Source organism: Tribolium madens, unplaced genomic scaffold (assembly GCF_015345945.1).
Source record: "Tribolium madens isolate multiple individuals breed KSU strain unplaced genomic scaffold, Tmad_KSU_1.1 Scaffold_97;HRSCAF=244;Tcas5.2_LG3a, whole genome shotgun sequence".
NCBI lineage: Eukaryota > Metazoa > Arthropoda > Insecta > Coleoptera > Tenebrionidae > Tribolium > Tribolium madens.
In genome coordinates this window covers 4,469,563-4,537,044 of record NW_025401069.1, presented here as the reverse complement: position 1 = coordinate 4,537,044, position 67,482 = coordinate 4,469,563, and the positions used below count along the sequence as shown (strand labels likewise).

The 67,482-nt window shown below is 33.0% G+C and overlaps 13 protein-coding genes across 18 annotated transcripts in view; 6 read left to right on the top strand and 7 right to left on the bottom strand.

The window, feature by feature from the left end:
- The window catches only part of LOC123014809 (cytochrome P450 CYP12A2-like), a 7,318-nt gene extending 5,658 nt beyond the window's left edge, over positions 1–1,660 (top strand). For both annotated transcript variants that reach the window (XM_044414086.1, XM_044414087.1), the window contains exons 2-6: positions 1–22; positions 71–484; positions 534–1,087; positions 1,139–1,339; positions 1,390–1,660. The exon at positions 1–22 is cut by the window's left edge and continues 226 nt beyond it. In XM_044414086.1, the coding sequence (XP_044270021.1) occupies positions 1–22; positions 71–484; positions 534–1,087; positions 1,139–1,339; positions 1,390–1,506 (1,308 nt within the window). In that variant the 3' untranslated portion in view covers positions 1,507–1,660. The remainder of the gene's footprint in view (positions 23–70; positions 485–533; positions 1,088–1,138; positions 1,340–1,389) is intronic.
- LOC123014806 (bromodomain-containing protein DDB_G0280777) lies at positions 1,551–10,116 on the bottom strand. Its single transcript, XM_044414083.1, has 9 exons — positions 9,701–10,116; positions 9,542–9,630; positions 8,851–9,483; positions 8,542–8,803; positions 7,907–8,093; positions 7,478–7,740; positions 6,826–7,422; positions 3,805–6,765; positions 1,551–2,976 (listed from the first exon to the last, which is right to left on the bottom strand). The coding sequence occupies exons 1-9, from the start codon at positions 9,726–9,728 to the stop codon at positions 2,384–2,386; spliced, it is 5,613 nt and encodes a 1,870-aa protein (XP_044270018.1). The 5' UTR covers positions 9,729–10,116; the 3' UTR covers positions 1,551–2,383.
- Positions 9,945–14,477, top strand: LOC123014808 (negative elongation factor B). The gene is made up of 5 exons (XM_044414085.1): positions 9,945–10,505; positions 10,562–10,660; positions 12,319–13,110; positions 13,587–13,994; positions 14,049–14,477. The coding sequence occupies exons 1-5, from the start codon at positions 10,389–10,391 to the stop codon at positions 14,394–14,396; spliced, it is 1,764 nt and encodes a 587-aa protein (XP_044270020.1). The 5' UTR covers positions 9,945–10,388; the 3' UTR covers positions 14,397–14,477.
- LOC123014810 (exopolyphosphatase PRUNE1) lies at positions 14,412–15,814 on the bottom strand. The gene is made up of 4 exons (XM_044414088.1): positions 15,678–15,814; positions 15,403–15,629; positions 15,079–15,353; positions 14,412–15,028 (listed from the first exon to the last, which is right to left on the bottom strand). The coding sequence occupies exons 1-4, from the start codon at positions 15,807–15,809 to the stop codon at positions 14,475–14,477; spliced, it is 1,188 nt and encodes a 395-aa protein (XP_044270023.1). The 5' UTR covers positions 15,810–15,814; the 3' UTR covers positions 14,412–14,474.
- Positions 15,815–15,830: 16 nt separating this feature from the next.
- On the bottom strand, positions 15,831–17,268 carry LOC123014811 (cathepsin B-like). 2 transcript variants are annotated; one of them, XM_044414091.1, is made up of 4 exons: positions 17,080–17,268; positions 16,684–17,022; positions 16,165–16,630; positions 15,831–16,119 (listed from the first exon to the last, which is right to left on the bottom strand). In XM_044414091.1, exons 2-4 carry the CDS (start codon positions 17,008–17,010, stop codon positions 15,908–15,910), a joined length of 1,005 nt encoding a protein of 334 aa, XP_044270026.1. In that variant the 5' UTR covers positions 17,011–17,022; positions 17,080–17,268; the 3' UTR covers positions 15,831–15,907. The 2 variants fall into 2 exon arrangements, with proteins under 2 accessions (XP_044270026.1, XP_044270025.1); XM_044414090.1 differs by having other exon boundaries at positions 17,076–17,267.
- Positions 17,269–20,778: 3,510 nt separating this feature from the next.
- On the bottom strand, positions 20,779–22,050 carry LOC123014490 (cathepsin B-like). The gene is made up of 4 exons (XM_044413634.1): positions 21,716–22,050; positions 21,455–21,652; positions 21,176–21,401; positions 20,779–21,122 (listed from the first exon to the last, which is right to left on the bottom strand). The coding sequence occupies exons 1-4, from the start codon at positions 22,043–22,045 to the stop codon at positions 20,917–20,919; spliced, it is 960 nt and encodes a 319-aa protein (XP_044269569.1). The 5' UTR covers positions 22,046–22,050; the 3' UTR covers positions 20,779–20,916.
- A 1,201-nt stretch (positions 22,051–23,251) lies between these two features.
- Positions 23,252–24,552, bottom strand: LOC123014142 (cathepsin B-like). Its single transcript, XM_044413062.1, has 4 exons — positions 24,134–24,552; positions 23,888–24,088; positions 23,579–23,837; positions 23,252–23,529 (listed from the first exon to the last, which is right to left on the bottom strand). Exons 1-4 carry the CDS (start codon positions 24,473–24,475, stop codon positions 23,324–23,326), a joined length of 1,008 nt encoding a protein of 335 aa, XP_044268997.1. The 5' UTR covers positions 24,476–24,552; the 3' UTR covers positions 23,252–23,323.
- Positions 24,553–25,716: 1,164 nt separating this feature from the next.
- LOC123014682 (cathepsin B-like) lies at positions 25,717–27,047 on the bottom strand. Its single transcript, XM_044413909.1, has 4 exons — positions 26,931–27,047; positions 26,538–26,879; positions 26,286–26,486; positions 25,717–26,233 (listed from the first exon to the last, which is right to left on the bottom strand). The coding sequence occupies exons 2-4, from the start codon at positions 26,877–26,879 to the stop codon at positions 25,769–25,771; spliced, it is 1,008 nt and encodes a 335-aa protein (XP_044269844.1). The 5' UTR covers positions 26,931–27,047; the 3' UTR covers positions 25,717–25,768.
- Positions 27,048–28,342: 1,295 nt separating this feature from the next.
- On the top strand, positions 28,343–49,157 carry LOC123014680 (two pore potassium channel protein sup-9). Of its 2 annotated transcripts, XM_044413907.1 has the most exons (7): positions 28,343–28,520; positions 37,081–37,297; positions 40,465–40,747; positions 43,617–43,821; positions 44,544–44,717; positions 44,771–44,937; positions 46,911–49,157. In XM_044413907.1, exons 2-7 carry the CDS (start codon positions 37,171–37,173, stop codon positions 47,041–47,043), a joined length of 1,089 nt encoding a protein of 362 aa, XP_044269842.1. In that variant the 5' UTR covers positions 28,343–28,520; positions 37,081–37,170; the 3' UTR covers positions 47,044–49,157. The 2 variants fall into 2 exon arrangements, with proteins under 2 accessions (XP_044269842.1, XP_044269843.1); XM_044413908.1 differs by lacking the exons at positions 28,343–28,520; positions 37,081–37,297 and adding an exon at positions 40,371–40,392.
- Positions 49,158–49,830: 673 nt separating this feature from the next.
- On the bottom strand, positions 49,831–51,321 carry LOC123014087 (60S ribosomal protein L7). Its single transcript, XM_044412963.1, has 4 exons — positions 51,232–51,321; positions 50,728–51,018; positions 50,185–50,530; positions 49,831–49,986 (listed from the first exon to the last, which is right to left on the bottom strand). The coding sequence occupies exons 1-4, from the start codon at positions 51,240–51,242 to the stop codon at positions 49,876–49,878; spliced, it is 759 nt and encodes a 252-aa protein (XP_044268898.1). The 5' UTR covers positions 51,243–51,321; the 3' UTR covers positions 49,831–49,875.
- A 156-nt stretch (positions 51,322–51,477) lies between these two features.
- LOC123014085 lies at positions 51,478–55,863 on the top strand. 3 transcript variants are annotated; one of them, XM_044412959.1, is made up of 9 exons: positions 51,478–51,615; positions 51,703–52,052; positions 52,098–52,992; positions 53,040–53,209; positions 53,264–53,494; positions 53,543–54,895; positions 54,944–55,168; positions 55,226–55,615; positions 55,664–55,863. In XM_044412959.1, the coding sequence occupies exons 1-9, from the start codon at positions 51,579–51,581 to the stop codon at positions 55,817–55,819; spliced, it is 3,807 nt and encodes a 1,268-aa protein (XP_044268894.1). In that variant the 5' UTR covers positions 51,478–51,578; the 3' UTR covers positions 55,820–55,863. The 3 variants fall into 3 exon arrangements, with proteins under 3 accessions (XP_044268894.1, XP_044268895.1, XP_044268896.1); XM_044412960.1 differs by having other exon boundaries at positions 51,499–51,653; XM_044412961.1 differs by lacking the exon at positions 51,478–51,615 and having other exon boundaries at positions 51,921–52,052; positions 52,109–52,992.
- Positions 55,864–60,156: 4,293 nt separating this feature from the next.
- On the top strand, positions 60,157–64,111 carry LOC123014086. Its single transcript, XM_044412962.1, has 2 exons — positions 60,157–60,315; positions 62,953–64,111. The coding sequence occupies exons 1-2, from the start codon at positions 60,306–60,308 to the stop codon at positions 63,822–63,824; spliced, it is 882 nt and encodes a 293-aa protein (XP_044268897.1). The 5' UTR covers positions 60,157–60,305; the 3' UTR covers positions 63,825–64,111.
- A 1,415-nt stretch (positions 64,112–65,526) lies between these two features.
- The window catches only part of LOC123014487 (hemocyte protein-glutamine gamma-glutamyltransferase-like), a 2,763-nt gene continuing 807 nt past the window's right edge, over positions 65,527–67,482 (top strand). Inside the window, exons 1-5 of the mRNA XM_044413632.1 lie at positions 65,527–65,782; positions 65,831–66,094; positions 66,145–66,973; positions 67,023–67,181; positions 67,406–67,482. The exon at positions 67,406–67,482 is cut by the window's right edge and continues 153 nt beyond it. Of these exons, the coding sequence (XP_044269567.1) occupies positions 65,572–65,782; positions 65,831–66,094; positions 66,145–66,973; positions 67,023–67,181; positions 67,406–67,482 (1,540 nt within the window). The 5' untranslated portion in view covers positions 65,527–65,571. The remainder of the gene's footprint in view (positions 65,783–65,830; positions 66,095–66,144; positions 66,974–67,022; positions 67,182–67,405) is intronic.

Sequence of the window (67,482 nt, the reverse complement as noted above, 5' to 3'; positions counted from 1 at the left end):
TCATATTTGTTTTTTCCTGGAGGTAAAGTATCTTAAATTACAACTAAAAAATCTTAATTCCAAATTTTAGGTAAATATAAGTCTGAGCGCTTAACTGAAGCTTTTGTCGACATAAGTAAAACTTTGGGGCCAATTTTTAAATTAAATTTGGGTGGATCAGCAATAGTTGTTACTCTTGATCCTGACCATACTAGAATTTTGTTTCAAAACGAGGGGACTAGACCTGAAAGGCCCCCATTTCCGGCTTTGCTTCATTTTAGGCGGAAAACTTTTAGTAGTACGGGAGTTGTGCCTGGAAATGGCGAAGAATGGTATAAGATGAGAAAAGGAGTAACTCCTTTATTAAAACTTCAATTGATAGAACCCTACAAAAGGCAACAAGAAGACATTGCTAAGACTTTTGTAGACTATGTAAAAACGTTTAGAGATGAGAATTTCGTGTTACATGACATTTTCTCACATTTGCTAAAGTTCACAATTGAGGGTAAAATAAAAAATAAATAAATTACGATTATCGAACATTTTCTTTGCAGCGATCTCAATAGTCTTTCCGGGCCATCGCTTTCGTTGTCTCTTTAGCGATAATTTAGAGACAGAACAAATTATTAAAGCGAGTATAGACTTTATGGATGGTTTATACGGTACACTTATCGAGCCACCATTTTGGAAAATATGGAAGACACCATCTTACAAGAAACTTGAATCATCTCATAACACAATTTATAAGATTTTAGAACGACATTTAGAAGAGATGAAATTTTATTTCTCTGAAAACCCTGAGTCCGTGAAACAGTTACAACCATACATGTACTCCCTTTTCAGCAATGATCAACTTTCATGGGATGATAAAATTATGCTAGCTATGGAAATATTCCTAGGTGGTATTGATGCTACTGCTACAACTATAGCTTTCACACTGTACTACTTATCCAAAAATATTGAAATTCAAAATTTGGCTAGATCAGAAAATACAGATTTTCTCAAAGCTTGTATTCGGGAGACATTGAGACTCTCACCCACCGCGGGTGGCAATTCCCGATTTTTAAATAACGATGCTGTGATCGGAAACTACTTGATACCAAAAGGGGTAACAAAACAGCTAAATTTGAAACAAAGTTATTTTTTACTTATTTTTTAGACATTAGTTTTATCACTTAACTCAGGAATGTCATGCAATGAAAGGTATTTTAAAGATGCGCAAAAGTATTACCCACAAAGATTTGTAAAAGCGACGAGGGAAGATTTTCATCGTTATGCGTCGTTGCCTTTTGGCCACGGTCCCAGGATGTGTCCAGGAAAAAGAGTCGCTGAAAACGAAATAGTTATTCTATTATCAGAGGTTTGTTTCGATATTTACTCAGAAGTGCAATTATATGTTGTTTGTTTTAGATCCTGAAAAACTTTACTTTGGAATCGGTGGGAGATTCGGATGTGGGGATGGTTTTCCGGATGAACCGTATTCCGGATAAGCCGATAAACGTAAGATTTGTAAATACAAATCACTAAATATTTATTATTTCATTGTACAACAATACATGTTTTCAAAATTACACTAGTATTAGTCCATTTACATTTTCATATTTACATTTTTAAATGTATATTTTTGATATTGTTTATAATTTTGTACAATAAAAATCTGATTAAAGCTTATATGACTTTAATGTCATACACTTGTTTTAATTTGATATTTATTTAGTGATAACTTTAAGATTCTATTGTCGATGTTTTAATTTACAAATTTTTAAGAATAAGGCAAACATCTAGACAATGTAAATGTTATATTCTAAATAAATAGTACGTAAAATTAACACAAGTTGCGTATTTATGTTCTATACATAAATATATAAACATAAATTAAACTGTGATTGAATAATAAATTCATTGACATATATCTCTGCTATTAAGAATCTTAATCTATGTAAGTAGATATTTTGCACAAAATTTGGGAATGTTTGCGGATACACCCGACCGTATAGCAACATGTTAAGTCGAAGACAACTTTTGGTCAGAGTTACCCAGTATACAACAATTTTCATTTTTTAAAATAAACAACACAGAACTATTTGTAAGCACTACAAAAGTTCGATATACTATGATATAAAACATGAGGTAAAATAATGGTCCGATGCTAACAGTTAAGACAAACTATTGACAGTGAATCCATAAACATGAAAAAGACATAACAAAAATATTTACGATCACACGTAAAGTAAATCACAGAGTTTTCCACACGCCGTTATATAAAAAAGAAAATAAAACAATAATCGCAAAATCGTCGAAATTCCAAAATAAAATTTAATGTACAATTTAACAAACGGAATAAAACTGTCTTTGGCAAATAAAAAACAATTACTAATAACTTTCCCGAAAAACTAATCGTCGATTAAAGCCAGGGAGGCCTTGTCATGGAATCGTATGGTTGCCTCATACTTAACGCGGGATGGTACCCCGGCGGATACGGCCCTGGGGGACCCAAAAGTCCTTGATTCAACACCCCCGCTTGCAGATAGTGTTGATACAACGGAGAGCTGGCATCCATAAGGGGCGCCTGCGCAGAGGGCATGAAGTGGCTGCTCAAGGGGTAACTGGGGGGCGTTGCCTGACGCGCGCCTATAAAGGGGTAACTGGGGGCTTGCCGAGCAGACGACTGGTGCGCCGCCACTCGGGTCTGTTTATCGGGGGCGTCAGGAGTGGATCTGTGGTGGGCTGCCGTCGCCGCCGCGATGTAGTAGTTGGGGGCGGCGCGGAAATCCTCCAGGAAGTTAGGATATGCATCTTTGTCGCCGTACAAGCCCGAACCTATACCCAGGGCTGACGGCGATGGTCCAAAGTTAAATGCGCTGCCGGGGACGACGCTCGCTGTCTTTAGGGATATTGCACTTGGTTCCATAGGAGAGTTCGACTTTAAGCCCGCGTACGATTGGAAGCCCTGATTGTTGGGCTGCGCTGGGGACTCTGACGCCGATACAGGCTGAACTGCAATTTTGCATAAAAACATTACAATTTTTTTTAATTCAGCGTTTGTTTTTAGAACTCATACAATTGTATTCGTGTTGTGTATTTTTTAATAATCGGATAACTAAAGTCTGTTTTTTTTTAAATGAAAATGCCAATGTCAATGCAGGTTTGCTAAACATTCTTAATTCTTAGCAAAAAATTGACAAGAATACAAAATAAACATGAATGAGAAAGAACCTCGGAAAGAACGCAATTAAATCAGTGTCTTGTGCATCGTTTTTGAGGAACGAGTTGAAAAAATAATTTTGAAACTAAAGCTGAAGAAGAATTTATAAAATGCATCAACTTTGAGCTCATTTCAATAAATTACACAAAATTTATTGCCAATCATCATAATACCCACTTGTATCTTTTGCTAAATAACTTTTTTCTGTATATACATCCTTTTTCTTCAAAGTTTCTAGAATCTAATTTTTGTCCACAACATTGTACTTACTTGCGGTGTGTTTCTGTCAAAACTATTAGCGCTGAATTCTGTCTTTAGACCTTAGGTAATGATGTCTGTCCTCAGGTATTCAATTATAGCGCTTTCAAAGAGCAAACAGGCACACAAGATTCATAAAAGTCAAAATTTTGAAAACATCTCCATTTGAACACATAACCATAATTTTTTAACAACATTTCTAGAGACAAAAACAAAGAGCAAACAAAATTTGTGGCTATGGAGACAAGCTGCTACCAATTTTTTCACCAAAATTTTGACTTGGTAATTTCCTTTAAAAAAAAAACAGACTTTACATAAATTTTGAAATTCGAAAATTCGTACAAATAAGTTGTAATGCTCACCTGCTTTCGCGCTCTTCCGTTTCTTCGTTTTCTTCTCATTACCCTGTTGCGCAACATTGGCATTCTTTGTTTCGCTAGTCATCGGATTCTGCAGTTCCGTCATCTGTCTATTATACATGGAAGAAGTCGGTACTTGCATATTCTGATTATACGACTGTATCCCCATATTCGGCTGATTAAAGATTGGCAATCCTGAAGAGCTCGTACAGATGGGTTTATTAAACATATGAGGCCCTCCCAATCCCTTATCACTGTAATACTGACTCGCTGTTGGTTGCAATCCGGTCAACATCCTCTCGTCATTACTATACCGATCGACGATATGCGACAAATTCGCTATATTTCCTCTTAAACCTAAAGGTTGGTCCATATCAATGTGAGTATTGTACGTCGGCCTTGGTATTGACACTTCGTTCGACTTGTACGAACTCTGCACGTCCAGAGGCTGCCCTAAACGGTTCGTGTTCGAATGTTGTGTTGTATAATTGGTATGCGCTTGTTGCGGGTTGGAAGTCGTAGAGTTCATGTCGACGTTTTTGTAGCCCATATGAGGGCTAGCGTTAGAGTAGTGCAAGACCTCTGACGGTTGTCCTTGGTTCGACACCGGTTGTTGGTCATTGGAAGAGGGCCTCGCGTATGTCAACTCCGGTCGAGTGTACTGCTGCATACCCCTTGAAAAGTTCACCTCGGGACCTGTGTATCCCATATTGGTGTATTTCGCAATCTCAATTTTTCTATCAATGCCCGGAGTCGAAGCTAAACTCCTCGATGGTATATTTAGTGGATAATTGGACTCGTTATTGTAATTATTGTACGGATTTGAAGGTGTAGAGTAGTTTATAATCGAAGAGGCCAACTGTTGCTGAGGCGAAACATTGGTCTGAACTGTTAATGGCTTAGGGTCTGGAATATTCTGATGAATATAATGCTTCATTGATTCCTCACGCGAATTCATATGCATTGTATCAACATTCTGGGTACTTTGACTCTCCATGGGTGGCATATTCCGACTGACCTCTTCGAACCTGTGACTCAACTGAGCCGATTCTGATTCGTTATATGCTCGTTTTTTCACCGGAAACATCGCATTTTGCACCATCTTCTCATTCACTTTATTCTGATTCTGATCTTCCTGTCGGAACGTCTCCATTGGAGGATGGGGCGACGGTGATTGCACATTATTGGGTGAATTAACATAATTTTGTATATTCTTGGCTTGATACTGATCCGTTAGTGACTTATTCGTATCGTAATAAGATGGAGGATTGACATTTTCCGGATTATAAGGAGGTGTGGGATTCGTGTTACTATAATTCGGGGTATGTGTATAATAGGGCGAGTTGGGGTACGTATAAGGCATGTTTTGTGTTGTATTAGGAGTGTAAACGTGCTCAGAACATTGGGCGTATGGCGATTGGGGGTTATCTCGAGGACTACACGACTTATCGGGGCTGCTTTTATTCGAGACCGTATCTTGGTAGAAGCCAACTCTGATTTGTCCGTTAAACGGGGGATATGGGGCGGCTTTGGGAGATACGTCCGGGCGGGGCGAAGCCATCACAGGGGAAGCTCCAGAAGGAGATCGGTGCATGGGAGATGGGTATGGGGCCGGGTAGGCCCCAAGTCTTTCATCTATTCCAACTCTAGGGGAATCCATGTCTTGGCTGAACGAAGAACGTTCCGATATGCTACTTCCGGTACTTACTTTCCTTTGTCTTGGCACAGGTTGGCCATGGGTAGCGACTGGACTGTCGATACTAGGGGAAAGTTCAGGGACTGGAACTTTTGTTTCCTCTTTAGATTTAGGATCTGTTTTGCAATCGTCAGTTTTCTCGCTTTCTTTTACTTCCGATTTCGGGTCATTTTTCTTTTGCGATGATTGGATTTTCGGCGCACCGAAAGCTTTAAACCAGGCACTTAAATTTGGAGTCGCTCCACTCATCATGCTAGATTCTTCTCTCACGGGAGATTCTTTCTTTTCGATTTCTGTTTTGGGTTTAATCTGAGTTTCTTCTTTAATATCCGTATTAACGCTCGACTGAAATGAAAACTTTTTGTCTTTTTTGTTCACATTTTCAGATTCCTCGGGTTTTGTGTCGTCGACAAATTTATGCCGACCGAAACTATCCAAAACCGAGCCTAAACTCAGCTTAGGAGCGTTATCGTCAGTTTTGACAATCAACGAATTTTTTGTGTCTTTATTTTTCGATAGCGGGCCTAGAGGAAACAATTCATCTGTCTGTTTCGAGCTCTGAACACTCGATATTAAATTGCCTTTGCTTTTTCCAGGTTGTAGACGATCTATGGTCCTTTGCACTTCTCGGCGTTTAAGAAATTTCACCGGATCTCTACTGAATGTTCGTCTCTTTATGTCTTTCCCAATTCCCTCCTTCTTCAAATTGAATTTTTCAACTTTCTTCCGAGGATCATTGTCAATTTTATTAACAATATCGAAATCATCTAAAGGAGGATAACAGGGTGAATTGCTCGCCGAACTAAATTCCGAATATTTTGGTGTGTCATCTAACCACTTGTTGATGTCTTTCAGCGTTTGTTCGGTAGCAATTGTCAAAGCATCAATCGACGCATTTTTACTATTTTTCGGATTTGTTTTCTTCTTTTTGTTATCAGTAGTATGCAAACTCTCCATTGTGCTATTACTATCTTCGAAATCGAGATCTTTCTTCAAATGAGGTTTACTCACTTTATCCTTTATCTTTCGGGTTTTGTCCTCTTTGTCTTTCTTGAATTTTTCCTTGTTTTCTTTAAAAGTGTCCAAGTCGAAACGGAACTCATCGTCGTTCAATTTATTCGAAATTTCACTTTTGGCTTTTAATTTTTCTATAGTTTCTCGAAGCTTATTATGTTTATCTTTTGGTTTTGATGGTGATGTGGTCACCTTGTCGTTTTGCTTCTTTGTTGAAGTATCACATGTATTTATATCGTCTTGCTTCTGCTTACCTTTTGAGAGAAAAAAATAAGAATTAGAAAAAACCTAAGTGATATTCTCCTATTACTCACCTTTAGGTCCTGAATGATTTTCGGTGTCCTTATCTTCAAAAGACTTATGTTTCTTTGGGAAAAAATCGAACCTGTTATCAGGACTGGAAGGGACACTTGAAGGCGGAGGACTACTGCTACAACTTCTCCTAATTGAATCTCTACTGACACTCCTGCTACGACTTCTACTTCTCACAGGACTTGAAAATTTCTCTTTCTTGTGTTTGTTATTAGTAGAGTTCTTTTTATCTCGTGCATTTTTCTTCGTGTCGTTTTTATCTTTTTTAGATATTTTATTTGTTTTCTTACTATTTTTGTCTTTTTTATTGGACAATATCTTTTCATCTTCATCGATAAGCGAATCGTAGGAAATACTCCTTTTACCCAGAGATTCTTCAGAAAGCGAGTGCTCCCTCTTTTTATCCGTTTTAGCTGCGAGAGTAGGTTTACGCTTGGACGATTTAGATTCTGATTTATTTTTTCTAGCTTCTTTTACGTCTAGTTCAGAGTTGGGAAATTCGACTGCAATTTCGTCGTCGGATGATGAAATTTGGTCCAAAAATTTCTCGGTTGCTCTTTCAAAAACCTTCAATAAGTTATCGACCATTTCCGTATATTCTGAAATATGTAACGATTTAACACATTGATGAGTTATTAAATATTATTTTTTTACCATTTTCAACACCATTGTAAAGTCGACAATTATCAACGATTAACTGGAAATCGTCTCTGAACTTTGCAAAGTTCTTGTAATAACCTGCATCCAACCTTTCTTCCATTCTTTGCAAATCCATTGGTTTCCTAATAACTGTGTAATAATTAGGTGCGTAATCTTCATCAACAGGATCAGCAAAGGGCCATGCATCTTCATGATTTTTTACATAATCTAAGATTTTGTGCATTCCTGTTATTAGATCTTCGTCTGTTTGGCGAAACCTAAAATTAGCACTTCACTCAAAATCCATAAAATCTTTCTCATACAGAATTACCATACAATTACAGGGATCGGAAGGAGCAGGGACATGCAATGGAAGAAAACTTTCACAAACGCAAATTTATTTATAAATTGTAAATATCACCAATGGAGATAAAAGTAACTTACACTTGGGAAGTTTTCAGTTTTTTCTTATGTGTGTTGGCAACTGGTTGGATGACAATTTGCCCCGTAGCTGCCGCCAGGGAATTGTTTGTTTGCCGACCAACTGTTGTGGTTGTAGAAGATGTCGAGGACTTGGAAGTCTCCTCGTTTGTTTTCTTCCTTTTTGAGCTCTTGGGCGCAGATGCTGCATCTAACAAGAGGTTAAAACAATTTTTGTTATTAAAAGAAAAAAACACACGTTTAAAAAAAAAACTATTCAGAAGCTCAGAAAATCTTATCAACTTGTGCCATGAATGCCATGATACTTGATTGAAAAGGTAAGTTTTTTAGTAAAGAACCGATTTCTCCAACAAAAAAATTTTTGACAAAAAATTAACACTGGCTATGCAAACACTATGAATACTTAGAGATTTCAATAAATAATTATAAATTAAGAAAATTTAGAAAAAAATGAGCAGATTATTAATTAATTAATTAATTGTTTTATGAAAAAGTTTAATGCTACAAGAGTTTTAAATAATGACAAGTTTGTTTTCGTTGTAAAATATTGTTTTTTACTTATAAATATATGTTTTAAATAAGAGAGCCTCAATTGTGGCAACTTGTACAACTTAAGGTTACAGTTTATAGTTTAGTACCTTTACTGTTAGAGGAACTTGTTGACAATTTTCTTTGTCTTCCCTTGGACTTCTTTTGCCGCGCTTTAGTTCCGCCCATTTCATACCGTCCTTCAAAGTCTTCACTTTGGCTATCTTCACTCTGTTCTTTAAGTCTGTTCCTTCTTTCATAAGCTTCTTTTCTTTTTATTTCCAAATCGCGCCTTCTTTGCCTTTCTTCCTCTTCAAGAGGATTGTTTTTGGGAGACTCACTCGTTATCTCTTCTTTTTCAGTTGTATTTTCCTGTAATAAGTTTTTGTGATAAATGTTTAAACAACTTGACTTCTTACTACTTTTCTTAAACGTCGGGAAGTTCGCCTCGGTTGGTTTTCCAGCAATCGCTTTCTGGCCAGCCTTTCCTTTTCCCGAAACAACCTTGGCAATTCAGGTAAAAAATTCTCACTTAAAGTACGATGTAACTCTCTTTCACACCTGGCAGTGGATTTCTTAAACTTCTTGTTAAGTTGAAACCAATCGTCTTCCGTGAAACAAATAACTTGCCACACAGATTTCTTCTTATTATTTTTAGTTTTAAAATCTTCTCTGTACAATCTAGTACCATAAAAATACCAATAAGCAGATTCGTTGCTATCATAACCTAGAGGCTCAACTCTTAAACTGTCTGCTTCTAAATTTTTTAATTGGTCAAGCACATCATCGGCATCTAAACGAAAATCACAGAGTGCATGTAAAATGTCCACTTTTGTTCTCAAAGGTAACAATTGAAAATCTATGTCTGTATTAAACGGGTTGTATTGATCATGTTCCTGACATTTTTGACGAAAAAGACGTCTCAGGAACATCTGGTAATTGAACGTTGAGATTTCATTGTTTGGTAAGCACCCACTGAGAAGCCTCACGATAAGTTCTTGGAGCCAAGAGGTCTCCTCCGTTCCATCAGTCAAGAGAGCTTCCTCCAAATCCTAAATTAAAACAAAATTAGTTAACACAAACGTAAAGTGCTGTTTTTTCAGGCTTTACCTCAATATCAAAATCCAAAAGGTTAAATGCTGTTCGAAACAATGAACAAAAATGTGCAATGCTTGGAACCTCCCACCATGATTGAATATCTGAAATAACGACAAGAATTAAGAAAAACAATACTTAGCAAGCAAAATCGGCGAATTTTCGTAAACACACCTAGGATGCTAATGAAAGTTGGAAACATAACCTATACGATGATCAATACATGTAACGTTGTTAATTCACATTAATCTCGACGAAACTCCCCAAAAAGTCATGAATTAACAAACTGACGACTCGAACGGCGGATAATCAGCAACATTTAACGCACTATAGGCCTTTGGGTGTCAAAAAGAATGCCATTTCTTCAACAAGCTTTGATAGGCTTCCCCCAAATCTGCGTACTAGTGCAACCTAGCGTCTATTTCTACGTCACTTAACGTCGTCACAGGCGGCGTAATTTACCACAAAATCACCGTAATTCCCTCAATTACTCGATATTACACAATGTAAACATGTTCCAAACGAATCGCAGAAAATTCCTTACAACTGTCAGACTCACTTTGAAAATTCGCCTTTTGAAAAACCGGAAGTTATTAGAATAGTGCTGCTTTTACCGCTTCTTATTGTATTTGATATTGACCAATCACAAAGCAGCATTTTAAATAGGTGAAAGACCTTTGTTTTGTTTGACGCTTTTGACAGCAAATCGTGTGTTTTTTGACAATATTTTCATAATGGGTTATGAGAGTTGCATGTTTATATTTATTGCGATGTGTAAATGTAATCCCTGTGATACTAACACCGAATTTAAGTAATATCCGTATGGATGTTTTATTAATAGTGTAGGGATTTGTACTACAAAATGTCTTCATCAAGAAATGATTTTCCTTTGGAAGCCCTAAATATACACGGGCCCACCTTCCTTAAACATGCCTTAACTAGTTGCACTGATCCGCTGAAAGCCATTGAAGAGTTTCAGGTAATTTTTACACGATTTTACTAATAGACTTGTTAATAAATTACGTTTTCTTAAAGGTCACAAATGGGATACTTTTACCCTCATTACGTCCAATGCTTCCATTACTTGATCTACATGGAGTGAGAAGATTGGATTTTCACATGTCAGTTGTAGAGGTAAAGTATTCCTACTAAATATTAATCCTCTCATTAGTAACATATTTGATGTGTTAAACTTAAAAGTTCACTGGAACTGGCATAAATCCATTTTACTTTTAGAAAAGTTATACTGCCCAATAAGTTTTGTCAATAAAAGGTGAAGGTGTCTACAAAGACTGTATTTTTGGTTTTTATAAAATGAGCTATTGTAACATACAAAATATTATTATGTCTGACATGCAAAATATTTTGTGTTAATAAAATGTTTTCAACTATTTCATAGAGTAAATGCAATATTGAAATTGGATTATTCCCTTGAGGAAATTGTGATAAAATTACATTGGATGAAATTAGATAAATTATTAGGAGTCCAGATGATGATTATTAAAGAACGAAACTAGTCAATTTCAAGAATTTGTTTAATTTCTGTAAACTATATAGTATTTTACGGTAATACAGGGTGTTTCACACAACTTTACGAGGCTTGTGCCTAATGTACGCACCCAAATATACAAAAGTCACAGAACACTGGATACAAAAAACATACATTTAATTATTTAATTTTTGGAAACCCATGACAGTAGTTGTCAAACCAATCACTGTTTCATTAATAGTCATAAACTGCAGAAACAATTATCATTTGTTCTATCAAAAGACGGCATGAATGTTTCTAGTTTATCTATCTTAATCACTACCTAACTAAAAACGTTGTATTTTTTTAAAGGGTGAACAAACTAGAGAAGATTATACAATTTTTCAAAATTTGTAATCAAGTTCGTGTCGCAATATGTATTATTGATTGCATCTTACAGGCGCAGGCCTCGTAAAATAATGTGAAACATCCTGTATATTATAAATATTAGTGAAATAGTGTCTAATAACATTTTTCTAGCGGCACAATCAATACAATTTTTAAAAGTTGTTTATATTAAGCGAAAATATTAAATACATATTAAAAATAAGTAAAGTTATTAGTTATTAAAGCACCATTTACATGCGTTCCAAAATATATAATAATTTTGTTATAGAGAGGATTATTTCGAGTAAGAGAAATCATCGTAATCCGTTATTTTCGAAGAATCATAGTTCCTGTACTTAACAGCATTTTCAGTTTTTTTTTGTTATTGAAATATTGATACCTAATAAACTAACAACTGTAGAAAACCTTTACATAAGTTGGTCGATGATGTGATTGATTTATTCTTGACTGGTGTCAGGGACCATTTATTACTTCATTATTTACAATTGCAATTATTGATTTTCAATTAAAAATTACCAACACTGAATTTCCTTTTTCGTCTTGTAATTATGTCAGAAGTTTTATTGTAAAAAGTATTCTTGTTGTATTTATTATAAGATATTAAATTCAATTTCTCTTAAAAAAAATGCTTCTGTGGCTTTATCTAGTATTATACCACCAAAAGTTTTTAAATAAAACGCAATGTTGGTTTACAATCTATTTGATACATAAACAAACGTGTAATCTCACAAAACCAACTTTGGTAGTAAAACGTCAAAGCATAAAGTGTTTTATGTGCCTCATTTAGGTCCTGCAAAATAAGTTTGCCGTTTGTGTAAACATAAATTCTATTAGTAAAAAATTACCGAACAAAGTTACAAACTTGCTGTATTTACTCTCTTTTGATAAAAAAATTAAAATTACGATGTTGATTCAGGAACTCCGAGAGAAACTAATCGCACACATCAATGAAATCGGCAAACAAGAAGGACGTGAAAGGGACAGAAAATTGAAAGATTTACTCGTAAAAAGTTTCCCTGTAGTTAAAGTGAAGGCTTTAAGGCCGATAGTGATGGCAATTTTGAAAAATACACCACAAATAGACGATAGCTATTTGAAAATATTAGTTAGAGATCGGGAATTGTACAATGACACTGATACGGAAGTCAAACGGCAGATATGGAAGGATAATCAGTCGCTTTTCGGAGATGAAGTTTCACCTCTTTTGAGTCAGTATATCAGCGAAAAAGAAAACGTATTATTTGATCACACCAACATAAGCACTCAGTTCTTCGGACCATCACCTAAGGTGCGACGTCAAGGGGAAGTCGTCCAGAAATTGGCACACATGATTGGAAACAGTGTTAAATTATACGATATGGTGCTCCAGTTTCTTCGTACTTTATTTTTACGAACCCGGAATGTGCATTACTGTACTTTGAGGGCCGAATTATTAATGGCCTTACACGATTTGGAAGTTCAAGATATAATTTCGATAGATCCATGCCATAAATTTACGTGGTGCCTTGATGCCTGCATTAGAGAAAAAAATGTGGATATTAAACGCTCAAGGGAGTTGCAAGGGTTTTTGGATAACGTTAAAAGGGGCCAAGAACAGGTTCTAGGCGATTTGTCAATGACTTTATGTGATCCTTACGCCATTAATTTTTTGGCTACGTCGGCCATAAAGATTTTACATCATCTAATTTACGTAGAAGGGATGCCAAGGGTAAGTAATCACTAATCATGTCAAGTATACCAAAAAAATTACCGAAGCACGTTTTGATAATTATAACCAAATTCCAAAAATTTTTAAATTATCGATTTTTAATGGCCCACAATTTTTTTGCTTAACATATGCTTTCGAGCTAAAAAGAGCGAAGATATTTTTTTTTCGAAATTCTTAATTTAGGAGAGAGGTCTAGATATTTAATTTGCCTGATTTCGTGGGAGATGGTATACAGGATGAAGGAAATAAAACCATTAAATTCGTCGCGACCTGTATTGCATCTTCTTCAGTTCTTCCTTGACTTCCATGTTCAGCTAACTAAAATTGTTCGCCTGAAGAAGATACAATGAAGGTATCGTAACGTCGCGACGAATTTAAGGGTTTTATTTCCTTTGTACTGTATACCATCTTCCTCGAAATCATATTTCAAGGACAAGCATCACAAAATGTAGATATTTAATAAGAATACATTTTAGGATAACACGATTTTAATTTTGCTTTTGCGAATGTTGGCTTTGGGACTAAGTGCCTGGGTAATGATTGACTCTCAAGACTTCAAAGAACCCAAATTAGACAGTCAAGTCGTAACAAAATTTTTACCAGCATTAATGTCGCTAATGGTCGACGACCAAGTGAGGCAGCTGTCGGGCAAATTGCCTCCAGATGAACGCGAGGCTGCCATTACAGTTATAGAACATTCGGGTCCTCTGCCAGATGCAGTGGAAGCCTACATTCAAGACAGTTCGGTGGCTAGTATTCTAGCTATGTACTACACCCTAAACGTGGCTCGGCTTAAAGACAGAGTAGGGCTGTTAAGAGTTTTGACAGTTTTGGCAAACTGTAAAGACGATCGGGCGTTTGAGGACCCGTTTCTGCACTCTCTCGTATGTACACCCATTTTTCTGTTAGTTATTATTTAAAAAAATGAATTTTCGCAGGTCATTTTTCTTATTCACAATCCAGAAGAGTTCCAAGCTGAGGATTTTTGTACTGTTCTTTTCGACGAATTCTTTTTCGCTGGATTGTCGAGAGAGAACGTGACGAGACATTTACTCAAATTACTTTGGTATGTACATTCCCGATTACCGGCCAGTCGTTTACACACGTTAATGAAAGCGCTGCAACCGACTCACCAACACAGCGAAAAAGTTCACAGTTTATACGAAATGCTTCAGACTAAAGTTAATTCGCAAGAAGAAACTGCTGTACCTCTTGAAATGGATATTGACCTCAATTCACCCCTAATGAGTGTGCCAACACCTGCTCCATATCATCATACTTTATGAAAGAATACAACGGTATTTTATAATTTTTTAGAATGTTATTAATAATTTCGATTATTAAAGATTAACAATGTTTTTTTCCTATTTTTGGCATTGTACAGCAGCATCGTTTACTAGTGGCAGAATAAATTTACGTGTCAATTTAATATTGCCCTGTCTGAAACACACAACATTCTTATTTTTTACAGGAATTTCCGTAAGTTGTAATTCATGTTTACTGTCACTCAAGATTATGATCAAGGTTTTTTTAAAAATGGAATCAGTAGAAAAAATCGCTATGTCTCTTTTAACGTCTTCACTAGCGTCAATCCCAATTAACACAACATTAGATGTCTTGAAATCACTCGCGAAAGCAGCAATAGCGCCATCTGCATCCCCACGATTCAAATATTCCTCAACCAGGATTGGTAAACCCGGAATGGGAATACCTTTGACCACCTTTAAGTCTCTGTAAAGTAAATCTTGGGTACTTAAAGTGGACGTGTCATTGTGGATTTTCCACAACACATTGAACAACTCTTTTCTTGCTTGAGTTGGTTTAAGAATGTTTTCTAGATATTGGGCAGCTTTAAGGTCATCCTCAAATGTTTTTCCATATTCTTTATCAAGGCCTATCGTATCGTAAATAATGGTAGCTACAAGAAACCTCAAAATTAACAATAAAGCAGATTTTTAAAATATTTACCATACAAAAGGTGACTTAAGTCATTAAATAAAATCGACAACTTTGACTCAATGATTTCATTTGTGATCAAAGTACAACAAGAACCAACTATTTTAATTACAGTCTTTTCCACGTGATCACCGTGACAAATTTCTTCTTTATTGATGGTCCTGTGGTCAAAAATTTCCAGAACGGTTTCTTCTAACACCTTATCATGGTTTGACAATACGTGGTGGTCTACTAAGCTTGTTTTTACTTTGGCTGTTTTTAGGATATTTGAATAATTGATTTGATCTCTGTAATTCATAAAAGTTAGAGACAAGATACGCTTTGATAACTGTTTACTTGTAAACGAGATTCTTGGGATCAATATCGCATTTTTTTAACAAGTAATTTGTTTCAGTCCTCAGGGGGAAATACTTTGCTTCAACGTTCATTACGGGTATTACTAAATCATTAGTGTTACGTGAATGTATTAAATAAGCGAGAGACAATGCGGAAATAGTGGAATCTAAGTCGCAAGATTCATTCCCAAGCACCAGGTGAATATTTTTGAAGATTTCAATGTTGTTCTAAAAAAATATTAAAGAATGAAGTACGTAGTCTATAGGTATACTAACTAAAGCTTGTTTGGCTTTCTTTATAAATTCCAAAAACTGTTCCATTTTATCCAGTACTTGCAAAGAAACAAACGGAATAGATTTTGTCTTGTCGTTGTCTAATTTTGAGGTTAGGTTATTCGTTCTTAGCATTAGCAAAATGAAGCTGATAAATAATTTGTTTACATTTATTTGTGTAAATATCAACCTTTGGTGCTTAATCACATTACAATTAACAAAAAAGGAACATTTTAACTTGAATCTTTGGGAATGCCAGCTACAATAGAACTCTCAATACCACAGTGGTCTTCTCCCCTTAGTATCTTGAAAGTTCCGTTATCTCCCCAATCTGAGTTCCAGGAATTAGCAATCAGCCAATAAGGAGTGCCCTTTTCTGTACCCCACCCCAAAATCCTGATTGCGTGACCTCCTAAAGCTTCTCCTTTAACATGCTGATACACTCCTGTAACATTTCTTTTAGAAACAATCATTTTTTCCCCAAAATTACCTTTTTTATAATTGAGTAAATCTTCATACACTTCAAACGCGCCTTCTACAGGACCATTAGTCATGATTTCCTTCTGAATTTGCTGAACTTCGCTAGCAATAGAATAGGCCTCTTTGCCAAAATTCTTGTCTTTGTTATAAGGGACATTGTACCCCTTTTCGCACTCTTGTTTACAAGATGGCGTCTTGTTATCATCGCCGGTGCATGGGGGCCGTGTGCCGTTCACATGGTGCTCACAAGGGGCAATTTCATAGGGTCTGCAGCCCTGATTTGAGCCAAAACTGCCCCCCGAGACGATTCCCTTATTCACCCAGTAATGCCAAGCGGCTCCTGGGAAGCCCCCATTGCACCCCATCCCACAAGAGTAGCAGCATGATACCAAATCATCAGCTGAGAGCCTCACATTAACAGCGCCTTTTGAGTGAATGCATACGCGATCAGACATTGCCTCCACGGCTCCAAAAGCCTGAATAAAATTGTAAGAATTGTGCTAGATTTGTTTTTATTATTATCTCTTACCCAACATGACCCGCATGACCCTTGATCTCTGATCTCGCGGATTGTTGGACAATTGGGCCATTGCTTGCGTGCATCGAAATCATCGGGAATTTCCGTGGTGTCTAAAAGGTGTCTTTTGACCGTAGGCATGTGGTATTTGCTGTTGGGTGGAACACCCATGAGGCGACGGATATACGACATGGGGACATTTTCGGCAAAGTTGTGACCAGCTTTCCAGGTGGACTGTTTTTCATTAATTTGTTGAATAAATTCTTTAGATAATGGGTTCACGGCAAGTGTTAAAGATGCTGCTGCGCAAATTATGGTGAGATTTAGTAGAATCCTCATTTTAATTTAGACCTGGAAATTACAAAAATTGCTTGTTATTTCATAACACAATAAAAACTACTCACTGACTAGAAAGTCTTTCCTGTAACTATTGATTCTATTTATTTGTTTGTCTGTTTACAACCGTTTATCAACTGAAGCCGATTTCCAGAATTATGAGTTTGTTTGCATGTATTTATCTTTATTATTCACACGAATCACAAGATTGCTGTATTCATTTATTAAACAAATTAGTAACAATAACAAATTACTGTTTTGGTAATACGCATACGCACCATCTTTTGGTGAATGTAGAAAATACTTTCTTTATTGATTAAAGTTTACTTCACAGACTAAACTTGGGATTTGAAGTTGACCTAATTTTTTTAATTACAATGGGAACTCCACCTGTATAAAACATGTTTTTAAAAAAAAAACACATAAAATACATATTTTTATGCTTCATAATTTTGTTTTATTTTCATATTATTTAGACACATCTTTGTGATCAATTGATCATTCACTTCGATATCATTCAAAAACATGTCATATTTTTGAAAGTTTTAGGTTTTTATCCACAATCACTCTATAAAGAGATTTTATTCCACACTTTAGATGCGTATAAAGTACCACTTTATCCACTAGTGGAACAAAGTAACTTTATTCCACTGTTAGTAACCAGCGCACCGCGTAACAGCTTACTACGTTTAACCGAAAGCACATTTGGCGTGACGTTTAAATGTCAGTTTAATTTTTAATTAAGTTTGGAATAATTTGGGCCTGTGATTGTGGATAAAACGTTATATTGCAGTCGTGTGTTAGTCGGGTTTTATCCACTTAAGAAAATTAACCGGTCGAACTGACGTTCTAGCGGTTAAACATTCTTGCGTGGATAAAACGCTACCTAACACACTCTTACAATAAATAACTATTACTCTCTTTTATAAAACTTTGTAAGTATATGCCTACACATTTATGACAGATTTTTCTTTATTTCTCATTGTAATAAAACAATGCACTTAATTGTTATAAAACTAAACACACAGGATATTCCAGCTAGGATTTTCTTGGCCAATATTTCTACCTTTTCTTATTTACCTATTAGAATACTTATACAGATTTAGAACAGCTAAACACATACTGGAAATAAACGAATAACAAGAATAAGAATAATATTTTTTAGTAATCACATTTTAATTACTATTTAAATATACAATTTAATGTTACGAAAGAGAACAAAAAAGTGTGTATGGATTCGCCGGGTTAATAACGTCGAAAGAAGAAGAAATTCAGTATATCTTCATGGCTTTTTTGATTCTGTAAAATCAATAATTGCTAATTTTTATTTTCTTTAAGCGTATTTCAAATCATATGTATGTGTGAGTTTTTATTTTATATACTGGTAGGTATGTATATTTTTTATATGCATGTGTATCTTAGAAATCTATAAATTTTTGCTGTTAGTTGTTATTCTTTATTTAAAAAGTCGTTTTTAAACTTCTAAATGAAAAGAGCAGGTTAATTGTAATTCTGTAAATGTTTTTATCACCGTAATTTTTGAATTTTTAAGGGTTATATAATTTGGAAAGAGATTAGATACTTAGTTGAAAATATTAATGAATCTTATCTTATACATAAGTGTTTTGTTTGCGACTAAATGATAAGATCAAAATAATTTGTTAAAAACGTTGTTGGAATTTCGTATCAATTTTTTAATAACAATTCTAGATTTGAATTATCATTAAAATTTTTTGCAATGTTGCCAAACAGAACAAAATATTTTTGGTGGATGCGCCGGTTTAGTGCCATTGAAGGTTTTGGAAGTTTAGGACAATAGAAATTATAAAGTCTATTTTTATTCACAATCATAAACTAATAATCACATTATCACATTACCTTGCCTTTGAAAAGTTGGGAAGTACAGCATTTCAACGTCATTTTACAATTGATATGATTAAATATCAGGTTCAGGTTGGAAAATGGCCGTTTTAGCTATCACATTTGTTATAGCACTTTAATTTTTATTAATTATTATTTTCTGAAGGCAAATGATTAAAAAATACGACTGGTTCAATACTTTTTATTCACTTTGTGTGTACATGTATAAAAGTAGTATATAAAATGTTACTTCTGAACCAGAACATTTGGCGTCTTAAAAAACAAGGCAGAATCTTACAAATTCAGCTGTTCTCCCAAAGGTAAACAACCGAAAAGGGCCCTAAACCTCTCAAAAATCATTAATTTTTATCCACCCCAAAAGTTCCCAAATATGTGTAGACCACCAAAGATTGGGCACACGAAAAAACCGTTAAAATCTCAAAATAATGGAAAATTACCTCAAGAACGCCCTAAAAAACTAACAAAATACCTTGTTTTTACATACCCCAAAGTATCTTTTTACTTCTGGACTAGGACATTTGGCGTCTTAAAAATCAAGGCAGAATCCTACAAATTTAGTGTTTTCCCAAAAGTAAACATTCGAAAAAGATCTAAAAAACTTACAAAATGTCTTGTTTTTGAACACCCCAAAATGACTTTTTATTTCTGGACCAGGACATTTGGCATCTTCAAAAAACAAGACAGAATCTTACAGCTGTTATCCCAAAGGTAAACATCATTACCATTACCAATTATTATCCTGGTCCAGAAATAAAAAAGCCATTTTGGGAATGTAAAAACAAGAGATTTTATTTGTTTAATATTATTACCGGTCGCCACTCCGACCGGTGAATTTTTTGCATGTGCCAATGCTTTCTCCAGAAGTAAAAATCCATTTTGGGGTGTCTCAAAACAAGGAATGCTGTAAGGTTTTTTTGGATGCTTTTAATGTAATTATGTTTGATTGCGGATGATTTTCAGCAGTTTTCCCATGTGCCCATTTTCTGGTGGTCTATTGAGTTTCGAGTATTTTTTGAAGCATAAAAAATTATGATTTTTGAAGGAATTTCACAACATTAGTTTGTAAAGCGCCAAATACTATAGATGTACCTCCTTGATTTAGTGTTGTTTTTACTTTTTTTTTGCATGCGCCAAATGGCTTGGTCCAGAAATAAAAAGCCATTTTGGGGTGTGTAAAACACGGTATTTTGTTAGTTTTTTAGGGGGTTCTTAAAGTAGTTTTAAAGTTTTTTTCGTGTGCCCAATTTTTGTTGGTCTACAGATATTTGGTACTTTTGGAGTGCATAAAAATTAATGTTTTCTGAAGGGTTTTAGGTCTTTTTCGGATGTGTACCTTTGGGAGAACAGCTGAATTTGTAAGATTCTGCCTTGTTTTTTTGAAGACGCCAAATGTCCTGGTCCAGAAATAAAAAGTCATTTTGGGGTGTTCAAAAGCAAGACATTTTGTAAGTTTTTTAGATTTTTTTCGAATGTTTACTTTTGGGAAAACACTAAATTTGTAGGATTCTGCCTTGATTTTTAAAACGCCAAATGTCCTGGTCCAGAAGTAAAAAGCCATTTTGGGGTGTGTAAAAACAAGGTATTTTGTTAGTTTTTTTAGGGCGTTCTTGAGGTAATTTTACATTATTTTGAGATTTTAACGGTTTTTTCGTGTGCCCAATCTTTGGTGGTCTACACATATTTGGGAACTTTTGGGGTGGATAAAAATTAATGATTTTTGAGAGGTTTAGGGCCCTTTTCGGTTGTTTACCTTTGGGAGAACAGCTGAATTTGTAAGATTCTGCCTTGTTTTTTAAAACGCCAAATGTCCTGGTTCAGAAGTAACATTTTATATACTACTTATAAAATATCTACGCATATGACTTGAGATGTAAGTACCTTAAAACAGGGTTAAACCGCCTTGAAATTTTATTTTTAAAAATATGTTTTAATAATCATAGAATCGATAGGTTTTATATCTAAAAATCATTTCGTGCTAAACAGGCCCATATAGTAGGTAAAATAAGAATTGTAATAATTAAAAAATGTTTAAAGTTTTGGGGATACTGCGTAAGGATTATTTTCAATGCCACATTCATTTTGTCCTCTTAATATCTTGAAAAATCCATTTTCACCCCAACTTTTGCTCCAAGAATTAGCAATGAGCCAGTAGTCCAGTCCTTGTTCAGTTCCCCATCCCACTATTTTAACAACATGGTAACCGGTGCTGTCTCCACTTACATGATGGTAAACTCCTAAAGTAATTTATTTGAGATTATTCGACTTTAATCTTTAATTAAGATCTCACCAGATCCATAATTGTAGAAATCTTGATACACTTTAAAATTTACAATAATAGGTCCATTTGTCATAATTTCATACTGAATGTTACTAATTCCAGCGTCAATAATGTAATCTTTGCTGCCATAATGTTTATCGGAACTGTAACTGGTTGGGTAACCACTGCGACAACTTTTGGTGCATGAAGGAGTTTTGCCGTTATCGTGAGGATCTGCAGTATATGGTCTACAACCCTATACAAAATCACAATTTAATTTGTATATTTGCCAAAGTAAGTGATGTTTACTTCATTTGAATTCAAATCTCCACCAGAGACAAGTCCTTCGTTAATATAAAAATCAAAAGCAGCCATCATGTAACCACCGGCACAGCTACCACAAGTTGTACAACATGAAAGAAGGTCTTCTGCGGAAAAGAAAAATTTCTGTGCTCCTGAGGATTGAATACATATTCTGTCAGACATCGACTCTACCGCTGCAAATGCCTGTACAAGATGCATCGCTTTATTTATTGTATTATAGTAAATATTAAACAAACAAAAAATTACCCAACATGATCCACACGATCCTTGATCTCTAATTCTATTCAAAGATTCACAATTTGGCCACTTCGTTCGGGCATCAAAAGTTTTTGGAATATCTTCAAGGTTGAAATTATGTATAACTTTTTCTGGCTTGTAATTAGGATCAGGATGAAGTCCCAGGAATCCGTTTAGTGTGTAGAAAAATTCATTAGAGGTGTTTTCGGGAAAATTTCGACGAGCGACCCAATGTGATTGTTTTTGATTAATTGAATCGATAAAATCTTGTGATTGAATATCAATTTCTGCTCTTGAAACAGAAATTGAGGCAAGCAAAAACACAATCAGAATATGCATGTTTGGTAAACTTTCTTATTGTGACCAAAAGATAAAATAAAACACTATTTATACTTTAATTATTATCATGTCCTTGATAATATCTTGTAGATATTTGTTGATAATTTTAAAGTGGGACACATTAGACTCTAATTTTAAAAATGACATTTAATAATTTTACAAGTATAAGAATAAATATCTTTATTTTGTACTCAATGTTAAAGAGTGCTTTTATCTACTAATTTCAGTAGATAAAGTAGTCTTTTATCGTCTAGTGAAATAAAGTAATTTTTATCTACTGTTTATATTCAAGAAATTCAGATAGATGGGTACAAAATAAAACGAAATATTATACACGACGATAAAGATTGTTTATCTACTCGTGAAAAAAGTCTACTCATCGTGACTTCGCCACTTGTAAATTTAACCTTTTCACTCGTAGATACACAATTTCTTTCTCGTCTTGTATAATAAATAACTATTTTTTTTTTAACCAATACAACTTTCTTTTTGTTGGTTACAAATGCAAAAAATACTTGATAATTTAACCGCATGAATTTTAATTAAGTAATTTGGCCAATTACTCCCTAAATTAGGTATAATAAATGAATTGCCCACAAAGTTTAGATTCCTTTTATGTCGTCTTTTACTTTACGAATAAATAAATACTCGTACTTACCTAAAATGCTGCCGGCATTATGTCGCACAAAAATATTCTAATTAATTTATGCTAATTAATATTATTTTTGTTCAGATTCTCATTTTCTGCTAAATTGAGCTTGAATCGTTTTTTTGCTCTTAATGCATGTTATAAAAAGTATTTCAATTAAACTTTATTGCATCAATAAAAAATAAAACCACTCCTAAAATTAGATGCGTCAATTAGAAAATGTAAAGCTCTGTTAGCTCGACGTTTACCAAATTTCAAACTAAGAAGAAAGGAACAAAAACGATTTTCAGGAACTAGACATGAAAATTAAACAATTTTAGAAAAAATAAATCGAGGTTTAAAAAATATTTATATAAAAAAAGAAACAATTAAGATCAAGTGAATATTATAGCTTACAGCGCATTTAACTGGTAAAAAATTGAATAAAATGAAAACATCATCCAAGATAAGTTTTCAGCTTTTATTTTTTTAGCATTACCATTTTATAGAAATGTAGTTAAAATTAAACTCATTTTAAAATTTAGACTTTACCAAATGGTTTAGAAAAAATAATTTAATTTTTTTACTAATGAAAACTAGTATTTTTATTATAATTTTAAACACTTATTTCGTAATGACATATTTATTATTTATAATCTAGGCATTCCGGCGACGATGTCTCCTTCAATTCCACATTCGTTAGAACCTCGCAGAATTTTGAAATACCCTTTGTCTCCCCAGTCTTCATTCCAGGAATTAGCAACTAGCCAATAAGGAGTCTCATTTTCTACACCCCAGCCCAAAATTTTAATAGCGTGTCCTCCTGCGTATTCTCCATCCACATGTTGGTAGACACCTAAATACTCCTATTGTTATCTTTTCAATTATTGCAAAATAAGACCCACCGCTCTTGTAACTAAGAAAATCTTCATAGACATTAAAGCTAGCTTCAACTGGCCCATTAGTCATTATTTCAGTTTGGATTTGTTTGACAAAAGCGTCAATGCTGTATGAGGATCCGTGGGTCAAGTCGTTTCCATACGTAAGCGAAGATCCACTATCACACTGTTTTTTGCAAGCCGGAGTTGGTTGAACTGGCCCACATGGAGGCAAATCCCCATCAGCATGGTGCTCACAAGGAGCGAAAGAATAAGCTTTGCATCCCTATAAACATCATGAAGTTATCAAATACAAATTTTTACTTAAACTCTTACTTCAGTGGTTCCATAATTACCCCCAGTCACAATTCCGCCGATAGACCAGTGAAGCCAAGCCATTGCAGGGATTCCCCCGTTGCATCCATATCCACAAATTATACAACAATCGAGTAAATCCTCAGCAGAGATGTTGATTTTGACAGTGGCATTCGAATGGATGCACATTCTGTCACTCATTGCTTCAACAGCTCCAAAAGCCTGAATTTTCTTTTAAATAAATGTTGGAAAAGTCACTAAACTCACCCAACAAGAACCACAAGTTGATTGATCACGAATGTTTCCAATAATGGAGGCGCAATCCGGCCATGCTTCTCTCGCATCAAAAGACTCGGGGATGTCTTGATCGTTTATCGAGTGATTTTTTTTTGGTAGCGTTGGGGTGATTTCGGTTTTGGGAAGGACACCAAGAAGTTTTTTAATGTGTGATATTGGAGTGCCAATATCGAAATTTCTTCCCGCTTTCCACGTTGACTGTTTGCTGTTGATTCGATTTATAAATTCGTCCGAGAGAGGGTGGAGATGGACGCTTCCATAGACTAGGGCTACTGTGGCCAAAACCACGGCAGAATGTACAAAGTATTTCATCTTTAGAAAATTTGAGAACTAATTCTAAAGTTAGTAGGTGAGACAATTTATATGTTGAAACTGAATGGTTATGAATAAGTATTGATAGACTTTTATATTTCCAGATGACTTTTCTTTTTATTTTGAACAATGTTATCAATCATCAGTATGAAGTGTTTAAATAAAGTGTTTGGACCAAACCTTGAGATAAATCAATTGGTATTATTGTTGCAGTTGTTTGTTTGCCCTTTGTTACGTCCTTTTCTTTTATATAAAATCAGTGAAAGTACGTATTGATGCCAAGAGTCACATGGCTCTTGGTCATTTCAATAAAAGCACTATACAAGCTTGACTACTGGATTTTATCATTTATTTTTTTAGCAATTTTATTATTCTTTGATGATACCAACCTGGTTGACAAAAAACATGTAGACATGAACAAAGGCACGTTTATTTTGATATTTTGTTAACTGAGATTACAGATTGCCAAAATAATATTGGTTTTATATTTAAGTTATTTTTGTGGAAAATTTGTTAACGTCTATTTAGGCTTTTAGCAATTTTTAAATAAAATAGCTCAAACACAAGCTACACATTTCCTGATCAATGACGCCGTTATTAACAAATTAAAATAATTCATTTTTAAAATATACCTAATCTTACTTGAAAAAAGATCTAATCAAAAATGTTAGGAGTATTTCTCTCACATACGCGAAATTAATTATTAAAATAAGTATCAATTTTGATGTTGTTTGTATAAAGAGGAGCGTTTGGAGAAAGTTTAACTGTTCAACATTTAGAAATCCTCTACATTAGTAAACAGAAAACAATACTTTTTAAATAGGGTATAACGAATTTCAGTCCCTGTAACTTTTTTAATTCTCCAGACTCAAAAAGTACCTGAAAAAGTATGTTAAATTGTCACTACTGGAACAATCAACTTGAATGAAACTGTGATGCAAGTTATTGTTTTCATTTACCTAAACATTCTCGTTACCGTTGCCACATTTTTTTTAAATTTTAGTCATTTTTGAAAACCAATTTAGTAAATAAATTTATGTTTATGTAATATCATTTCCGGGAAGGAGGAAAAGATTTTTTTTAATACTGATATATTAAATAACAGGCAGAAACTCAATAATACACACAGTTAAATTGATGTAAATAATTATCTACTTGTATGTGAATATTTTCAGTAAAAAATTATATTAAATATTATTTAAAATTGAAGTATTGTGTAAATATTGTTAAAAGATATTAAATTCCAATTAAATTTTATTTTTCTGTTTTATTTTTCTTGCTACATTCTACACCTTAAAAAGCTGGAATTCCACCGACAATATCGCCCTCAATTCCACATTCGTTCTGTCCTCTCAAAATTTTGAAATAGCCTTTGTCGCCCCAGTCTTCATTCCATGAATTAGCCGCCAACCAATAAGGCGTACCATCTTCCACACCCCAGCCTAAAAGCTTAATAGCGTGTCCTCCAGCAAAATCGCCAGTGGTTTGCTGATAAACACCACTCTTGTAGTTGAGGAAATCTTCATACACATCAAAATCGGCCTCAACAGGTCCATGTGTCATAATTTCAGTTTGAATTTGAGATTCCTCGGATCGGACTTGATATGCAGACCCTTTTCTCAAGTCAGATTTATACTCGATGTCTACTCCAGTGTCACATTGTTTTTTGCATTCGGGAGTTGGGACGATGTCTCCACAAGCAGGCAAGTCGCCTTCAGAGTGATGTTCGCAAGGAGGGACGGTGTAAGCTTTGCAACCCTTAAGAATTTTCAAAATTGGTATTAAAAAACTACGTTGTAAAAAGACTTACGTCTTTGGTGTCGTATTTGCCACCAGTTACAATACCGGTTTGTGCCCAATAAGCCCAAGCTTCGGTGGGCCATCCTCCATTACATCCATCACCACAATCGTAGCAACAAGTGTTCAAGTCTTCAGTTGAAATACTGACTTTGACGGTGGCGTTTGAGTGGATGCAGATTCGGTCACTTATGGCTTCGGCAGCACCAAAGGCCTGAAATTTGTACCAATGTTTTTTTTCACTTATTACAATTTTAGATCATACCCAGCAGGAACCACAAGAAGCTTGATCTCTGATATCGCCAATGATGGAAGCGCATTCTGGCCAGGCTTCTCTTGCATCAAACGATTCTGGAATGTCTTTAACATTCACGGAATGAACTTTCAGTGCAAGTTTGCGGGCATTTTCTTTCTTAGGAAGCACTCCAAGGAGCTTCTTGATGTTGGTTAGAGGAGTGTGGATATCAAAGTTTCTTCCAGCTTTCCATGTGGTTTTTTTGCTGTTGATTTCGTTTATGAATTCATCTGAAAGAGGGTGCAGTTTTACCCCTCCGTAGGAAAGAGCGATGGATGCAAGAACAACGGCACAAAGGAAGACGCACTTCATCTACAAACCTTTCAATTAGAAAGCAATCAGCTGCTATAAATTTTTACGTACTTTTTCAAAAGAAATTCTAGTAGGAACTGATCCTACATCTTGATTAGGCGCTTTTATATCAGCATATATAACGGATACAAATCCTTATGTCTGGGATTAAACAATGTTATCTTGAGACCGAAGTACTTTCAACGAAAATAATCTACTTGAATTGAGTTGATAACAATTTTTTAAAGTTGGACACATTATTTTCATCTTTTGACTGAAAATTACCAACCCGTGACCAATCAAAATGTTTGATTATCTGAATTTGACTAAACAAGCATTCTTTAGAGATCTTTAATTCAATTTTAAAAAATGTTTAGGCATAGATGTTTCCTCAAGTTTCTTTAAATTTTGGAATGTCGTATTTAGATTTTTGTAGGTACTTATGTTTTGTTGTAGCTTGTAAGTCTAGAGAATAATGTTAAGCAGGTATTTGTCTTTTTACTTTCCTCAACTATTTTTGGAAAAGTCTCTATACTGACATTTTCTTGTTCCAAATAATAAATAATGTAAAGTGTGTTTTATTTGTATTTCAATACTGTAACATATTATATATAAAAAATATTTTTTTTAAATTTGTAGTCATACAGTTTAAAAGCTTACACAATTACATTCAATTTTTGTATCAAAAAAATTGTATTTGCAATGCTCTTAATGTTTTCTTTTTAATTATTTCGCTCTTATTTTATAGGAAAATCAAAAATTCTTATTTTAGAAACAATACTTGAAAGACACTAAAAATACTTCACCTTAACTAAATATAAATTTGGCTTTAAACAATCTCTTTGTAAGATGGAAGTAAAAGTAAAGTATATGTAAGGTTTTGCTAGTTGAAAAGAAATGATTTGCAGTCGTCAGACATTCTTTTGATAGCTTCAAAAAATCAAGAGAATTACGACAAAAAAAATTGAGATTTGAGAAGAATAAATAAGTTTATTTTCAGCACTTTATTGTTGATTCCTGTTAAAAGTTTTAAAAGTGGTAACTATTAAATTACTATTTCCGAAACAAAACTACAAAATTTGCTCCCACTATAACAGTCAAAAATATGAGAATGTTTTTCTGGACAGTAAACTTTTGAAAATTGTCAAATCAGGTTACGAGTGTGTCCAATGCCCTTTGTAAATTTTTGTGAAAACGGGGTCAGCTACAAATTTCCCTGGTAAACAAAGATGACCTCTTTGTCGAAGTTATCCCTGCTTAGTTCCGGCGTCGCAATAATTTTCTCAGTTGAATGTTCCGCAGCAACGTCATCCTTTAAACATCACTCGTACCAGAAAAAGCTCCAGCATATTCCTTCTTGATTCGAACAACGCGCTGGCGTCTCCACATCCAGAAGCCGAGTGAATTCGGAGCACCGTCGTGACGTCACTGCGACGTCGTTATCGATCTCTTAACCGCGTGTTACAACAGAAAGCCCCGAAAAGCTCTAGTACACGGGTCGGTGGTAGTGTTTGTGCCAAAATTTGCAAAAAGTCGTCTTCTGCACTGTAGCGCACTTGGCAATGGCTGTTGTTCGTTCGGAAAAGAGCGTATGTGTCTCGTCATAAAAATCGTTTCGGACGTTCCTCATCGGTTTGCAGATTACCTCGCTATTTTAGTGCGGTAAGTGACATTTTTTATTGTTCACGAGATGAAATTAGTGTCGTTTTAAAATAAAAGAAGTGCTTGGAGTAGTGCTTTCCCAATTCGGACTGGCGGCTGAAGCTTGTCACTTTGTTATTTACATCCGCAATGCGAAATTGTAAACTTTACACCGATGAGTGGCGATAAAATTTTATCCGAAATGTCACACCGTTATCTCGGGGATGAGGCTAAATTGTATAATATATTGTGTCGCGATTTATGAGAAAAACATGAGAGTATAATAAATGACGCTTACTCCATCAATCAAAAACGTGTATTTAGATGAGCTACTCAATTAAATATGTAGAACATGGAATGCAACCCTACAGGTTGTTCCAAAATTACCCTTCCAGTTGGGATTTCTCATTAGTCTACCTACCTTTGATACTAAATTTAGACTGGGTTTCCTTTGTTTTCAGTAGTAGAGCAACAATCCTGGTGCCCATAACTGCCGGATAATATATTTTTGATCGCATTTTTTTTAGAGAAATCGGTCATGCACTAATTTCTAAAACTTTGATGTAGGTACAAATTACTAAAGTTAATAATAAAACAGTAATTTATTTATTGTTAATGAAAAATGTCCAATTTTTTTATAAATATATAAATCCAATAGTAACGTAAGGAAGTAAATAATTCAAATTTTTTATTAGTCATAGATATTTTATCACCTAATTAATTCTACATAATATAAACTTTAACCAAACGTATTTTGCCGCTATAGGTTAGTTTTAATTCTTGTTAGTCATTACTTATTGCAAGAAATAAGAAATATTTTTTATTTCACCACTGACACAAATTATACTACCAAAGTATGAACAATTTTTCAAAATAAAAAAACGACTTCATTTTAAATGATGTAAAAAAAATTTAATTTATGTAAAACGTCTTTAAATTTGACTATCTAGATCCAAGAACACAAAAAAATAATAAAATAAATACAGTTGTTTTAGTTTTAGAAACTAATATTCCAGTTATTAGTTTGATTATATCTGGAAAAGTAAGCAAGACTGGGAGGCAGACAGAAAATATTTTCAGAAAAATTTATTTCTTTTTACTAAGAAAACAAAACAATTAAAACGAGGAATAAATAATGATTTGCATAAAATGATTTTATTTATTTTTTCCACTTACGGCTATACTTGATTTTATTTATTTTTTCCATATAATTTTCTAAGATAACTTTTTTGACAAAAAATGTATTATTTTCACATGTTTGTTTTTATTTTTTTGTGGTGTTAATAATTTAAAAAAGTTCAATCTACCGATGGAAAAACTATATCTGCATAAATATTTTTTTTCATTGATAGAACTTGATATAGGATTGTTGGAGACAAAATACTTTGGTCGTCGCTTTTCTCACACTTTAATGTAATTCAAGCTTTAATGAATGACAATTTCAAATTAATAACAGCTATTACATCTTTCTATCAAAAATATGTACAACTTGTCAACTATGATTGACAGTAGCTAAAAATAAGGTTAACAGTCCTAAAGCATGCTTTACAATTTAATGTCACTCAAGTGACTTTGACGACCAAAGTATTTTGTCTCCAACTGTACATGACTGATATGATAGGATTTTTCAAATATCATAAAAACATTTTATTCAATCCTCTATGTTAAAATTGAATTTTATCTACTATTTTCTTCATGTTAAAATAAAATTTTATCGTCTAGATAAAAAATACATCCATTGTTGTATATCTGCGGTTGACATTAGATTTCATTATTGAGTTTTACTTTGACATTCATAAATATCGACCAAATTGACTACGAAATTAGTGAGGATTGAATAAAATTTTATATTGCACACGACGATAAAATTTTCATTATCTTTTCGAGCAAATTAGCGTCTTGGCTGACGCCTTGAGGCTCAATTGCTCTCAAAGATAAAATTCAATTTTATCATCTTGTATAATAAATAACTATTATTTAGTACTCAATGTTAAAGAGTGCTTTTATCAACTAATTTCAGTAGATAAAGTAGTCTTTTATCGTCTAGTGAAAAAAAGTAATTTTTATCTACTGAGTATATTCAAGAAATTCTGGTAGGTGAGTACAAAATAAAACGAAATATTATATTATTATTATAACATAAAATTGTCTAAAAACACAATACTGGCTAATTTTTAGTTATTTATTATACAAGACGATAAAAACTGTTTATCTACTCGTGAAAAAAGTCAACTCGTGACTTCGTCACTCGTAAACTTAACCTTTTCACTCGTAGATAAACTATTTCTTTATCGTCTTGTATAATAAATAACTAAAAATTAGCCAGTATTGTGTTTTTAGACAATTTTATGTTATAATAAAAGTTCACGAGTGACTACAATGTGTTTGTATTTCAATGCTTTAAAACATTCTATTGCTAAAAAACAATAATTATTTACCCTTTAAACATTCAGATATTATATTCGCATGTGTGATGAAAACACAAACCTGGAAACATTTGCTTAATTAGTTTACGAGTCTTTATAGTCGTCCTAAACCGTAACCCTTCATAAAACTATTTAAAAGGGTCTGAATTTGTTAACAGGTAGCAGACTGATAGAGGATCATTGGCAAAAGATAATTTATGCTTGCTAGTTTCTACAAGTTTGTAAATGAACCTAACTAACTTTGATAGAAAAAACGTACTTAATATACATAATATAGTAATTCTATGTGCAAAATAAAAGTTTTCAAAATAAATACACACTGTTATATTCATTTAAAATTTATTAGTCTCACAATTAAAAACATACCGGATGTATTCCATCAGAAAAACAATCAGATTAGATATGTGATACTTAAGACAAATGCCTCACATCAATAAGTGTAAATTAAATATTTTATTGTAAGAACTTTTTCATTGATAATTTTAAATTTCTATTTTTCATGTTATCCTACTATTCGCAATCAGAACAGTTATCTAATGATAGTATGTCCTCCACCTAATTTATTATTATTTTATTTCGATGTTTATTCAGTTATCAAATCAATATACCTCGATAACTGTTTATCAGATGAACAAATAACCCTTCAAATTATCTTCACTCTTATTTATGTAATTACAAATTTAGAAAAATCGTCAAAGAATGTAGCAATTAATCTGTCTCTTTAAATATTCAAAGACTATAAAACCTTTTTCCGTTTTGCCAACGCACTGAAATAATTTATCAGTCGCAGCCTTAAACATTTATAAGGCAAAACAGTACAGTTGGTATACATTCTGTATCTGTAGCGTTACTCAGAATTTTTTATTTGAAACAGTACTAAAAAATTTGTAATCTACGAATATCTAGGCGAACAAAAAGATTGAGATTTATTAACGTCATTAATTCTGATTTTACATCTTAGACCAAAAAGATATCAAGCATGAAATTTGATCCAACTTTAAATTAGATGTGGTTCACGTAAATGCGTCTACAAATTAGGGCTATTCACCGTTAATATTTATTTGTATTGGAATTATGTAATAGAAATATTTACGTATTGATGAAAGTGTTTTCAAAGTTTATTGTTTGTCAGCTTTCTTCATGGGCTAAATTCCGCTCCAACAATTAAGCCGATCCGCTTGTAAAACAGCAAAGATCGTCTTCTACCCCAACTGGAAAACTTAATTTACGTCTAGATAATCCGAAATAAATTTCCTTGCAACTGTGTATTTTACGTCCAAATACTTTAACGGCTGTGGAGATCAGTTTTAAGTAAACAAAAAGATGAAGGCAAAAAATTTATAGATATCTCTAGATCCGTATCCTTAGAAGACATCTCTTTGAGCATTTTATTCCTCCACTGATTTCATCACTTTGCAGCCTCTACTTTTCTTCATCGAAATCTTTCCTCTCGACAAATTCCTAAACTCAATTCTCACATATAAAGATAATCCCCGATAGGTTCAGTTTTTCGAGTTCATTTTTTAAATCAGATGTTGAGAATCTATTTAGGTTTATACTGGACATAAACCATCGACCCTTGAATGATATTAATAGAACACACATAACAAAATGAATTACATTTGGAATCATAAATCTTGTGCGACTAAGCATCGGGAAGGCAACCCTTAATCGCTTCAGTTGAATGATGGTCCGTATTCATGGCAAAAAGAGAACATCTCCAATAAAACCGCCCATTATTGAATCAATACTGAAATTCGTACGTAATATGCATTTCAAATTAATCGCTCTATTAGGCCACACTTGACGTACGAACGCCTACGCAATAAAATGCACCAAAGAGAATATTCCCAGGTTAGTTATCTCTTGGTGAATTAAATTATTTTTCGTACATAACGACCACCAACATCCTGCATTTAAGATTAGATTGATTCTGAGATTCAATTATCGCCGGATTTGAGCCACATATGAGTTTTCCTGCAAACAAGAATGTTAAGAAAATCTTAAAAGAGTAGCAAACGCTGCACAATAAATCGATAACTCAAGCACATCATTTTTAAGTGGTGTTTTTATATACATATAGAGCGTTAAATTTCTCAAATCTGCCCGTAAGGACATAAGCAGTGAAACTCGACACTTTTGAAATATCGACTCTAAAACGAAAATCTCGCTCGTAGAGAATTGTTTTATATTTATAGCGTTCCTATAAAAGTTTTTTTACGTAAAAATTAAACTACAAAGTCTTAAATAACACAAAAATTGTGATTTTATACCGAAAAACCTTACAGTTTTTAATTCATTGTATTGGTTTTTAATTTTTTGTAATGTTTTGAAACTCAGAAAAACGCAAAATTTTTTCATATTTCTTTCTAAAACATTTATTCTACTTTTATTATTATCATTAAAGATACGTTTCTCTAAATTTTAGACACTTTCCCTGTTTCTACAAAAGATGAATATTTTATGAAGAAGCTAAATACAAATTTTATGTTTAAAATCACCTAAATTTTGTGGCTCAAAAGATAAATGAGTTTGAAATGTTGTATTTTTTAGAGGCCCCAATTCACAATCCACTTGATTTTCATCAAAAATGTAAATGCATAGTGACTATCCGGAATTTTAATTTCTTTCTTGTTTAAAAACCTAAAGATATAGGAAGAAAATTTTAATAATAATCTGTAAAGTTTATATTAATTCGAAACTCCAGCGAAATTTTGTGTTTGCAAAATTAACATAAAAGGATAAAATTAACAGAGCTTAGAAATTTGTAACCAAAACCAGGGTGTTATATTGTAGAATGTTTTTTTGTATTATAACGCCTCATAAAGTTTTTTCCGGTTCGTTATTAGCGAATTTTACTCACTTCTCACCCTTATTCTGTTAAGCTTTAAAAATTTATAAAACACAAAAATGCATATATGGGTATAATGTTCTCCTCAGCTACTTGTTATTGAATTATCTACAGTCTTTTTATCATTTTATGTGTGATGGATATGCTTCCATTAAAGTAATAAAGTATCTAATATATTAAGGTAACAACATACGGCTTTAGCGTAGGTGGCTCAATAGAAGTATACAGTGTGTCCCTGGATAGGTGAAACGACTCTTACAAAAGATGAAAAACTCTCGATTTAAATTTTTAATTTTTAGGGTTTAATCTTGCTTGATTATAGACTAATTTCTAATATAATTTTAGTTTTGAAAAATTAAGTATGCCTTGAAAATTTCCAAAAAACCTATTTTTCTGTGGAGTAATGTGCCTTTTATATGGCAACTACGATAAAAAAGGGCCGTATACTAAATTTCAAAATCAAAATTATTAGTTCTAAATAAAGTTTTGACGTTTCTCTTAATAAAAAGCAATTATCTTATAAAAAAAAAATGAAAAATCATAGTTGGTCAATAATTTTGAAATTTGGTATAGGGGCCTAAAAGTTTATTCTAAACAACTTTTTTTGATAACTTTTTGCCGTATTTGCCACATAAAAGCCACTTAATTCTACAGAAAAATTTGTTTTTTTTTTAAATTTCCAAGACATACTTGATTTTTTAAAACTAAAATTATGTTTGAAATTAATCTTTAACCAAGGTGAACCCCAAAAATCAACTTTAAGCTCATTTCAATAAATTATATTAATATATTAATATTATTATTTTTATTTTTTATCATTACTAAGAATACCATTAAAATAATAACACTAGTTTACAAAAAATAACTTGTTTAATATACCTTTAACTAAATTATTATTTTTATGTTTATTTACCTTTAATCAAACAAAAATAACAGGTAAATTTTTTATCACCTTACATTTTTGTGTTACTACGAAATTTCAATAATTACAATAATTTTCTTGCTGCCGGCACGAATGCCTCTGATTTAAAATCCATTTAAAATCCAAGTTGTTGCTGAATTATTGGAAAATTATCCCCGGATAAAATACATTTCATTGACTCGCATTTGGACTTCTTTTCTAGAGAGTGACGAACACGGAGAGCGTTTTCATAAAGATCTAGGGTTTTCGAAGATCGGCACAAAGGTTTTTGAAAATAAAAATATATTAGAAGACTACAAAAAAATATAAAAAAAACAAAGTAAAATAACTCATTTTTAATTTGATGTTTGGCGGTTTTTGTATTTTTGTTAATTACATATTTCTAAAACGTGTTGTGGTGGAGTTTAAAATTTTTTTTTTCAATTCAGTGCTTCAAAAACTATAAGAATTTATAACTTTAAGCTAACATGAATTGTGTAAACTAGTGTAATTAATCTTGTTAGGTACCTACTGAGATATTTTGCAGTTTTTTTAAAAATTAAAGTCTTTTGTTAGATTCATATAATTTAATGTCAAGCTGCGCCACTTCTAGATTCATCACTTTATTACATTAGAAATAAGATGAAGACGAGTACATTTCGAGGTAGAAAGCGGAAGTCTCTTTAAACGTTAAATTGACATTACGTTTATTTCCAGCACAAAATAAAAACATGTCTTCAAAACTCTTGAGAATTATTACTAGAATACGTTTCTTTCCTGAAACGTTGTAAAAATTGTCTCAGATTAACTGAGAATTAACCTCGATTTTACTATATTATGATAGTTTTTGGTAGTTTTGTTATAAATTATTGCTCTGCTTTCAAAAGAATCAACAAAATCTAACTAACTTTATCTAAGATCATGTGACTTATATTTTACATCTAAATTTTATCCATCACCCCGTTAAATGCGTTTCGGACAGAAAAATAGGTTTTTCCATTTTCTGCAAAAACACAAATGGGTAGAAAATTGAAATCGCGATGTTTCCAACCCATGGATGGAATACAAAATATCTGAATCGATTTATTTTGTGTTATCACAATTTCCAGATGCTAAAAAGTGTTTTTACACTAGTTGAATGCAAGAAATTTAGTTTATTAAACAGCTCAAAACAACTGACTTATACACTATTTAAAATTTTTACTATAAGTAAAGTTTAAAAATTGGTGGATGCGCCGGGCGAATTTTTAACTGCATATTGAGTTTTTATTAATAATTTTATAGAAACTGTTTACTGTTTTGGTTAACATTTATGCTATTTATAAACAAAAACATGTACAAAAACCTATAAACATCAAAGAAAAAGACAAATATTATCTACTGTTAAAAAGTGTTTAAGCACCTGTTATTGGCCTTTATTTGGTAATTATAATTAAATCTCTTACAATTAATCTTTGTAAATACAGAATGCGCCAGAAAAATGCCATATAAGGTAAGATGTTAATGTTAAAAAAAAATATCTATTTTAAAAATTTCGAAGTTTTGAGGGTTTAAATTTTGCACTTTGACTCTATTTATTTGTGTTAGAAAAATAATTTTCCAATTTTTTTGTGCTACAGGCTCTTAAAAGAGGAAACAAGGAAGCTGTATCCTAAATTGTAACTCTGTTCAATGTTATTTGTGGCTTTTATTGGCTAAATTCTTGTACATTTACTAAATAATTGTAAAAAACATATACAAAATTATCAGTATCATTAAATAGACATAAAAAAATTATCAAATGTCAAAAAATAAATGTTAAATTTTTTTGACAGATAGAATTATTTTAAACATTTTTTCCATGTTCCTGGTATCTTATCTTACTTGAAAATTTTCTCTGGGGCGCGAGTTCTGGTGAAACTTAAAATTTTTTAAAAAAACAAATAGTATGTCGATGGAATTTTAAGTTGAAAATATAAAATAAAAAAATCTGATTTGTCGGAATATAATTCAAACGTTGTGCATTTGGTTTGAGTGGCGCGACGAAGTAAATTATTCAAAAGCTTTACCTTTGTTGAATTTTAATTTTTAGCGCCATTTTAGCAATCCTGTTTGATTCTAATGTCCTGTAGAGGCTTAGTTTTGATAAAACCGGCCAATCTCGAGTAAATTTATTCCGCGTTGACACTTTTGCCTCATCAAAACGCGACCGAGGACCTAATTTTTAGCTTTTACATACTAGCCAAACAGCGAAAAATACCCGAGTGCATTTAGCCTTTAATTTTGTTAACAATTCCGGGAAAATAGTTTCGCAGCCGCCGAGGAATTCCCGAAGCACAGGACAGGGTCGAAGGATCGGCCCACTATTAGATTATCATAACGAAATCACTGTTTAAGTTTGCTAAATGTTTGTGTTTGTTGCAGAGGGTGTGATGTGGTTGACTGGAGGGGGGTGCGCGGGGGGCAGCTAGCGGCGTGGGAGCCCCCCGGCCCCAGCATGACGCGCGCTAGAGAATGAAGAAGCAAAACGTTCGCACGCTATCTCTTATCGTTTGCACCTTCACGTACCTGCTGATCGGCGCTGCTGTCTTCGATGCTCTTGAATCTAAAACCGAAAATCAACGCAAAGTCGTCCTGCAAGGTAAAAGCAAATCGATCAAATGATTGTCAATGGATTTTACAAGTGGCTTTGACAAATCGAGCGGAAACATAATGTGGCAAAGACAAACGATGCCATGGACAAAAATGGGATTTGCATAGGACAATATTTCGAGATCTTGTGCTGACGCACCAGATAAAAATAACGTTGCCGCAGATTTAACGTTGCGTTAAATTTTATTAAGCCTTTAAACGTCCTTACTTGCATTTTTAAATTTACGTAAACAAGAATATATCTGCCAATTTTTATTTCATATTTTATGGCAAACTAATGTAACACTTTTTACTTTTCAGTAATTTCCTACTATCTATTTATTACAAAAAATTATGTACTCATACCTTTTTAACTCAACAAAAACGGTGGATGCGCCGGGATAAAAATTTTAATATACCATATAATAGATAAAATTTTAAATATATTTTGTGCTAATATTAATTTGAAATGTAAAAATTATTGAAACCGATAAATACCGAGTTATTTACTTGGTTTTTATCATTCTACAAGTATATGATAAAACACATAAATTAAAACTTATTGCGCACTCTTCAAAACCTTCTCGTGATACAATTTGTCTATTTCATAGAATTCACAAACGTGGATTTGTAATTTATGATAAACGTACATCATTTTCTGCGCCAAATGACATTGGCTTGTTTTTTATGGAAAAATAAGCAAACTGCAAATAAATTTTAAATCAATATAAAACAGCAAAAAATATAAGATTTTTTTTTAATTTAATAAATAAGACATACAAAGATGTGGCATAGTTTTCAGCTTCATCACAATAACATCTTTTATTTGTTAAGCTAACGAAGTGACATTTCTCTTTGTGCTTTTAACGTGCTCAAGATTATTTCAACATTTTAAAGTCTTTCCACCATTTGAATTGTTAGACGGCATTACTAAGTTCGCGATTAATATACTAATAGGAACTTAATTACATGAAACGAAAATAAAAGAAACGTTGAACTTGGTTAAAAAGCAATTTAAATACACGAGAATGAATAAAACGGTGTACCAAAATCTCATCGAGATAAAAATCTGTATTAGAACGGACAAGTGTTTTTCTACTTTATTATATTTATGTGACATTAATCCAATTTGAGGTAATTTAAAACTTTTCTGGGATCTTTTAAAAGTGTAATAAAATCGAGGCGTACCGTGCTTGACTTACACTTCATTCACGCTATTATAAATATAAACAAAATCAAGCTTCACAGAAAAGCTCTATTGGTATAGGCATATTTGCTTTACTTGAAATACGTTACCTCATTTCGTATGATTAAAGTTTTTGTATCCGAGATATGAATGCCCTTCAATTTACATCTAAGAGAAAAGTGTTATTTGACATTTAGTTGATTTTAAGTTTACTATAAAAAATTATATTGGTTTTTAATTTTATAGTTTAGGTACTTATACAACTTTACTCACACGTACAATGTGTGAAATTATATGCCAGTATAAATTCGGAAACTTATCGAGATCAATCTATCAAACTTGTCAGAAACCTCTTATCGCTGCTCCTATAATGACGATGTTAATGGTAATTGATAACTTATTAAGAAATTAGTTACGAAAATGTAAAATAAAATATACATAGCATAGACGAGTATTAAATATTTATTAATAATATTAATTCAATATTATAATATTAATTATTTATTATTACTATTATTATTATTAGTTAATTTAATTATTTAATTATACTAATTATGTTTTGTTTTCAAGACATGTATTTTATTAGTGTATTACCAAAAACAACGATTTTTACAAATAGGTATCCATAAAATTTAGATTTTTAGATTTTTTTGTGCGTAATTCGAAACAAAATTTGGATTTGTAGAAAACTTTTGTTAATTATTGCTAAAAAATAAATAATCTAAATAACCTAACTAAACATTCTAAACTATTTAAGTAAAATTTAAAAATATCACAATATCTACAATTTTTAGTCATAAGTTTTAAATCTGAGGTTTTTGAAGTACTTAACCAACATAATAATTTAATGCAGCTTTGACAATCCTTACGTAAAATAAACCGAAAAATCCAAATCCCATTTTGAAAAATATAGTCAAAATTTCGATATCTCAACAAAAGGAATGAAATTTTGAAGATCCGCATTTATAAAAAAACAGAAATAATCCTAAACAAACAGCAACAAATTCAAAGGTGATTTCTTAAATTATTCTTACAATATCCTGATTTTTGAAAAATTCCTTTATTTCAAAGATACAGAACGATGTTTTTCGGCAAAAACAATGTTGATATTTTTGAAAGTGATAATAATGAGGCCTAAATAAAACTATGTGGAACTACGAATACATTGGGCCCACTGCACAAAGATGTCCACAAATACAAAAATTTGTTTTTGTCAAGACTCTTATCATTAAAACAATTATGTTTGCACTCACACTAGCCTTTCAAAAAAATTACTTTAAGAGATGGATTTCAAAAACGAGAGTTTAGATTCATGCATCCTAGATAGTGGTAATCATTTTCAGCAGTAAATTAAGAAGCTTCACGAATCATAACATCACAAAATATTCTTCAAATAACCAAAGAAATCATCTTTTTAATTTTTTTCTCATATTCAAGAAACACTGCGTAAGTCTTGTATTTACCTTCCAGCCTACAATAAATTAGACATTTCAAAATGAATAAAAATTTTCGATTGCAGCTTAAATGCAATTCTAAAAATTATTGCTTTCTGAAACAATAAATCGTCTAATTTGTTTTATGTAAAATGTAGGGACTTGAGAGTTTATGAGGTTTTATAAACTAAATAAAACACCAATAAAAGTTTATAAAACAATAAAATGGAACATTTTGATATCACTGCGTTATTAAAGGATTTTGTTCCCTATTTGCGCATAACATATGGCTCCACTCATATGTTTGAGGCTTGAGATAGGTGTGTTCTTTGGTTATACAAAACTGGCTCAAGAACCGCGACACAAATTGTTCCCACCGAACATTCCCCTCTTTGCCGCGTTCAGTGAAACAAGGAGAATTGCGTTTTAATCAACGAGCCCTCTTTCCACCTCAATTATCACACCTGATGCATCCAACAAATAGGGGTGCGCATATTGTCACCTCTCTAAATTCTCATAGGTTTGGAAGCGCTTAATTAAACCGCCGTTTTATTTCAGAAATCCAAGCAATAGTTAGAAGAAAATACAACATAAGCGACGAAGATTTCAGGATAATGGAAACTGTCGTCTTGAAATCTGAGCCGCATAGAGCAGGCCAACAATGGAAATTCACTGGAGCCTTCTATTACGCGACTACTGTTCTAACGACGATAGGTTACGGCCATTCTACACCCAGCACCATTGCAGGGAAGTTGTTCACCATGTGTTACGCTATGATAGGAATACCGCTAGGGCTCGTCATGTTCCAGAGCATAGGCGAGAGAGTCAACAAGTTAAGCAGGTATTTAACATGGGTGTACAAGACAGGCAATGTAATATGTTAATGAGTGACATTTAATAAAATCTCACAAAAATTTACGGTTTTTACTGACTCATTTCTAGATAAATATGCTGAATTTTTTCAGAAGGGTAAATATTTAATTATATTTTATTGAATACCAAGTAATTTTAAATTTTAAAAAGCCTCATCTCTTTCGATGAGAACAATCTTTTAAACGGCAGCTCCTCAACTAATTATGTATCGATTGATTTAGGGTTACATTCTGCAGACCGTTATATGATTACAAATTGTGCAGAAGACTGCATTTGAAGGTCCTTGTACATATTTGAACTAACCGCACTTTAAACTATTTGCCCTTAATATCGCGTCTGATATAAGTCCGTTCAAATTACCTCTAATTCTATTTATAATATCTCTTATATGCTAAATAAATTAATATTGTATGTTCAAGTAAATCTGAGGTCGAACTCGACTTTAAGACTTTAAATTGTTTGAGAATAAATAACAGTTGGGTGGGTCTTCTGTCTTTGAAAAATCAAGCATAGACTTGAATTTTATTTTTCAGGGTCGACATTAAAACTGTATTTAGGTTTGTTATTAGAGAAAAAAATTCTTAAAAGTCCCCGGTCTTCCAAGATGAATTAACCTCAAGGGGCACCAAACAGGTTCCTCTTTTCGCTAATATCCAAAGAACGGTACGTGTTGCAAAAAATATGGCTTTGTACAAAATTAAAGCTTATAATATTTTCTACAAGATGGTCTTTTTAGATTTTTTGTATATCAAATGGTTTTCGAGATATTCACTAGCAAATATCACACTCTCTGAAAAAACTAATAATAATGAATTAACGTAAAGATTGTTGTAGAATTTGTAAGCCTTGTCATTGGACAGTTTAAGGTCGGCCATTATAATAATGTAAAAACCAATCACTTTAGATTTTTGGATTCATTCAAAAATTTTATACAATGATGTAATTGGTCCATTTGAGGTCGGCCATTATTGTAATGTGAGTAACCATGGAGAAACCAATCACATTAGACTTTAGATTAATTGAAAAATCTAGGGAAATTGGTTCATTCATTAATTAAAATTCCAATTTTTAATGAAAATGTTATGTGCGTGCCCTTTATGCGCTCTTCGCTCTCTATTGTGAGTATTATACATAGACAAACTATTAATTACCTATTATTTAATTTGTCCATGGGGAGTATTTTATGACGAAAAATTTGCGTCTTACGTTTGGAGGTACTTGTTTGAAACAGAAATAGGAATGTTAGTGTTTTCCTATCCCGTGTGCTTACAAACACAAACATACATTGACAACGAAGATACGGAAGTACAAATTTTCTTCTGAACATCCTCGTGTGTAAGAAATGAATCATAACCTCATTTTCACTTTTTCACCGGGGAGAACCGTGGACTTTTAGTAGGTATGTTTACTTTTAAATTAGTCCAAGCACTGCCCTGAAGTCAAAAATTTTGTTCCCGGTCATAGATTCTACAACCTGTTTTTGAGCGTTCGAAGTGGACTAAGTTATAGCCTTACATAAATGTTATTTTACTAAAAAAAATATATAATTTACTGATGGTTTTTGTATTTAAACGATTAATTCTTTATAGTATGATGTATCCTTGATATAAGTTTTATACAGGGTGTTTGTGGATTGCGAGCAAATATTTTAACCACTAAGAGAATTTGTTATGAAAAGTCGAATTGAAGACCAAACAAATTCCGTATCCAAATTTTATTTTTGCAATTTCCCCCTATGATTTTCACGAGCCGTTCAGTGTGTCTGTCCTTGTTAGTTGGAAGTAAAAATAGCAATGAAAATAAATTGCACTGAATGTTGACCGTGAAAGTTTTTATACTTACAGAAAAAAGGAAACTTTTTGTCCAAAAAAATTATCACTTGTTTACACGTGTCAGTTTAGTTAGTCGTTAATGCCCTTTCTTGTGAATTGTGCACATCGATTTGAAATCAAATTGTCAATCAAGTCATTATGGTCAACTACTCAAACGCCAAATTAACTAGTGTACCGACATCACTTCCAAGACCGATTTTCACTAAATGTTTGGGCAGCATCATTGAAGATCACCAAATTGGACCCCTCATATTACCTCAACGTTTAATTAGTGCCGTTTATCTGAATTTTTCGGAAAATGTGTTGTCCGATCCGGTGGAGGACGTGCCCTTGGCGATACATGCGGTATTTACAAGTGGAGCTCTATCAGATTATGCCAAAGTCGTCACCAATGGATTGAACAATTTTCACTAAAGATGGATTGATCGCCATTGACCACCGCGGTCACCAGATTTAAATACGTATGTTTTTTTGGGGGTTCACATGAAACAATTAGTGAATTAGTGTACGCAGCTCAAATTTATACCTTCGAAGGGCTGTGTGTGCGAAGACAAGCTTCCCTAGCCCGAAGAGTACAGAAGTGTGCATTGCCAACGAATGACCACATTTCGAGCAATTTTTTATATAACACTAACATTAACACTGATCTACCCTAATGTAGCGATATTTTTTGTCTTTACGCTGTTTACGTTCCAAAGTTTTTTCTTATGAATGATAGTAAATTTATTTTTAATTTTATCTCAGAAATGACGTGTTTTCGACAAAAGTTGGAATAACGAAAGCTGTTTCTTTTGACGAGTCATATTAGTGGTTAAAATATTTGCTCGCAATCCTCAAATACCCAGTATTTATTTGCCTGTTTTATTGCAGTTTAAATGTTAAAACTGCAAGCCTGATTTAACACTCGAAGAATAATTATTTCAAATTTAGTTTTGGTACATCTTTTGTCATTTAATAATTGTCACTATTTACCTGGCGCATCCACCAAAATCTTACTCATTCCAGTGTGATAATTCGGTCCGTGAAGTCTTCCTTGCACTGCCGGCAAACAGCAGCATCCGAACTGGACCTCATCTGTGTAGTAACGACGTTAAGTTCGTTGACGATAGCTGGTGGTGCTGCCGCCTTCTCGCGTTACGAGGGTTGGAGCTACTTCGACTCCGTTTATTATTGCTTCATCACACTCACTACTATAGGATTCGGTGACATGGTAAGTCCATTAATTTACTTGACGCAAAAACTTGACACATTTTCTTTAACTCCTAACTTGAATCAATCGATACTTCTCAGCGTAAATTCCCTAAACTTGATTCAAATAATTCAAACGAAACTACGAATTTAACGTAATGTTTGTGTGCTTTCTGTCTAGAAACTTAACAATCAGTTTTGTACCCAAAGAAGACGAACCTCAATTTGATTATGTCTACAAAAATAATAAAACTACAGTAGAGCCTCCACCAGTAGAGTCTGGACCTCGCTAATCCGGACTTCCGGTTAAACCCAGCTCAAAAAAGACCATTGAAGACTGCTGTGATTAATTTATAGTATAATATTTAAGTTAATCTGATAAATGCATTAATTAAAGCATACTTTATAATTATAAACACCATTTAATCAGAATTATGAAAGTGAAAAATCCGAAAAACCGTAATTGCGAAGATGGCAACTTTTAATCAGCGAGGTGCTTGTTGTTAATTTTTGTCCAATTAATTCCATTTAAAAAAATGGGCTTTTTGTGTTAAATTTTATAAGTTGAAAGGGTTTCACTCCTTGCAATTAACAAGCGTAAGGCCTTTAATTATTTATCCTGTCCCGAAGTTCGTAGCAATAAATATCTAGGGCCGCTTATAATCTCGAGAAACAATTGTCGCTTCTGTAACAAGCAACCGCACCAACCGCACTTGACTCCCCACTTGAGAAACTGCATTTCAGGTAGCACTCCAAAAAGACAATGCTCTGAGTAAAAAACCGGAGTATGTTATGTTTGCACTCATCTTCATCCTGTTTGGCTTGGCCATTGTGGCAGCTTCACTGAACTTGCTCGTACTTCGCTTCGTCACGATGAACACGGAAGACGAGAGGCGAGACGAGGCGCAAGCCATGCAGGTCGGTATTAGTTTTTTTTGCGTTGAGGCAATAATCGAAGAGGACGTTTGCAGGCTCTGGCTGGTGCTGTGAGACTCGAAGGCGACGTCATCACGGCCAATGGCTCAATTTTGAGCGGACAAATGGGCCATCATTGTACAGAAACCACTTCCCTAGACGCTGATGATACCTCCGTGTGTTCTTGTCATTGTGGCTGTTTTACTTCTAATAGTAGGCACAGGTTCGAATGAGTTTTTGCTAGAGTCCCCAGGAAAGTCCGATTAAGGTTCTTGCTATAATATCTACACCAGTTACGTGATATGCTGCAGATTTTATTTCAAAAAGCCCATTTTATAACTTAGTTAACAAAACTTAACTTTGTTCAGGATATGAAAAACTTTCTCACAGCTATTTTTAACACCCTTACTGGAACGTAATCAATCCTATTAATTTAAAACTTTTTGTTAGAGTTTAATCTGATCATTTTTAAAGATTACCTATTTATAAACTTACACGAAATATGAAATGAACGCTGTTTTTACACGTGGGTCTAATAACAAATTTTAGTTTATAAAATAGCGTACTTCACATCTACAATTTTTGCAGATATCTCTGTTTTCAGAGTATTTCAAATTAATTCAAATAAATAATAATTTGTTCATTCTCACAAAAATAAGTTAATAAACAGTCCACTGTTTTTTAAGAAAGATTTTGCCACTTTGAAGTAGTGGATGTTTATATAAAAGAACAGTTTTTTTTAACCAAAAATACGTTTCAAATCACTTTATGGAAAAATGTAAGTAGGTTTACTAGTTTCCCATACTGCAATTTTTTGAGGCTATGTGGTTAAAATTGATTTTGTAAGTTTAGATAACTTTTGTCTCCATTTTCAAAACCTATACCAATGAAATGCTCACATGAGTTCTAAAAATCACTTAAAGCAAAATTTTACGTAAAATTTGCTATTTTGCAAATTATTTCATTTTAATGATTTAGAATAACAATAGTCTGGCAGATAAATAAATATTTTTGAATATTTTTCCAATACTAGTTAAAAATATTTGTAAAAAATTTGTTCTCTAAACATCAGTTATATACCTAATCTTAAAATACGTTCTCGTAGTTCATTTGAAAAAATTTTAAAAACAAGTTTAGAAATATTTGTGGTAGTACATATTAAAAAAAAAATGGTTGCTCATGTATACATACAGGGTGACCCAGGGGTGCGTGCGTATGCATACATACATATAAGGTTACAAGAAAAATGTTATTACAAAAAGTCTGGTATTAAATGAAAAAAAAATAAGAATTTAAAAACAACAAAATAAAAACACAAAAAAACAACGTGATTTACAAGCTTTTAAAAATTACATTTTCTATATATTTAAGATTTCTTCAATTTTATTTACAAAATGTTGTTTACGGCAACTAACACTTTTGTACGAGTAAGTAAATACCTAAATTAAGTATAAATATACCTAAATTAAAAGAATTGCCAAATAAAAACATATAGCTACAAGAAGAACATCTTTAAAAGTAGCAAACTGAAAATTTAAAATATTTATTTTTTATTATGAAGATTATAGTTTAAATTTAAAGTAAATTAAACATGTACATCCAAAAATAAATAAATTCATTTTCATCGGAGATTAATAACCCTTTTAGTATAACTGACAATCCACATCATTATTTTTAAACAGTTGTGGATTGTATCTCTACTCGATATCTTATTACGAATAATTTTCTTAAACCATTTACTTTTACCAGACTCGCTTAAAGTAGTTTAACCTTTTCAACCCATCTAAGTCTTTGGCGAATTTATAGACGGTTACCAACACTCTCTATTCCATTCATCCACCTACCTGTTCATTCTCGCCCCCTACGCGCTATAAAAGTAGGCGTAAAAACTGTTGAAATGACCATTTCCTTCACTAAATAGACGTGTCATTGATGAAAATTCTCGGTCCTCGACCTTTCCATTTAACGACATTACTTAAAATTCTCCGAAAACCTCCAAAGCGAATAAGCGACTAGAAAATTGATAAAGAAATAACTTCTTTTGATAATCCTTCATCCTTTAAACTGACTCAATTGATAAAGCTTTCGAGTAGATATAATAGGATATGTGATGGTTGAGTTTTGAGGAATTCTTAACGGACTCTCGGGGACTCTGTGTCGGATTTAAGTGGAAAATGTTTGAATGTGCCTTTCTAGGTTCACAGTACGAAGGTCTCCCACGCAAATCGGGCATTTGCTTCCCGTTCTGCCAATGCATGAGCTTCATCTTCCCCAAGGGAAAATATTGCCTCCACCGGCGATATACCCCAACCATAGGGCTTCGATATGATTTCCTGGGGCATAAGCCTACATGTTCAATGTGATACGTAAAAACTAGATAAAAGTAATCAATTCGAACGAAACGTTAGTGGTTTTAAATCATCGATTGTGTGTAAAGATGAGAATCGTCTCATTTTATGAAACAATAACCATATAATCGCACTAACTGAAATGTCTTATGAAACAAGTATGAAAGCACAAATCGATATTCTTATTTCTTAAGGATAATTTTTATAATTTATGTGTTTATATCAAAATCAGTAAATTATTTGGAAACGCAGTCTAGTCAATCGTTTGTATAAAAACTCGATGTGATTTCAATGTAAATTCCAATTTACAGTTTTCATCCCCGAGAAAATATCTGTTGTCTTTTTCAGTATTGTTCCATTATGTAGCTGAAGACTTTGATAATACACAAAGTTATTATACGGGTTGCAAAGTCACCCACGAAATTTGGGATCAAAGTAACGTAGTTGCCAAATTTTATCTCGTTTCTTATACACTTTTGAAATATTCCATTACTACTACTACTAATAATATCGAGTTATGTAAACCGCCAAATCTTTCATCATTTTGAAAACACTACGATTTTATCAAATGTAAAATGTCCACTTTCATATCTGACGGCGAATGCAACTTTTGACTGTTGATAAACGGAAATTAAATTACAGTTTGATATCATTTGCTTCGTCGAGAATTCTTACATCTGGTTCTATCAAACTTTCGTTAAACTTGGAGGGAACATTTAAAGTAGTTATTGTTGCAAATCTAAAAAGTAAGTACACAAATACAAAGTTTCTAACTAGTTTTCAAAAGTGTAAACAATAAAGTAAATGTTCTTCCGTTTTCTTGAAACAGTTGCTTCTATTACTTGCCAAAAACCGACACTAGATAAGTGGTGCTTCCTGAAACAATGCTATTTACCACACTAAGCTTAAGGGCCTCTGATACACCCTTAATAAATGTTAAAAATCTGCTCAAGTACCATTGCAGTATTGTTTGATTTGAAATACTCAGTATTAACATAAAAGCTCATCGCAAGATGAATCAGGAACCATTGAGCAGATTTTCAAAGTGCATTGTAAATAACCAGACTGCATTGTACATAATCCGAGTTCTAATTTAGTCATTTTTAAAACTTAGTCTTGATTTGAAATTGTAAGTAGACTTTTGATAAAAATTGTTTTAAAGAAAGAACATGTCTAATCGATAAATTTTCATGGTGGTTATGAACTTTAGGCCTAACATTAACATAACAATATTGCGTAGATTTTACACTTTTACCACAAAATGTTGGATATAATACATATAGATAGTAGTACATTTCTAAATTTTAATCAAAGTCATTTTTAAATAAAGAATTGTTCTTTCTGTTAAAACTTATGTAAGTATTGTATAATTTTTTGAGTCATAGTATGTAATTATACTTAAAAAATGTGTCAACCATTTGAAATGTTACCTATTAATTAAGCTTGTTTTTATTGAAAAATTGTAATTGCTGAACGGTTTAGATAGGTTCAAACTACGTACTGTAAATACCACATCCAAATGACGAAAAATAGGTTGTAAAGGTGTACGTATACATAGTCTTTCCACCAAAACCAGATCACTGTCGATAACCGTATTAATCATTTTTAAAATTTTATAGCCCGTAGGCTAACATTTCAACACTTCATACTGATGAAATAGATTTATGTAAAAATTGTCTATTTTTTTTAATGTCAGTGTATGCATGTTGACCAGATCGAATAGGTACCTCACAGAGACAGATAAAGTTTCATTTCCTTGTTTGATTATTTTTCGATTGCCAATGTGATGCTAAAAAAGATCGTTATAAAAGGACCATGTGTAAATAAACTTTTACTAAACCAAAAAATATTTCTAACGGATGACTACGAAAAAACAGAAATCGACAGACTGATGTCATATAATAATTACCTATAACGATTAAACATAAAACAAGTCACTTAATACAAATGAATTGAAATCTATCTAAACTTTTAATGAAACTATCTATACTGATAAAAATTGTAAATAATTTTTAATAAAGAAAAACTGATGACATGTATGCATTAAAACCACATGTGTACTGCCAAATATAAATTTGTTTTTATTAAAAAGTAAAAAAATTAACATTGTCTTCTTACCCTTTTCCCTAAAAAAGTGTAAATACATATCGAACATTTTACTAGTTTGTAGAGTATGGTAGGTACACGATAATCACGACATTGAATATGTTCAAACATATTTTATTTATTTATTTTATTCTATTTTACAATACAATCGAAGGATTCGGCAAAGCTGTTTCGATTGAACGGCTCCCCTCCTACGCACGAGGAACTCCCGGTGAAAAACACACAAACGTGACAGACGGTGTTTTTTTGGATCAAATTAAGAAAAATCTTGAGGAAATAAGAGAAATCATGGGGAAATTAGAAAAAATCGTAGGAAAATTAAAAAATCAAAGCAAAAAAGAAATCTGGTTCCTATTTTTTATTTATTTGTCTTTGCTAAAGCAAATGACTTCAAAGAAGGGTCAAAAAGCAGGTAAAGTCTAAGAATATCTGGTTGCAGCGTAGCGAGAAATTTAGGAACAAAATCGACATTTACTCAACGGTTACAGCGCGGAGTCCTTAGCAGAAAAGAATTAAGAAATCTTCACATTAGTAAGCAACCAACAAAGCCTTTGAGTAAAAGTTGTGATAACATTATCTTTATAATCACTGAAAAGTTTAATCGTAAATAATAATAGCCAATATTTGCTAGCTTGAGGACACAGTAATTAAAAAGAAAACGCTTGTATACTTTTATATAATTTATTATATAAACTCGTCTTAACATTTTAAACCATCCTTCTGATGAGTTCATTGATTTTGTCTTCCCTGTTCCCAAAATCACCTCCCTCAACATAATGGTTTGTCTTCTTGCGCCATCCACCAGTTGGTGTATTTAGCTAAAAAATACAAGTTATTGTTAAATGTACCTTTTTTAATAATAATCAAATGTTTCTTGCGTTTCCATGTCCTCAAGATGATAAAAACTAATCTTGGGAAGGATAAACAAGAAGTATTCTACCAATATTAATTTAACATATTACAAATCTATTTTGTAACACGCAGATCATATTGGCACAAATAACAAAAAAACCTACCTTGAAGGGCCACAAGAAGTTAGAGGCGTATTTAAACTTAGGTCCAACGGTAAAAATTTCATGGATCAAATCTTCCATACAGATGATTTCAGATTTACCCAATCTGTTTTCAATTATCTGATTACTGGTAATTGGAACGCGTTGGCCATTAACTTTGGCAAAACCTCTCTTGTAAATCAGTTCCCTGACTGATTTCAAATTGGGATAACCCCAAGTAATATAAGGCTCACAAATTCTCAACATATTAATAGTAGCCTTGTTGAGTTGCACAAAGACGCCATTATTGATTTGGAGCAAGCGGAAAAGTTGGAGAACCTTGCGTACCTTGGGAGCCACTTTGTTAATACTGAAAAATAAAATTACTTAAAGTTAACTTCCTTGAGTAATATAATTAAATGTCTTGTATCAAATTTTGTTGCAATTCAATTTATAAACTACAACACTTAATTGAAAACAAAAATGATGTAGGACAGCATGGAAAATGGCTTGCGTTAGTTCAACAAGCCATTATGAACATGTCCACATTAAATCTACTTAACTTACCCCTTGATACGGATTACAAAAGCCAACTTAGCTTCACCAGGGACGTAAAAGTTTCCCCTGGTTTTAGCTTGACGAATAAGCCTAATTTCATCACGTTCTTTAAGCCTATACTCCTTCACATATTGTTCGGCGCGTTTGAAGATTTCCTTACGTTTCTTAACCTGTTCAGACTTCTTCTTGATAACAGTTTGAAGTCGTTTGGCCCGGTACGCATCACGCCTCTTCCGGTGCTTCAAGACAGACTCAGGGACTGCAGGGAGTCCCTTCACTGTCTTCGTTTTCTTCTCAGCCCTAAAAAATTAAAATTGTCAATTTGACAAAACACATTGCGGGTAGTGTCAGATGTAAACATGCCGAGCTTTGAAATAAACAAAGTAACAATAAAAATATAAAGCGAATATTATTGAAACAGGTTGGAATATGTAAAATATGTGAAATTTCGTAACAAATTGATTATTATTTGCCCGATGATTGAAGAAAATAAGAAATTTATTAAACACTTACGTCGGCGCCATCACTATCTAGTGGAAAAGAAGGCTGGTTCAGGTTGATCAACCAAAATTTGGTGCGGCGATTCATGGCTGCCAACTAAAACTTAGAAATTATGTTTTAAATTTTAAAACACATTTCCCAAACAATGCAAACATTTTATTAAATACTTGATAATTAAATAAGACTACAACATTCCTCTCATAATTAATATCTACCGCTTTTAATTTTTCGTATTGACGGTTTATTGACAATTGACAGTACATCCCCACTACCTGTCATTTATCCACGTGCGTGTTTCAAATTTATTTACATCCATTTATTAATTTTATTATTTGTGCAAATGTTTTAAGATAGAAAAAATGTTGGAAGACGATGTATCGTTTACTATGCCGTTAGGTAATTATAGTAACTATCAAAATAAAATAAAAAAATGAGTAATAACATAACCTTACAATGCTAGTTATGATTAAATTTACTTTTCAGATTTCTCTAGAGATCAAGTTTTAGAACTTATAGAAAGAGTACAAAACGGTGAACAGGAACTTTCAAAAGAGGAACTTACAACTTTATTAAAAAATCAACACTCTCTTACATATTTTAAATATAATGTTGATGAGTATTGTAAATTACACAGTCTTGTCATTGCTAATCTATGTAACAGCGCCGAGTATTTGGCTTTTTTAAAAGATGATTACACTTTTCAAAAAGTGATGCGAGACAGGGACCAATTTAATATTAGTTTTCTACAAATAGTCGTCCCTACGTTAATAGATGTTTGCCTAAGGTTTAAGGAAAATGAAGTGTTTGAAGAGACTTCAAAGCTGCTCCAAAAGGTACGTAAACATTATTTTTACTTATATTTACTAAAAAGAAAATAGTGTTTTTTTAGCACGAGTGTGAAACAATTTGACTCTTATTTAACACAATTGTTTGCAAAAATAAAAACTCAAGAAAAACACAGTCTCTGTAAAACAGTATTGAAATTTCTTACAAATCTATATAACAAAAATGCCATTTGTCCTACAGGTTTCAAACTACTTTTCAATTCACTTGTCTATTCCCATAAAAATTTTAATACAGTATTTAAAATGTTACTACTTTTGATTGAAATTATTGGTTTTGACACCAGTACTGAATTTAATTTTAACAAGATAAAATATCATCTTGAAAACCCTTCATTGAATGATTCTTTGAATATTTTACGCGAACTTCTAGATGTTGTCTCTAAAACAAAATTCAATTTAGAATGTAATATTGGTGACGTTACATTCAATGATTTTATTAAAAACTTATTAAAATCAATCATGGCTTTAACAAAAGTTCCAAACACATATTGTTATCAGATTTTTACGATAGTTATAGAAATTAATCCATTGATAATCGAGTCACTTATAAACGAAATTCTTATCTACACAATGTTAAGTGACAACAGTCAGTGCAGAAAAGAATATGAGGAATTGATGATTAAAATATTTGAAGTATTTAGCAAATTACACCGAATTCAGAATCTAATATCAAAAATGATACCAACATTAAAATCAGGACTTGAAAACCGTAAATTAGATGAAGCCATTTACACATTTCGAGGAGAGTTGAATTTGAAATCAGATGAAAACATTTTATACAACATTGACTGCATTCTTCCCAAATCAGTTTTAAATTATTTCACTAACTGTATCATAAATTTGGCCAGTTGGCAAGTGATAAATTTGTTCAAAACGCTGTTATTTCACTTTAATAAGACTGTAGAAGAATTACCGGAAAAAACAGAAGGTATTTTTATATTAAATAAAAATTATGAGACTCAATTGTTATTTTAGAAACAATTTATACCGAAATTTTGAGTTGCTTTATTTGTTGGGTTTTAATGAGTGTGCGAATGGCGGAACACACCGTGGCCTCAACTACTGTCGTTAAATTCGTTGGGGGCTTGGAGGAGCTCAGAAACGTGTTAGGAAAGTTGGGTAGGACTTTATTGCAACGACCACATGTAAGTACAAAAAATGAGTAAAAATATGTAGGTATGAGTAGTAATTTATTTCAGAATCAAATTTTAATGAGGGCTTTTTTGAATATATCGTACTATTGGGCCGAAATTTACATGTCATTGGAGTACTATTCAGTCAAGCACGATTTTAATTTGATAAAAGTCATAAATTCGAATTTTTCGGCGTGTAATTTAACATATCTGCATTCGTATTTAACCGACAAAGAGTGGTGTTTAATTTCTGAAAGGATTAATAATTTCGGAGAAAAACCGTGTAAACAAATAATGGTTTGCTTTCTTCTTTTCTTGTTTTGTTTTTACATTTATTATTTGTAGCAGAGACTCATGATTCAGAAATTGCGAGCGATGTTAATGTCTCATGATAGTAACAGTGAGATAACGACGGCGATTATTCGGACATTGTCATCGGAGTTTGACGATAGTTCTGTTGAAATTTTCACGGATAGATTCGTGATCAATCATTTGCTTGACAAAATGCCTTCCACGATAATTGTGAATTTGTCAGAAATTATTTTACAAGATTTATTAGAGGGTACTGGAGAAATATTTAAACAACCACACATTTACGACTCTCGGCTTATAACAGAAGGCATTCTTTGTGTCATTTTTACAAAAATTAATAAATTACTCAAACAAAAGCGAAAACATGACGATGCAACTTTACGAAAAGCGCACTACTCAAAAATTCTATCTCTCTTACCCACGGACATGTTTTTGGCTCCTAATATTGGAGAATTTTTGGTTAAAGCCTCAGAGGTTGTCTCCGAAGGTGATGAACAAATCATAGATTTGAAATTACACAGTGATAAAATTCAGGCATATTTAGACGCGTTTAGAAGGCTCCCAGTACTTTTTGCAAGTGAGGATACACAAAAATTTATAATCCTACTGTTATTCTCGTTGCTCAAAGATATAAATCACAGTAATTGCGAGGAAGAAATAAAGAACGGTTGTGAAAGTCTCATCATTAGCATTATACAACATAATAAGTTTACTTTATTGGATATTTTTGAAGCGAATATCCTTGTAAAACTCCTAATTGAGAATGTTGTTAAAAGTGAAGATCTGTTCACCCACATCGTCCAAAGTGCATTTAAATGTGATTCGGCGATTGCTAAATTTGAATCAGGAATTGCATTTATTAAAGGCAATCTTAAATCAAAACAATGTCTGCGATTTGCAGTAAATGTACTGCTTGTGCTTCACAAAATGAAAAAAATTAAAGTATCTCCAGAGTCCAAGGAATTATGTTTGAAATATAAAACGGATATTTGTCATAAAATCGCTAAATTGGTGTTGAAGAAAAGTCCAGAGGATGGTTTGATTGAACCGTTTGCTATAGTTTTGAAATCGTTCTTGGCCAAAGACGAAGATGATAATCTTTCCAAATTAAAAATTTCGTTAAGCGATTATGTGGAGTATTGTCTTGAGAATTTGTCTGATGAGAATATCAAAGGCAGTTTATTACTGTTTTCGACAATATTGTTCAATAAATCCTTGTTAAACAATCTCGATGATGCTTTTATTTTGCGAATTTACAATAGTTTGAAACGTGTAACTGTAAAGACTGAGATGTTGGAGGAATATTCGCAGTTAATGATTCTCATCACGTCATTAATTCCAAATGAACAGTTTTCGAAAATTTTTGACGATTTGCTGAAAGTGACGGTAAGTAGAGTGTGATTTTTTGCTCACAATAATGGTATGTGGTTGCAGACGAAATCAATCGATTTGAGAGAAAATAAAGAGTTCTGCAAACACCTAAAAACCTGGTCTTGCATCCTGTCTACAAATTTCAATCCCGTCAAAACTAACATTTTGCGTGAACAACTCGAATTTCTCTTGGAAAAATTAATTCTCATGTTGAAATCTGTTGATTATAGCGAAGAATTATTTGAAGAAGTTATCCAATTTGAGCTTTCAATTGTTCAAGCAAATCACGTAATGTTTTCTTGACATGAAACACCAAATGGCGAGGATTTATTGTTCGAATTTTAGGTGCCATTAAGTGCTGCCATTATAGATTTTTCCCTGTTAACAGTTTCAATTTTAATGATGAAGAAAGATCACGACTTTATACATTGTTTTAACTGTGGCATAACTTTGTTGGAAAATTTGTTAAAATCCCGAAATCCGTTAATTATGGATCGTTTGCCTCCGTATTTGTTGCAGTATAGAGTACTGTTAAAAGGTTTGTGTTTGAAAAGTAGTTCAAAAGCGATAGCAGAATCAAGCGACGGGCAGAAGATTGCTGATTGTGCACATAAATTAGAAAAATTGACAAAGAGTCTTGCTGATTGTACCAAAGATATGGCAAGGATTGCAATGTATTTGATTGCAGATATTTTGGCACAGTATGAAATGGACACGCTGTACCCTAACGTGAAGGTAAATTTAACTGGTTTTATTGAAAATCATTTCAACTTTTTCTTGTAGAAACATTTGGATAATTGTATATACAGCCTAATTGCTTTGTGTGATCATCATGCAGTTCAGTATTTGATGAGAGTTTTAAGCAACGCGTCTACTGAAATATTTAAAATTATGTATGAGAATTATAAAACATATTATAGGTTTACAGGTAAGGTGTAAAATATGTTTATAATAAAGATCACTTTTTCGATTTTTTTTATTGACATTTGTCTTTGAAATATTACAAATTTATACAAACAAATTAAAATTGTATTGGCATTTTTTATTTATTTTACTCAAACCCTGACGTTTGTGATAATAAACGTTAAAAAAATCCACACGAAATTTTTCGGTCAATCACCAAATCCTAATCCTAAATCTTTTTTTTGTATACGCTCCCTAAAACAGCTGTTTTTGAATCTCCAAAATGAGTCTTTTACGGACTCATTAAAATAATACGTAAAATAGTTATTTTAGGTGCTCAGTTCCCAAAAACAGTTTTTCCCGACTAAAAAATAAAATTAGTTACTATGGTGGCGAATTTTTTAAAATTAATTAGAGGTGTAAATTCGTGTTTTGGAAGCTTTAAGAAAAAAATGTTGTTTGTAACACGTACCCAAAACGTTTCTGCGGACTCATCTGCTATTCCAAACTCGGTTTCACCTCGTCCGGATACAGCAACGATTTGTCCGCAAAAACTGTGTTTTAGGTACCTGTAACAAAAATAACTATTGTAACAAGCACCTAAAACATTTTTGCGTACTCATCTGTTAAAACAGCAGAAACAGCAACGATTAGTGTGCAAAAACTGTATTTTAGGCACGTAACAAAAATAACTACGTTTTTTCTATCTAAGAAGAACATTTGCTTACAGCTTGTTTTTAAAATTTATAAAAGCTTTGGGAGTGGTTATAGTACTACGAATATTGCACAATTACTTTGCTTAGTTGACCACCCTTAAAGCTTTTATAAATTTTAAAAACTTAATAAGCTGTAAACAAAGATCTTCTTCTCTGATAGAAAATTTTTTTTTTACTTTTTGGTACATTTTTTTAATAAAAGTTTATTTTTAAAAAACAATTTTGTGTTTTTTTTTCACTTTTTAGTCTTTACTTATTGTTTTGTGGAATATGTAGGTACTTTAAACAATTGGTAAAAATCGATCGCACCGTTTGGCCGCAAAGACCAAAAATCGGCCGTAAAGCGGCCGCAAAATTATACGGTTGAATTCATGATGGGGATAAAAATTGTTTAGAATCATGAAATATATGTTGTTAAACATTGTTTAGAATCATGAAATATACGTTATTAAACAGAAAAATGTGATAAAATAAAAATAATAATGGGTGCCAAACTAAAAAAAAAAAAATGCACTCTAGACTCGAACCCGGGACAACTGTCAGTGCAGGTGGCACTGACGCAAACGTTAGGTTTGCTACTCGGATTTCCAACACTAAATTATTGTCGTAAGAATGTTTTCCAGATAAGTGGGATAAGGAAAGTCGTGTGATGTTCACACCAGATTTTTTCAAATAGTTAATGTTGTCAACCCCTAATATCTTCGTTCCTGTAAAAGATAAAGGGTTGGTTTTACCCTTAAAAACACCAACACTAACCTTTTGAATTTTTTCTGCTTCATTAAATGGGGTTGGTTCCATCTTTGTATTATTTCAATTAGGGGCCAAGATACTGGTTAATTGTTGATAAATTTGTAATTAAAGTAAATATTATTGTATTATTGCCACAGGAATTATGCAAAATTTCACACAGGAGCTGTCTCAAATTTGACTCAAAATTTCCTGCAAACAGATTTTTTTTTATTATTTATTTATACTTATGAGCTGGGTATGCTTTTTGCTGAATAGGGTACCCAAATGCAAGAAGTATATAAATTTTTTAGAATATTACCTTAAAACTGATAATCTAGGTATCTTAATATTTTATATAAATCATATTTTTTAAATAAACAATAAATTTTGTGTTTTAGAAATTTGCCTTCTTTTCAGTCAGTAAATAAATTTATTTTAGAACACATTCCACATGGTTAATCATAATCATAAATTTTTTTAAAGAATGTGTCATAATTTAACATCAACAAAAAGAGAATATGCGTACATAGACTTATTTAGCAAATGTTACCTTGAAGTAATAAAGTCTCAATTAACAAATATTTTTTCTTTACCTCTGTAATTATTACTCATTAAACATGTATACCAAATCAGAAATTTTTATGGGTAGGTATTGGTTTGAAACTATAATAAATAAATAAATAATAAGGCAAGTAGATTTCAATACATTATTGCTACATAAATTGTCCATATAAAAGTATAGACACATGATGCACATAATAGAGCGCATTTCAACATAAATCATGCTTAGAAAACAGAAACAAAATACTAAGCAGAATTACCTAGTATGTAATTAGTTTATTAGTCTACCTATCTATATTTTTATATAGTATTTTGCTTTAAGTAGTAAGTTTTAGATTTCATGCAAAGTTCTCACTTTGTTAATAGCCTTTGTAAACAATTTAAATTATTGAACAGCTTTTACGTGACTCGAAATGAGACGAGATACCGGAAATTCAACAATGCGAAACATTTACTTAGTGGAACTATTCTAGCTTTACTGGCATTTACTACGCTTTTTTGTTAAAATTAAAATATCTGTTTATATCTTCTGTAATTAGAAAAACAGCATGTCATTAATACCTAGTACACATTATTATTAGGTAATTACTGTAATTCCATGAGTATTATACCTAGGTATTATTAGGTAAAATTTATTATCAGTTGAGAGTTAAATAATTTACGCATTTGGTATGTGTATATTGTTGGCACAATACATTTATTTAATAAAGAAATAAACAAATTTAAGATGTGTAAAGTGAGTATTACGAGTAGATACAACTAGGAAAGAAATTTGTCTATAGCTGCGTAGGTATGTAGGTGTGGTATAACAAAGTCCCGAAACTTAAAAACGGATGTAACATTTCGATGGTATCACTCAGCACTTCCCGCTTGGTATTTCATTCGTATAAATAATTTTGCAATACAGAGCGACAAAAAATTAAGGGAAACACAGTTAATGAAAGTTTCTATGAGCTATGAAGTCTATATTACTCATATTGTAATGTTATTGGTCTTAATATTATTAATAGGAAATTATATCAATAAAAAACGTATGATGAAACGTTTGTAGAAGTCATAGTGTACCGAACACGCGTAGGTACCCATACATTTTTTGTATTTTATAAAGTCAATAAAATCAATATGTGGCATAAGAAGAATAATAAAAGTTTGCATTGTCAAACTTCATAATCATAAATATAAAGTTTTTTTTTTCTTTTTATTTATTTTTATCTTTATTTTCTCAATATTTTTGCGTTAAATTATATACCTATATTCAAAAAAATACTGTGAGTATTACAGGTACATGTTCGTTTTTTCTGCACTACCAACACAGCTTCAAAAATTCATTGTCAGAATTTTTTTACAAAATTCAAATTTTTTTGCGTGTTTACATGGCGTCAATATTTGTTCACAACAAACATTAACAATAATACAACTGTTGTACAGCAGAATAAAGTAATTTCAATGTATAAAAATTGTTATGTCGAATTTTAAATTTTACATTTTATAAAATATTACAATAAAATAAAAATTTGGTATTGGCACAATTCTGCACATGCAAAATTTATTCTCTATTGTAGCCGTTAAGCTGTTAAATATGTTTTGTGGCTTGTATAAATATATTTCGTTAATTTATTTTTTTTTAATTATGAATCAAAATGATGGTTATTATATTATTTCTTGTCTTAATGTACACTGAGATAACAAAAGAATGTGAGGAGGCCAAGGGTTATTATAAAAGAAGGATATGGAAATTTTAAATAAAGCAAAATGAAAAATTTCGCCTTGGATGATTTTGATATCCAAACATTCATAAAATTACTCATTTTATACAAATTATACATCTCTATTTTTATCTCCAACATACGAGTATTGGTTAATTAATTAATTAACGAAAACAATAATTAAAAATGCCCACTAAGAAAACGTGATTTTTTTTCTGTCAATATGTATAAATTTGTTTTGGTCTTACAATGTACGAAATGTTTGCTGAAATCGTGCGGAAAAACACGTTATAAATTTTTCCAAATTGATATCATCCTATGTTAAAACTGAAAATGATAACGTAATTTGTGAATGATCCATGAATCATGGTGACCCCCAAACAACACGTGATGTTTTTAAACATTCTAGAATTTTAATCTAGTGCAATGGAGTGAGGTCAATTTATGCAATAAGTGTTTGAATAAAGCTTCGTAGGTACATTTTTTATACGCGCGCTTTTGCGATCCTAGAGGTACAGCCAACCCTGCAGAAACGGCACTTGACCAAATCCAGCAATTTAATTAGCTCATTAATCCTCGATTAGGCTAAGTATGAGTCACATTTTTACGTGGCATTTCCGAAGAAATCGTTCGATGTATTTAGAAATGACAAGATAGTCGCCTCTCACCTCCCTCTTTGACCGCCGAAAACGTTGAATTCAACGCGCAAACGTGGAACATTTATAGAACGTCTTCTCCAACGTTGACGTAGTCAGTTTGAATTGTTGACCTGTGTAGTGTTCAGGTGGAATTTTATAAATAAATTGCAACATGCCCATTGGTAAGTTTTGAGAAGTTGTAGCATTGTTTTTGCGCCCGATTGGAAAATTTTCGGGCCAACCGGAAGCCAACACCGGCGTTTCAATGCTCATAGTCACCGGCACTTTTTTCTTGCATTTTAACCAACTAAAATTGCACATAGTTGCAAATTTTTGTTTTTTTATTACTTTTTTTTCGCATTCATCCACAAATTTTTCCTCGGCCTTGTAAGCCGATAATAAGTCGCATTTTCATGTCCAAAACTCCGTAACACTTTCCGGTTAGACAATCAAGATAACATTTGGGAAATTACAAATGGCACTATTGCATGTCTGGTCCTTTTTACTATTGTTTTATTAGAATTTTGACACGCCCATCGTAGCGCGACCTCAAAGTTCACTTGACCATTACTGAACCACATAACACTACTATTTTTAGCATTGTTGTCACCGCTGCTGATTGTAATAAGACTTTTTTTACTCATATTTATCAGCCTGCCAACAAGGTTTTTATTTTAAAAAAGTTTCAATATATATTTTAGGATAGAGCTTTAAGTTATGCGAGATATGTATATTTTCACTTGTGTCTAAAAATAATGCAACAGGAACTTCTTAACACTCTATAGTGACCCTAGTGACCTACTTAATAACTGAAATATGCAAGGAGCTCAATTAGATTGGTTTTATTTTTAAAAATCTTAAAATTGGAAAATCAATATGTAAACCATAAAATTGTTTCAAATAAATATTGTTTACATATTCAATTAACACACGTCTGACATCTTTCAAGCTATGTATTGTAGGTTTGTTATTAAAAACAGAAAACCCTGGTTATGTATTGTAGGTTTGTTTTTAAAAACAGAAAACCCTGGTTATTGTGGAATAAATTTTAATAGACAAAATGTTTATGATGCCTAACATAAATCAGTCTGGCTTATCCAAATGGCAAATCCCAGAAAAACTGGACTTTAATTCCAGCTGAAATTGTGCGAGAAAATTACGTCACTAATTTGATTACAAGGTTGACTTGATTTATTTCAATTTAGCTCATTTTTATTACTTAGAACTTTAGATGAGAATTGAAATCATGAAACCCGCTTTTCTGAAATATTCAATACAAAACTCTCGATTTAGTTGAAATCTAATAATAGATTGAAGTTCATCGTCTTATAATACTTAGGAGTATAAGGAAAAAATGATTTCTAAACACGATTTTTTTGAAACGTCAAAAGGTAATAAGTTTGAAGAGACTTAAACGTTGTCACGCACGTTTGAAATTCTTATAACATTTTCTTCTTGATTCTGGTTAATTTTCCAGATCGAGGGGAAATAAAGTAGGTTTTATAAATGACTAAAAACTAATAAGAAAATTAATTATACCCAAAAGTATGAATATGAAAGATTTTTGACAAAACTTAAAAAAAACGATTTTTACAAAGTATTTACAATTTTTGTTAATTTATTTTTAATAACTTAAGATTTAATATTTCATAATAAATAAATTAATATTATAGCACCCAATACCACAACATTTTTACTGTGACAAGTCACATTTTTTTCAAAAAAGATAATTTTAAAAATGTAACTTTAAAGCGTTTATCAGGTTATACCTATAGTATACAAATTGTGCCCACGCAAAATTTTTGAAGCGTTGCATACTTAATTGTGTTACCCACCTAGTTCTAGTAATGATCAACTTCCGCACAGATTTGAAACTTCTATTGTATGCAGGAAAAGTACAAAATTAAGTCAAATTTCACATCCTAGTTTGTTTTTTTTGCACCACATGCATATTTAATTATTTCTAATAATACATATTTTAGATTTGTACGACTTTTTTCTTTATTCCATGTTTCGTAGATAAGCGTGGGAAGTCAGTTGAGAGCCCCTTAATTATCCTTTAATTGAAACAAGGACATTTCCTCCCTTTTGTTGGCAAAGCTGGTGGTTCCTGCGCCACACACCTGCTTGCAGGTGCAATTTGTAAATTACGGTGGAGTGAATACTAATCGCGTGACGTGTCATTAATGATGTTCCAAACACTAAATCTGTCGGTGATGTAATATCTTGTCAGAGATTAAAAATCAATGATGACCTTCCTTTTATGGCGCCAGACATAGTGGAAGCGGAGGAAAAATACGTGTAAAATTTGTAACAGTAGGAGTAAAAACCAATATCGAGCGTGACACAGTTTCAGTGCAGTAACTTTACTGCATTTGATCAAAGTTTCAAAGAAAAGAAATTTATGAAAGCAGTAAAAAATTCCTTGGAAAATCGTCAGCGATGCCGTGATAAAAATAAAAATTGTCGAGTGGAAACATTCAGCCTTACATAACTGACAAAAAGAAATTTTATAAGATCTTATCATGGTGACCGAAAATCTAGTCTTGAGAAAACCGAATCGTAAAAAGTAAAAAGCTATTTGAGTATGTTTACCTACATTCTATTATTACAAACGCTAAACACGAATGAGAAAACAATTCAAGGCGTGATGTTACCTTGGCATAAAATGATGCTATATTGAAAAAATTTTCATTCTAATTTACACAACTCAAGACTGTCTTGCATTTTTTTAATTTGTACAAATATCACACTGGGAACAGTATTGGAAACCTCCACAGTTTTAAAATTTGACTAATTTGTTTTATTTTAATTTCCAGAATTGCAAACCGAGGACCGCCTCGAATACACCTTCTTCCCTAACGCCTCCGGCCTCCTCCAATTCCGCGTTCGCGCCCCCAACGATGCCCACATCGCCCTCAGCCCCTCCGCCTCCGAGGCCACCCCCATGTACGAAGTCTTCATCGGCGGCTGGGGCAACTCCAAATCCATAATCCGTAAGAACCGCAGCAAACCCGACGTCGCCGAGGCCAGCACTCCCGGCTTCCTCAACCCCGACGAGTTCCGCGGCTTCTGGATCCGCTGGGATAACGGCCACATCTCCGTAGGTCACGAGGGCAACGCCGCCCCCTTCCTCGAATGGCGCGACTATGAGCAAGTCCCCATCGAGTACATCGGCGTGTGCACGGGTTGGGGCGCCACCGGCTCCTGGATCATCGAGGAGGCGCGCGGCGGGGCCCCCTCAATGGGCGGTCGCGGAAACTTCTCCAATGTATGCTGGGTGGCCGCACGCAACGGCGAGGTGCCCCCAAGGGCTTTCGCCGGTGGTGAAGACAACGGCGAGCCAATTTATGTCGCGAGAGCTAACTTCAACGGGGGGCTTATTCCCGGCAAGCTGCTGGCAAGCCACGGCACAGCCTACGTCCCCTGGGGCGGGCAAGAGAACGGCGTCGCCGAGTACGAGGTGCTGTGCGACTTCCCCGGGAACTGGGTCGCCTGCAGCGGGGCAAATATCCCACCGAATGCGGTTACTGCGGGACAGAGCGAAGACGGGGAGCCATTGTATGTGGGCAGGGTGGTCCATGATGGGTCGCTCACGGTCGGAAAGGTGCAACCCAGTCACGGGGTGGTTTATATTGCGTATGGTGGGACCGAATTAGGGTTCCAGGATTACGAAATTTTGGTACAATAAAAGGACTGATGGATGTGTTTGTTAATCGCTTTAAAGTTTTGCTGCCTAGGAATTCGATCCAGCATAAATAAAATGTTATTTACGTTTATATAACGCTAGACTGCACCGTTGTGGCTTCTAGGTGCCTTATAATTATGTGTACCGATAGGAACTGTATTATTTTTGTATAATGGAAACGGTCTCGAAATTTATTATTTCGTAAAAGTGGCTGATTTGGTTAGTGCCACTTTAATATAATTTTTTAAGTCTATAATGTAATAAAAAGAATAAAATTTCTATTTATCATCTGTTGTGGTTTTATTGGTTTTATTTATTCACATACCCACATAAACGTTCTTGAAGTTCTATCAATCTGACCTCAACTTAATTAATTTATGCACAAATATCATCTTTAATTTTAGAAAGGTCATTGATATATTTTTTAAATGACTGCTTCCAAAATATTTTTTAACACCACCCACACATTTTATCGTTTTTTAATATGAGATAAGTAATTAAGCTAGCACGAAACTGTTATTCTGTTGCCACATTTACTTTAATTCAATTTTATATTAAATTCATAAATTTATGATCTATTAATTTATATTTAATTTATATTTATATAATAAATTTATGATTTATTAATTCATAAATTAATAGGGGATAATTTACTGGGACAGTAAAATTTATTGATATACGTAGTAAATTAAGATGTAAAATATATAAAAGTGAAGCAAAGCAAGAAAAAAACTGTGAGTTGTATAATAAGTGAGTTTTTATGAAATGTTTTCTCCCTAAACTTATTTTTTGTTATAAAGACAGACTTTTCAAACGATATGATAAAGTCCTACACCAAAATTTTTAGCTCGGCTATTTTGCATTTTTTTGAAAAAGGTCAATTTTACATTTAAAAAAAGCACTTTTTGGCATACCTATATTTTTTTGTTACCTATGCTTTTTAGTGCCTTTTTTGAAATGTAAAGTTGACCTGTTTGAACATTTTTCGCAAGAATGCAGAAGAACGGAACCATGAATTTTCTGCAGGACTGCATACATCATTCTGTCTATACTTAATTTGTTAATATACGACTCGTATATTTCCTTATTTGTGAAAAAAAAAAATTAAACTACATACGAGTTTTAACCAAAATGTATTTTTATGATGTATTATTTTGAGTGTCGTAAAAAGCAATTATAAATCAATCTATACGATTAATTCAACGATACATAGTTGTGTTAGACAATTACACTTTAATGTATTTATAAATTGAATGTATTACATACGTATACAGAATTTTTCAAATGTAATCAAAAACTTCCTGTTAATAAGAATAGGATGTAAAACAAGAAATTTATTTAGTTTAGATACGAACATCAAATTAAAAATTTGGTGGAGGCGCCGGTTTGATTTTTCCCACTTTTATTGTCTACAAATAATATTTGTATTTTGCATGACGTTTTTGGTTTTAGTTATTAATCAATGACCGTTATTGTTAATTTCAAACCACAAATTGTGCCACCCACACGTGATTAGAATTATTTAATCTTGGTTTTATCAACAGACTTTGTTTACATTATGTTTGCGGTTTGTACCCCAGGAAACTTATTCTTTGTTGGGACAGGAAGTACACAATTAGTTAATCTTAATTCCCTTATGTGGTTTACATTTCTTTAGCAATAATGATTATTAAAATTTAGTTTAACGCAATCTGTTTAGTAAACCGGTTGTGTTAAAAGCGAAAAAACGGTGACAAAGTTTTAAACCAAAATGAGTGATAACTTGGAAGTGGAAGTAATCTACTTCTATCCAACGGAAAATTCAAAATCTCATAAAACAGACAAGTTTGAATTAATATATGACGAAGAAAATCCAATTCCCATTTTCAGACGTGGAATTAAATTCACACTTGCGTTGAGATTCAAAAAAAACAAGTCGTTCGATCCACAAAGGGACCAGTTGCGTTTAATTTTTAATTTTGGTAAAGGTAAAAAAATAATTAAAATCAATGTTATTTTTTGTATTTTAGGACCTAAGCCAAACGTGATAAAGGGCACTCGTGGTTTGATAAAAATAACGAAAGAGAGAACCCCAATTAACGATTTCAAATTTTGGGGTGCAAATATCTTGGACTCTTCTTCCGACTTGATTTTAGAAGTTTGGGCCCCTACTAGTGCTCCGGTCGGCGTATGGGGACTTCAAGTTGAATCTAGTATTGCAAATGCAACAACTCCACCAACTGTCTATAACCACGAAAGTGATTTTTATATTTTATTCAATCCCTGGAATTGTCGTGAGTATTTGTTAGATAAAGAATGTGAATTTTTAAGTGAAAATTTTCAGACGACCTCGTCTACATGCCAGAAGAACGGCTCCTTGATGAGTACGTCTTGACCGACGTTGGTAAAATATGGGTGGGTCCATATGGGTCCAGCCGTGGTCGCGAATGGGTTTTTGGCCAGTTTGACGCTTGTGTCCTCCCTGCAGCCATGCTAATGTTTGAAAAATCCGACTTACCTCCAGCTAGCCGCGGAGATCCAATCAAAGTCAGTAGAATGATCTCAAAACTGGTCAATAGTAACGATGATGATGGGGTTTTGGTCGGTCGTTGGGACGGAGAGTACGACGATGGGACAGCACCATCTGCTTGGACAGGATCCGTCCAGATTTTGCAAGAATTTCTAGACACACAATCCCCTGTGAACTATGGGCAATGTTGGGTGTTTTCTGGTGTTGTTTCCACAGTTTGCCGCGCTTTGGGGATCCCATCGAGGGTCGTCTCGAACCTGGTGTCTGCCCATGACGCCAACGCTTCTCTCACTGTTGACAAATACTACAACATGGATAACGCAGAAATGGACTACGACCCCAATAACCCAATGGGCGAGGATTCCATATGGAATTTCCACGTGTGGAATGATGTCTGGATGGCACGTCCTGACCTGCCTCATGGGTATGGCGGATGGCAAGCTATCGATGCAACACCACAAGAAACCTCCTCTGGGTATTACCAATGCGGACCTGCTTCGTTGGAAGCTATCAAAAAAGGACAAGTTGGGTTCAACTATGACGTTGCTTTCATGGTGGCTTCGGTCAATGCCGATGTGATGCGTTGGAAGGAGGATAATACCAGAGAACTCGGTTTCGCCAGAATTTATTCCAACAAATATCAGTAAGTTACAAATAAATTATAAAAACAGAAAATGAAAGAATGATTGTAGTATCGGTCGTACAATTTTGACAAAACAAGCCTTTATTTTTGACCCGAACGGAGATCAAGACAGGGAGGACGTTACTTTGCAGTACAAACCTCCTGAAGGATCAAAAGCTGAACGTTTGTCTTTATATAACGCTGTCAGAGGCACCGAACTTGCGAAAAGGTAATTAATTTAAGATTTTGTTCACATTTCTGTGATCCTAATAATACTAAATTATAACTGCAAATTTTCAGCAAAAAATTTTGTTTTTAAAACAGAGAAAATATCTCTTTGCATTTTTATGATCCTGGTACTCCCGACACTTTTAAGATTTTGCCGTATTTAGGCAAAGATTTTTATTTAATTGATGAGTATCTCTGCAAATGTCTGTATGTTAAATGTTTTAGCTTCTTTGCTTTACCTGATCCCGGCTTAGAAGACGTCGAGTTTGATTTGGAAGAATTAGAAAGAATCAAGATTGGCG

What these genes read in the sequence shown, in the direction of transcription:
- LOC123014808 (XM_044414085.1), top strand. Translation starts at nt 10,389, where the DNA reads ATGTCTTCATCAAGAAATGATTTTCCTTTGGAAGCCCTAAATATACAC. An exon ending in ACGTAGAAGGGATGCCAAGG is followed by an intron (nt 13,111 to 13,586) that starts GTAAGTAATCAC and finishes AATACATTTTAG; the next exon opens with GATAACACGATTTTAATTTT. An exon ending in ACCCGTTTCTGCACTCTCTC is followed by an intron (nt 13,995 to 14,048) that starts GTATGTACACCC and finishes GAATTTTCGCAG; the next exon opens with GTCATTTTTCTTATTCACAA.
- LOC123014085 (XM_044412959.1), top strand. Translation starts at nt 51,579, where the DNA reads ATGTTGGAAGACGATGTATCGTTTACTATGCCGTTAG. An exon ending in ATTACCGGAAAAAACAGAAG is followed by an intron (nt 52,993 to 53,039) that starts GTATTTTTATAT and finishes TTGTTATTTTAG; the next exon opens with AAACAATTTATACCGAAATT. An exon ending in CAATTGTTCAAGCAAATCAC is followed by an intron (nt 55,169 to 55,225) that starts GTAATGTTTTCT and finishes TTCGAATTTTAG; the next exon opens with GTGCCATTAAGTGCTGCCAT.
- LOC123014087 (XM_044412963.1), bottom strand. An exon ending in TTTGTAATCCGTATCAAGGG is followed by an intron (nt 50,531 to 50,727) that starts GTAAGTTAAGTA and finishes TTTATTTTTCAG; the next exon opens with TATTAACAAAGTGGCTCCCA. An exon ending in ACTTCTTGTGGCCCTTCAAG is followed by an intron (nt 49,987 to 50,184) that starts GTAGGTTTTTTT and finishes TGTATTTTTTAG; the next exon opens with CTAAATACACCAACTGGTGG.
- LOC123014142 (XM_044413062.1), bottom strand. Translation starts at nt 24,475, where the DNA reads ATGAAATACTTTGTACATTCTGCCGTGGTTTTGGCCACAGTAGCCCTA. An exon ending in GTAATTATGGAACCACTGAA is followed by an intron (nt 23,838 to 23,887) that starts GTAAGAGTTTAA and finishes TGATGTTTATAG; the next exon opens with GGATGCAAAGCTTATTCTTT. An exon ending in TTTTCTTAGTTACAAGAGCG is followed by an intron (nt 23,530 to 23,578) that starts GTGGGTCTTATT and finishes AGGAGTATTTAG; the next exon opens with GTGTCTACCAACATGTGGAT.
- LOC123014806 (XM_044414083.1), bottom strand. Translation starts at nt 9,728, where the DNA reads ATGTTTCCAACTTTCATTAGCATCCTAG. An exon ending in AAGTTCCTCTAACAGTAAAG is followed by an intron (nt 8,094 to 8,541) that starts GTACTAAACTAT and finishes ACCTCTTGTTAG; the next exon opens with ATGCAGCATCTGCGCCCAAG. An exon ending in AAACTGAAAACTTCCCAAGT is followed by an intron (nt 7,741 to 7,906) that starts GTAAGTTACTTT and finishes TGCTAATTTTAG; the next exon opens with GTTTCGCCAAACAGACGAAG.
- LOC123014490 (XM_044413634.1), bottom strand. Translation starts at nt 22,045, where the DNA reads ATGCATATTCTGATTGTGTTTTTGCTTGCCTCAATTTCTGTTTCAAGA. An exon ending in GATCGTGTGGATCATGTTGG is followed by an intron (nt 21,653 to 21,715) that starts GTAATTTTTTGT and finishes CATCTTGTACAG; the next exon opens with GCATTTGCAGCGGTAGAGTC. An exon ending in TTTCTACAATTATGGATCTG is followed by an intron (nt 21,123 to 21,175) that starts GTGAGATCTTAA and finishes AAATTACTTTAG; the next exon opens with GAGTTTACCATCATGTAAGT.
- LOC123014810 (XM_044414088.1), bottom strand. Translation starts at nt 15,809, where the DNA reads ATGCTAAGAACGAATAACCTAACCTCAAAATTAGACAACGACAAGACA. An exon ending in AGAAAGCCAAACAAGCTTTA is followed by an intron (nt 15,630 to 15,677) that starts GTTAGTATACCT and finishes ATATTTTTTTAG; the next exon opens with AACAACATTGAAATCTTCAA. An exon ending in CCCAAGAATCTCGTTTACAA is followed by an intron (nt 15,354 to 15,402) that starts GTAAACAGTTAT and finishes TATGAATTACAG; the next exon opens with AGATCAAATCAATTATTCAA.
- LOC123014680 (XM_044413907.1), top strand. Translation starts at nt 37,171, where the DNA reads ATGAAGAAGCAAAACGTTCGCACGCTATCTCTTATCGTTTGCACCTTC. An exon ending in CTATAGGATTCGGTGACATG is followed by an intron (nt 43,822 to 44,543) that starts GTAAGTCCATTA and finishes ACTGCATTTCAG; the next exon opens with GTAGCACTCCAAAAAGACAA. An exon ending in ACTTCTAATAGTAGGCACAG is followed by an intron (nt 44,938 to 46,910) that starts GTTCGAATGAGT and finishes GTGCCTTTCTAG; the next exon opens with GTTCACAGTACGAAGGTCTC.
- LOC123014811 (XM_044414091.1), bottom strand. Translation starts at nt 17,010, where the DNA reads ATGAGGATTCTACTAAATCTCACCATAATTTGCGCAGCAGCATCTTTA. An exon ending in GGTCATGCGGGTCATGTTGG is followed by an intron (nt 16,631 to 16,683) that starts GTAAGAGATAAT and finishes AATTTTATTCAG; the next exon opens with GCTTTTGGAGCCGTGGAGGC. An exon ending in TTTACTCAATTATAAAAAAG is followed by an intron (nt 16,120 to 16,164) that starts GTAATTTTGGGG and finishes GAAATGTTACAG; the next exon opens with GAGTGTATCAGCATGTTAAA.
- LOC123014682 (XM_044413909.1), bottom strand. Translation starts at nt 26,879, where the DNA reads ATGAAGTGCGTCTTCCTTTGTGCCGTTGTTCTTGCATCCATCGCTCTT. An exon ending in CTTCTTGTGGTTCCTGCTGG is followed by an intron (nt 26,487 to 26,537) that starts GTATGATCTAAA and finishes TACAAATTTCAG; the next exon opens with GCCTTTGGTGCTGCCGAAGC. An exon ending in GCAAATACGACACCAAAGAC is followed by an intron (nt 26,234 to 26,285) that starts GTAAGTCTTTTT and finishes AAAATTCTTAAG; the next exon opens with GGTTGCAAAGCTTACACCGT.